The sequence below is a fragment of the Muscardinus avellanarius genome (genome assembly GCF_963383645.1).
Source record: "Muscardinus avellanarius genome assembly, chromosome: 19".
NCBI classification, from domain to species: domain Eukaryota; kingdom Metazoa; phylum Chordata; class Mammalia; order Rodentia; family Gliridae; genus Muscardinus; species Muscardinus avellanarius.
The window spans coordinates 46,694,546-46,765,496 of record NC_137805.1 but is presented as its reverse complement, the minus strand read 5'-3'; the positions used below and the strand labels follow the sequence as shown (position 1 = coordinate 46,765,496).

Below are 70,951 nucleotides of genomic sequence, written 5' to 3'. Positions count from 1 at the left end.
GGTAAACCCTCCTGCCCACACACTTCAGGCCCTCTATTACAGGACAAAATTGCCCTGCCTGAGGCTCAGGCCGAAGCAGTCGTTAACCTAATACATAATTCCCTGCATGTTGGGCCTACCATGCTTAAACATTTCCTAAACCCCTTGTTTTATTCTCCTCTCCTGCAACAGCTGATTAGTAAAGTCACCATCTTTTATTTCTAAGATTACTCAACAGGTGACACAAGCCCTTGGCATTTCCTGGAAGCTCCACATTCCATATTGACCACAGTCATCAGGAAAGGTAGAAGAGATGAATGGGATTCTTAAAAACCATCTAACAAAACTCTCCCTGGAGCTGCGGGAACCAGGGCCTGAACCACTGGCTCTGGCCTGTGTGAGGGCCACCACTCGAAGCCCCACCTTCATGAGCCCCTTTGAATTAAATTGCTGTATAGTTACCCTCTTTTGCTTAATCACACTCTTCCTTCGGACCCCCCTCCTTTGGCCTCCTATCTCCCTTACTTGTCTTTTCTCAGGCATCTTCTTAGGGAACATGCTGACTGATATTTTCCCCAACCTGGGACTGCAGAAGCAGCTCCACACCTGGCAATCAAAGCCCTTAAGCCAGGGGATCAAGTCCTCCTCAAGTCGCTCCAACAGAAACATCTCCAACCACGGTGGACGGGGCCCTTTACAGTGATCCTCACCACACCTACTACAGCCAAACTGCTGCGGGACCCCAGCTGGCATCACCTTACTCAGCTAAAAAGGGCTCCATTACAACAGCCTCATGACAAATTCTCTTGTACAGTGCTGGGGCCCACTAAGCTCCGTTTTTCTCAGCATAGTTCTCTTTAATGCTTTTATTTCAGCAGGTCCACTTGTTTACATAGTACAGTGCTCTCCCTCTCTGGATACCAGACAGCCATAAGTATTAAACTCTCTAAAATCCATTACTGATGCTCCTGACCCAACAGCATGTTTTCCATTTGACCAGACTGACCCATACCCACTCACTGCTGAAGAGTGGCATGTGTGTTTCTCAGGGAAAATGCTGCTATTACATTAATGATTCTGGTGTAATGAAGAAAACTGCTAAAAAGGGTAGTGTATGTATCTTTCTCAGAAAAAAATGCTGCTATTATTAAATCTTGTGACAATCTACCTCATATCTGGAAGGGCTCTAAGGGCCAGCAGCTGCTGGACTACTTCCGTTCCGGACAAGGGCCAGCCAGCTGATGGGCTCCTGCCTTTCCCAGGACCCACTCTCACAATTTGCCTTTTCTTTTAATAGCTCCTCATCTGTTAAAGTTTATTCGAACATGCATTACCAAGCTGTGCAGGGTAATGCACTCTGCTGCAGCCATACTCCCACCTGCCCACTTCCAAAGAACTCAACCTCTTCCGGCCAAGGGGCCCCTACAATGTCCCCTGACAGCAGGAAGTAGTTATGGACTCAGTCTCCACCCATTATCACCAAAAGGCCGGGATGATAGGTTGGGTCCCTCCCTTCCCTGAAGCAGGGACAAGAGGCGGAACCCCAGAAGCCAGAAGCAGAGATATGTGAAAATCCAGGTGCCTCAAGACTCACTCCAAACATCACGAGACATACTCTAAAGGTCGCGAGACTACAGATGTCACAAGAGAATCAGCATGCCTATAAAACATCGGTACTTCCAATCTGCCATGTGACTCAGCCGGCTGATTTGGACTACGTGCAACTCTCCGGATGCACGGCTTGTTGGTCCCTTCCCCCACAGCCGGCTGACTCCCCAAAGGTGCCAGGTTCTTGATTAAAGCTGTTGTTAATAACCTGGTTGGTGCCTTCGTCCTTCTCAAACTCCCTAGCTCAATTTTCAACATTACAGTTTTGAGGCCAAGAAAAGGATGTAAGAAGAGCAGCCCACTGGTTTTCCCTTAAAATACTGATGATGAAGAGGGACATTTACTGGGAGGATAAAAAGTAGGTATCTTAGTTGGGTGGGTGGTGCACACCCGTAATCCCAGTACTTAGGACACTGAGACAGGAGGATTGCAGTTTGGAGACCAACCTCAGCAATGTAGCAAGACTCTTAGTGACCTAGCAAGACTCTGTTTCAAGATAAATAATTTAGAACCAGGCATGGTAGTATACATCCCTGTACTTGGGAGACTGAGACAAGAGGATCAAAGGTTGGATAGCCTCAGCAAGTAGTGAGACTCTCATTAACCTAGCGAGACCCTGTTTCCAAATAAGAAATAAAATCAGGCTGGGGGTATAGCTTGAAGGTAGAATACCTTTGGGTTCGATCCCCCGTAATATACACACACAAAAAGATAAATAATTTAAAAAGGAATGGCTAGGGGTATACCTTGGAAGAATGTCCCTGGATTCAATCTTCAGTACCACCAAAAATAAAAAGAAATCTTATCTCCAAAGGAAGATTCCTTTCCCCAAGGCTCCTTGGAGAACTTAGAGGGGTAAGGGGGGAGGGGGAGAAATACTGGGGAATTAAATCAACCAGATTATGTTAGATGCATGCATGAGCAGATCACAGTGAATCCCACTGTTATATGTTATTATAATTCACCAATAAAAACTCAATTTGTAGGAAATATATAAAACTAAATTCTATTTGAAGTACACTGATTTCATTTCAAATAAAAAAGATACTGGCCAGGATGTTTATTTTGCTAATTTAAGAGTTTTAATTTTTAGTGTCATATGACAAAAGTATATTTACAATATATTGCACAGGGTGACGTAAAGCATCGATGCCATTTGTTAGCAAATAATGCTGTAGCTCCACAGTATAGAAACTGGGAGAGGCCGCCCACTATGGGGAAAATGTAACTGCTGAAAATTTTCTATGGTTTCACATAGGAAAAGATTCACGGAAACATATTTAAAGAGGACACCCAAGGTTAAGAGACACTGTGGTGGGAAAACACTGAAACGCAGGTCACGTTTTGTGGAGCCACGGCGATCTCGGACTAAAGAGAAAAGGAGAGGCGAGAATTCACAACAGGTGTAGGGGATTTAACCCAAAGGAATCTCCTTACAAGGGAGCCCTTCCTCAGGGTGAGAGGCGTGGCTCGTGGCAGGGCTCACTCAGCATCCAGGAGGTTGTAAGCTCAAGGCCAGGAAAAGCCTGGAACCTACAGCGTTTGGCAGACAAAGGAAGAGCATCTTGGCCTCCTCTGAGTTGAAAGCCCAAGCCCTGGGGAAGGGCACAGACACCTGCACCTTCCTTTGAAAAGCATCCAATCAGCAAGATCGCCGGATCAGGAGGTGGGCAACACAGCAAGTGCAGGAGATGTCCAGGTAGGATCAGGGTGGTGGATACAGCATTCTGTGGAAAGCTGACTTCTCTGTTTGGAAGTTTCATATTAAAATACTCGGGAGAGGCAAGATGGTTAGGACTGCAATGCTAAGAAGAGAATTTGAGGGAGGCCAGGGAAAAGAATTGGCGAGACCTGAGGGTGGCCCGGGCAACAGGAGTGGAGGCAGGGATGGCTGGGACCCCACTTGTGGGTAGACTTGAGGACCAGATCAGGGCAAATCTGACCATTCAGAACAGAGGTGAGGAATGACCAGAAATCGGGCCTGCTCTGCAGGGACACTGCAGACCAGAGGTCTCGCGGGGCTGGGTCCCTCCTTGCACTCTCTCCCCTCTTGGATGGCCTGGTGATGGAGCATTAGCCCAGAAAGCGAACCCCATAGGCGTGACTGTGAAGGAGGTGCCCTGTGGTTCCCTGTGCCCCTCCTGGCCCCCAGCAAGTCGGGACAGGCAAAGAGCAGCGCAGTCCAGAAAGGACACGGGATCCAGACAGGTTCACAGAGCTTGGAGAACTCACTTCCCTTGGCTTGGGAGCAGAGCCTCTGCTGGGAACGCAGCAGCCCACACGGTAAGTAAGAACTCTCCACAGCCCATCGCACACTCTCAGTCCTTCCCGAGGTAGCGCAGAGAAAGGCTCGGTGGTGCTGGAATGTCTCCAACACCTTGCCAGCCCTTGCTCACCTCCCCTTTAAAAAGAGAGCATGAGCCGGGCGTGGTGGTGCACGCTTGTAATCCCCGTGCTTGGGAGGCGGAGACAGGAGGATCACACAGGTTCGAAGCCAGCCTCACTGGCTTAAGAGACCCTGTTTCCAAATAAAAAATATAAAAATAGGTCTGGGAGTGTAGCCTAGAGGTAGAAGGGTTCCATCCCAGTACCACCAAAAGGGGAGCGGGGGGAGGGGGGGCTGGAGGTGTAGCACAGAGGTAGAATGCCCCTGGGTTCGAGCCTCAGTACCAAAGGGGGGAAAAGGTAATAATTATCATCAGTACAGTCTTGTTGTCACTTTTTATTTACAGAAAGTGGGTTTTTTCACATTGGATAGTGAGACACAATTTCCTGCTAGAATTTTAAAAATTAAGTTTTCAAAACATGATTTCATTCACTTAAATGTGTGCTAAGTAAATAATCCCGGGAGTTGGTAGGTAGGGCAATATGTAGAGGCAGATGTGGCAGGCAAGCGGAGATGGAACAAAAACAGCCCCAAAGGCCCGGCTGGAAGACCAGCACGCAGGCTGTGGAATCGGACAGACCTCGGCTCAGTTCTGCCTTCTTGCCAAGGCAGCTGTGTGGCCTCCAGCAGTCACTCGGCCTCCATTTCTTATCTGTGCGAGGGGGCACAGTGAAGGCTCCAGGCCGGGAGGGCAGTGAGCATTCAGAAAGGACGGGGCTATCATCGGCCCCCAAAAACTGTGTTCAGGGCCAAATGCACAAAAATTGCACAAGGAGGGGTTGCATGGTGTGTGTGTGTGTGTGTGTGTGTGTGTGTGTGTGTGTGTGTGTGTGGCTGAAACCTGCACGGTGCCCTCAGTACCTCCAGCATCCCGTAGGTGGCTTTGCTTTCATCCTCACTGTCATAGGATAACCAAGACGGGGGCTCTGTGGCGTTTTCTTTCTTTCTTCCTTTGCCCTTTTTTTTTTTTTTTTTGGCACTGGGGATTGAACCCAAGGGCATTGTACTTCTGAACTGTATCTTCAGAATCCACACCCCTTTGCTATTATTATTTAAAACAGGGTTTGATAACTTGCTGAGGCTGGCCTCCATCCTCCTGTCTCAGCCTCCTGAGCACTGGGATCACAGTCCACCGTGTACAATGGTCTGTGGCTTTACGTAATTTACAGTCTCTAGCTCATCTCTCTCCCCAGGAGAACGTGAGCCCTGCAGGGCTACAGCTGGTCTGTTTGCCCCTGCTGTGCCCCAGGCACACACAACAGTGTCCATACACAGAGGCATGTGACACACATTTGTTGACTACCTTGCTGACCCACGTCCTACCGGTCCTCCATTTCTAAAGAAGCTATAGAGTTTGGGAAGAAATGCTGGGTCTGAATCCCTGAGACCACAGCCAAGTCTCCAGCTCCAGGGCTCATGTCTCTCTGGCTCTGCCCTGGGCTGCTGGTGGGAGGGTCCTTGCGCTCCTGACCGGAGACAATGGAGGCGGGGTGGAAGTCGGGGCTACCCTGAGTGCCTGTCTCCAATGGTGGCCATCTTAGGACGAATGAGGTTAAACCTCAGAGCACTCCCAAACTGAAGCCCCCAGATTGAGGGAGCTGCCCCCAGACGCTCCAGAGACTCCTCACTTCCCAGGCCCCACATGTACACAGCCACACCCTGCCTCTAAGGACAAGTAGCCACACCTAAAGTGGAATTCTCAAAACCCTGGGCTTTTTTGACCACTGAGTTTTTCTTGTCTCTAGTTACAGAAATATGATAACAATAATAACAAGTACAATAATGATAAAAGAAATGTTCAGATTAAGAGCCCATGCAGGTGGGGGGCAGAGCCCAGTGGGAGGCACTTGCCCTGCATGTGCAAGGCCCCAGGCTCAGCCAAGCCGCAGCCTCCCTCTTCCCCAACCAGGCCTCCCCTGTAGTCCCCACCCCCGCCAGGCTGTCGACCCAGAATCCCTCCCTCCTCACCCTCCAGAGCCACCTCTCGTATCAGTCGCCTCAGCCCAGGTCACAGGTCACCTCCCCCAGGAAGCCTTCAGTGAACTAGTCCCCTGCCAGAGGCCCCCCACTCAGGCCCTGATAACAGCCCCGTGCTGGCCTGTGCGCGTCTCTCTGTCCCCTCCCCGAGTACCCAGCCTATGACTTCCTCGGGCACATGCTGCCCTCCCGACACTCGCCACTCCTGCCTGTGACCCCGGGAAGCTCACCTGCATCCACTCGACCTGAGCTCGGGCAGGGACCTGCTCCTGGTCTCCCTCGCCAAGCCAGGCCGGACTCACTTGGCCGGGGTTTATTTACACTGAATGTAATCTATCCCTGTCCCACAAAAGAGGTCTTATTCCTGGGAGGTTCCAGAACCGAGTTCTTTCTTTCTGCCCCCTGGGTTCCGGGATGGCGTGACTGCGGCTTTGTGCTGCTATCAACAATGTCACAGCGTTTCCCTGGAATTGGAGCGGGTGGGGCTGCAGGCCAGGTTCTGGGAAAGAATGAGACTTCCTCCACCCCTTGTCCTGCCCAGCCTCTGTTTACTCCTTTTCAAACCGTTTAGTCCAATTGTTTGCTGATCAAAAAATGTATTCATTCTTTTCTGTGTTGGGAGGGGGACTGGGAATTAAACACAGGGGCATTCTATCTCTGAGCTTAACCCTGAGCCCTATATTTTATTATTATTATTATTATCATCATCATCATCATCATCATCATCATTATTTTGGTGGTACTGGGGTTCCTGGAAACCCTTCTACCTCCAGGCTACACTCCCAGACACCTATTTTTTACATTTTTATTTGGGAACAGAGTCTCTTAAGCCAGCAAGGCTGGCTTCAAACCTGCGCGATCCTCCTGTCTCCCACTCCCGAGCAAGGGGATTACAAGTATGCGCCACCATGCCCAGCCTGAGCCCTATATTTTAAATTTTGAATTTTTTTTTTTTTTTTTGCGATACTGAAGATTGAACCCAGGGGCATATTACCTCTGAGCTACATCCCTAGCCCAATTCTATTCTTTATTTTGAAACAGGGTCTCACTAAGCTGTGGAGGGCCTCACTAAGTAGCTGAGGCTGGTTGCAAACCTGGATCCTCCTTCTCAGCCTCCCATGTACTAGAATTATAAGCATGCACCACCATGCCCGGCTATATTTTAAATTTTGAAACAGGGTCTTGCTACATTGCTGAGCTTGACCTCAAACCTGCAATCCTCCTGTCTCAGCCACCCTAGTACTGGGATTACAGGCATGCATCACCTCACCTGGCTTAAAAAAAAAAGCACTCCATTCAGTATAAAAATATATTAAAATATTTAAATAAAATAAAATTAGAAATTATAAAATAATAAATTAAATAAAATATTTAATGCATTTGAATATATTTTTAAATATTTAGAATATTTCCTAATTCTGAAAATGTTGAGAAGATGGTAAAAACCACCTGGGATCACAACACCAAACAGCAGGCACTGATCCTTCTGGGCGCGTTTTCTACCAGAAGGTCCTACAGGGCTGGAAGGAGCACAGCAGCAGAGTACTTGCCTAGTGTGCAAAAGGCCCTGGGTTTGACCTCCAGCAAAAACAAATAAAAACAAAATTGTACCAGTATTGGGAAGAGGCATCAAATGTATTAATGTACCAGTATTGAAATAGATTTTCAATTTTCAAAATATATCTTTGGTAGTAAAAAAAAAAAAAAGAAAGGGGGAAAAAAAAAAGCCAGGAGCTTCAAGGAAAGGGCTGCAGATTTCCAGGTGCCAAGGGTAATTAGCGAGAGAACAGAAGAAGCCCAAGAGCCTGGGTCGTTTTACATCTCTAAGAGAAGCAAACTTCCTCCAGGATGTGGGGGAATCCCAGACTCCAGATAAGCAAATTAACACATTTGGGGGTGCAACAAAAGGCGTGGGGTCTATCAAAAGACCTGACCCCCTGCCCCGAGAAAGGGCGGATCTAGTCGGGTCAGAAGACTGGTTATAAAAATACTCTGTGTCCAGGAATCTCATCCCACCCTGTCACTCTGTGGCGTGGTGCTTACTCTCAGCTCGAGCTCTCCCTCTTCCTAATGGTGCCACAACAGTTACAACCGGCATTTCTGTCTTTGTGATAATAAACTCATCTAAGTCTTCAGCAAGAGTCTGGACTAGTGTATATCCATCCTAAGTCTGCACAAGGACCCACGGTTACGGGACAGTTTCCAGGAGTATAACAGAGGTCTCCAGGAATAGTCCCCTAAAACATAAGTTACAAAACCGTAACAAAAATGTTTTCTAGGTAGAAAAAAAAGTTTTAAACAGAAAATGGTTTCTCTTCTCACATGCTTCAATTTGTCTCTTTAATGTTGGGTGACAAGGGCTGATAGCCCAGATCTTTTTTTTTTTTTTTTTTTTTTTTTAGGTCTGGGGATGGAACCCAGGGGCATTTGACCTCCGAGCTACACCCCCTGCCCTATTTTCTATCCTTTATTTTGAAACCGGGTCTCACTGAGTTGCAGAGGGCCTCACTAAGCAGCTGAGGCTGTCCGCAAACCGCGATCCTCCAGGTCTCAGCCTCCCGAATGCTGAGATTGCAAGCGTGCGCCACCATGCCCGGCTCCAGATCTATTTAATAAAGTCCTTGTTGCTAGGCATTAAAAGCAGGTCCAACTTTGAGCTATTGTAGGTAGTACTGCAGGGCATGTCCTTACAGTACTTTGCCCAAACCATCGGGCAGTTCCCTCAGGAGAACCTACATGTGCCCAGCGCAGAGGTCTGTACCTTCCCGAAAATGCCTTAGTTCTGGGAACAGCTAGTCCTCCCCTCACGCTGATGAGGTGCTGAGCAAAGAGTGGAGCCTGCCAGAGCCAGCCTGGCCTGCAGCAGTCCCGAGCCCAGCATCCTTGTCCCACAGCTGGGAAGAAGAGGCTGGAGATAAGAGCCAACTTACCCAAAGTCAACTTGAAGGCAAGCTCTGGTCATCTGGAGATTTCTCCCCAGCCCACTATCTAAGATTTTACAAGCCAGGCATGGTGATATGTGCCTGTGATCTCAGTACTTGGGAGGCTGAGACAGGAGGATTGCAGGTTTAAGGCCAGCCTCAGCAACCACTAGGCCCTCTACAACTTAGTGAGACCCTATTTCCAAATTAAAAATATAAAATAAAATAGGGCTGTGGATGTAGGTTGGAGGTAGAATACCCCTGGGTTCAATCTCCATCACACACACACACACACACACACACACACACACACACACACACACACACTTTACAGGAGAACCCATCATATTTAAGAGATGAGGGTGGGGTGCAGTAAGGAAGCAGTTCTTATAGTGCTCACGGTAGACATTGCTAATCAATCATCGCAGTTCTTATAGTGCTCACGGTAGACATTGCTAATCAATCATCACACTCTTCTGTGAACCCAGACCCTTGAGGACTTCAACAGCCATTAGCAGGTGACTTAAACTGGCAGAGTGAAATCCTTCCGCCATGCTGGCGCGGCATCATCGGTGCCCCAAAGAGCCTTTATCCATGAGGTCTTGAGTCCACTTCGACATGACTTGAATCCTCACCTTTCTTCTTTCTTTTGCATCACTAACAGTTGGCAAGTCCTCCTGATTTCCATCTATCCCACCCTGCCACGGCCTCAGAAGCCTTTTCTGGCTTTTAGCATGACCATGGTCACCCCAGGAGAGGATGCCTCTCCTCCAGCCGAGACGGAAGGACAGAGCACGGTTCTAAAGGCCGCAGAACTGGGTCCAAGTGCTGGTCCTGCTTTATGGTTGTGGGAGCCTGGGCAAGTCCCTGGAGCCATCTCCAGGGCCCTGGCGGCACTCCTGTTCTCTCCTCTGCCGGCCTCGCTGCTGTGTCTGAGCCTCCCGCTGCGACTACGGGACTCTCCCCGCCCCTACCCAGGCTTCCATGGGTGGGCCGTGGGAGAGCTTCAGCCGACCAGGAAGTGGCAAGGTCTGAGTAACATTCTAGGAGCTAATTAGAATTGAATTATGATAAGAGGGATTAAAACTAGAGATGGGGTGAGATATGCAGGGAGATACTAGGATAAGAATGAATGAATGAATGAATGATAGAGACACGGAGGAAAAACAGGCATCCCTCTAGGCAGGGGGGAGTCCAAGTCCCAAGAGAGTAAAGAGTTGGGGGTTCAAGGGAGGGTCCGGAGACATTAGGGCCAGGCCGCCTCATGCGCCTGTCGAACTGGGCCTTGAAGGTGGTAGTAGAATTTCCATTTTCTGAATTCTCTGATGTTGGAGCATTTCATGTTTTCTTATGTGACCCTAAAATGATAGTTTCACCTCACAGTGGAGGACCTCAAGCCTCAGAGGGAGGAAGTGGTTCTGCAGCAGCCACGACAGCCGCCCATGCAGAAGCAGGAATCGGAGCCATGTCCTCGGACCCCAGAGGCTTCTTCCTCCCCACTGGGATCACCATGGAAGATGACACAGAATCTATTTAATAAACAGATTATTCCTAAATCATCTGTGTTGTGTGGTCAAGGGTGAAAAGCACCCTGAGTGGGTGCCTGCCAATCCAGCAAGCAGGCCAGGGTGGGAGGCCGGAAGTGGGAGCCGCCATGGGCCCAGGCCTGGCACAGGGCTCCAGCACCCCACAGAGGGGCATTGTCCATGCGCAGCAGGCATGGCCAGCTGGAGAGCAGAAGCGGGCATGTGCCTCTCTGGAACAGTGCCCAGGGCGTTGGTGGGTTCTTCCGGGGAGTCCTGGCTCCTTGAGCATCTCGCCTCGGGCTCCGGCCTTTGCACGCCGCAGGCATGGCAGGATGGCCAGCTCTCTTCACCGTTCCTCTTGGCAACGCCAGGAAAAGAAGAGCAGCCAGGGATGGCCACACACTGTGACCTCAGGACGCCTCCGGCCCCCGCCCCGCATGGAGATGGGATTCAACGTCCCCGCATGGAGATGGGATTCGGCGTGGCCATCACACCCTTAAACCACAGTCTCATGCATCTAGACAAGTGGGAAGCCGGGACAATGCCCTGGAGTGTGCCGAAGTCCGTGTCTGTGTCCCGCTCTCCCCAGCACCAACCTGGAGTCTCCGGGGAGGGGCAGTGTGGTGGTTAAGAGTGACGGCCTGGGTGGGATGCCATGGCACACGCCTGTAATCCCAGTACTTGGGAGGCTAGGACAAGAGGTTTGAGGTCGGCACGGTAACTTAGTAAGACCTTGTTTATAAATAAAATATTAAAAGGGCTGGGGCAGAGCTCAGAGGTAAAGCATACCTGGGTTCAATCCCCAGTACCAAAAAAAGAGCAGGTTGCCAATTCCCCTGCTGGGTGAACACATGGTGAGCCCAGGCAGGAGTGACAGGGCTCCCGGGGCCGGAGGATAATTCCTTATCCTTTCACCTCACAAATACAGCACACCTGAAGGTGCCGCCCAGGCAGGGTGGTGATCACTCCTGGAGAATGAATGAGCAGTGCCAGGCGCCTACACCTCGGCTCGTGCAGAGCCTGGGCGGAGGTGCTACCACTGCCACTGCCCCCATTCTGCGGATGACGTCCCTGCAGCCCAGAGAGCTGAGCACCCTGTCCAGGGACGCAAAGCGAGGAGCTGGCAGAAATGGGATCCAAACCTATACTGTTAAAGGAATTAAATAACGGAGATGGTCATCCTTGAGCTGTGGCGTGTGGCCCAGTGTGTCAACTGCCTCGCCCGGGTGGGCAAGGCTAATCCTGCCTTTCCTCAGTTTCGTTATCTGGACTAGACTCAGTGTGGCCTCTGCGCAGGCTCGTCCTGTTGTGAGCTGTCAGTGATGAGCAGCCAGCACTCACCACTACCGAGCACCCCTCTGCACAGGACCGTGCGCGGGGCCGAGCACACTTGTCTCTCTCAGCACTCCAGCAGAGGTGCTAGCGGCGTGTGTATTTCACAGATGTTAACGCTAAGGTTCAGAGAGGCTATGGAATGAGCCCGGGTCACACAGCATGGAAATTGTGGGCCAAGACTTGAACCTGGTCCTCCTCATGACCCCCTGTGTCCGCCAGGCTATGGAGACGGGCTTTGGAAGTCAGAGTTCTGCTTCAAATCCCAGTTCCGCCATTTGCTGGCCGTGGAGGTGGCTTCCTCCTTGGTTCAACAGGGTAACCAGCTGAGCCTGGGTGGGGGTGAGGGTCCACCGAGGTCACAAACAGAAAGCCTGGGGTCACACCTGCTGCGCAGAGGCACTCATCCATCGTCACTGCTGCTGTCCCATGGGGGTGACTGTCCAGGAGGCTGGGAGCCTGTTGTGAGGTCCACACTGTGCCAGGCCAGGGGCCCCACCCCTGCCGCCCCGACCCTCTTTTCTCCAAACCTCAGGAAGCTGGAGGCCAGGCTGCCTCCAGGAAGGGCTCTGGTTCACCAAGAGCCACAAATATTTACCCTGGAGCCTAGGCCCAGCCCACAGCCTCAGCCCACAGGCCCAGGGTGGCCGCCACCACTGGGTATGCAGAATATAAGGCTGGACCTGCAGCCCTGCGGCCCAGGCGAGGAGAGGAGAAGCCAAGCACGTGTCCAGGTAAAAGAGCAGGGAAGGCTCCATGCTCGGGCACCTGATGGGGTCCGCTCAGGACAGAGGAGGGGATTGGCTCTGGTGGCATCCCTCAGTTGGCTGGGACTCTCAGTGGGCAGAGAGGGGCCAGCTCCCTCACCCCAAAGACCCAAGAGTGCTGCTACCAGGATGGGACAGTCTGAGTCTTTTTCAGACCTTACAACAAGGACATGAACCCGCCCTGCACATACTGTGCTCTGTGCCCGCCTGTGGAGGGTGTGCCAGTGGGGACAGAGAGAACCCTGTGGGGAACTCCTCAGTGCCTGAGGGAGGCCAAGGCATGGCAGGGGATAGGAGAGGGCTTCCTGGAAGAGGTGTCATGGGAGTTACAAAGGTGGCTGGGCTAGGCGGAGCACAGAGCTCCCCAGAGCAGACACGGGAGGTGCACGTTGTGCCCCTACAGGCCTCAGACCTGGGGGAGAACCGCCTGCTCACAAAGCTGTGCCCCTGGGCTCTGGGTGCCCAGATCAGAGGCCTGGCTGTGGGCACGGATAATGGGAAGTGGACAGGGCCGAGGTGTTTGGCGGAAAAAGATAAGGAGCAAGGGTGGGGCCGTGGGGCCAAGGAGCAGCAGGTGGCACCTCTGTCCTCTGGCTGCAAGGTGGCTCTCCTAGCTCCAGTGTTAGTAATCAGAGCTGCCAGCATCCTAATCATACCTACAGCTATGAACACCTGTCGGTCCATTCTCTCCAACAACCTGTGATGTGATATAACTGTCCCCCTTTCACAGATGGGCACAGTGGGGATCGAAGGGGCGTCACCTGCGCACAGCACAGGGCCTCCCACTTCAGTTGGCTGACTAGAAGCCCAGGCTGCCACCCCTCCCCCTCAGGCTCCTGGCACTTGGCAGAGGTCCCCAGCCCACAGACTCCCACCTCTCCCAGGGCTTCCAGAGGCCGCTTGCTCATTCCCAGCCATGTATGAGGCAGGTGCTGGCTGGGTGCCAGGGATACAGCAGGGAGCAGGCACCCGCCTCCCTCCTGGGCTCACGGCCACCTGTCTCAGGAGGGCTCCCGCCACTTGCCCACGGCAGACACATCGCCCAGATGTCACCTCTGTCTTTGGCAACAAGACACACATGAGCTGAGACAGACAAGGGCTTGGGGCTTGGGCCCAGCAGCTCCCCTCTACCCAAGGAGGACGGACCGCAGAGGGCAGCAGCTCCATGGGGGCTGGAAGGCAGAGCAGGGTGAGCTGGGGAGTCAGGACTCCCCACAGAGCAGCCAAGGCCAGAATGCCCGAAGCACCTCTCTCTCTCTCTCTCTCTCTCTCTCTCTCTCTCCCTCTCCCTCTCCCTCTCCCTCTCCCTCTCCCTCTCCCTCTCCCTCTCCCTCTCCCTCTCCCTCTCTCTGTACCTCCCTCCCCTCCCCTTTCCCCTCCCTCTATCCCTCCCCTCCCTCCTCTCCTCCTCTGCCTCCTTCTACTCCTTCTTTTCCCTCCCTCCCTCCTCCTGGTTCCAAGAAGAAGCCACCCTGCCCAGCTCCCTTGCTATTTCTGTTTAAGCAAAGAAACTTAATCCACAACTTGAGAAATTAAAAATCTGGGCAGGGTTTTAAAGGATGAGTAGGAGCTCAGTGGCAGATTTGGAAAAAGAAAAACCCTCTGGGATGCAGGAAGAGCTGGGACCTCCAGGCAGCTCCAAACAGCTAGAACTCAGCAGAGCAAGGGGTGGGGTGCTGAGGCTGGAGCAGAGGGTTTGGGTGCCAGACCGGCAGGGCAGGGGTGGTCAGGACATTTTGTGCTGGCCATTGTTGGTGGGTTTTCGGTAAGAAAATAAAGGAATATTCCCTGAGTGCTGGCCCTGTGGAAGGCGCTGTGCTAAATGCTTTCTAGATGTTAATTCATTGGATCCAACTCAGTGAAGGTGAGTTAGTTACTAGGCCCACTTATCAGAGAACAAAATCGAGGCACACAGGGGTTGGTTGCCCAGGGCCACACAGCTAGGCCCCAGCAGTTGACCACTGCGCTGCATGGCCTCTCCTGGCTGCCAGGCATAGTGGGCCTCCCTTGGCCTCTCTGCCCAGCCAGCAGGGCTCTCTGCTCTCCCAGGCTCCCCCAGCCGCCACACTGACACCTGGGAGGATGGCCGGCCCACGGACCTTCGCCCTCCTCTGTGGACTGCTGGCAGCCTCCTTGGTCCGAGCCACCCTCAGCCCTGCTGCAGTCCTCAGCCTTGGCCCAGAAGTCATCAAAGAAAGTAAGTCTCGGCCCCAGGCTTGCCCCACATAAGACAAAGGGACAGGCGGACAGCACTCCAGGGAGTGGGCATCACGGGGGAGTCCCAGGCTGAGGGCAGGCACGGGTGGGTGAGTGGCAAAGGTTTGGAGGGCCTGTGACCTCCAGTCCCATGGTGCCACCATCTCCTTCAACTCCACAGTAATCCCAGGACTCGAGAGACCGAGACAGGAGAATGGCAGGTTTGAAGCCAGCCTCAGCAAAACCTTCAATAACTTAGCAAGACCCTGTTTTGCAATTTTAAAAGGGCTGGAGGTGTTAGAGCACCCCTAGGTTCAATCCCAGAAACACACACACACACACACACACACACACACACACACACACACACGATTCCACACGAGCACAACTCTGCTCCGTGGCCTGCAGAAGTGTGTGACCACTGAGTGCCCCTCCCCGCCCTGGCCTAAATCCCCCTCGCGAGCGCCCCCTTGGAGAGAGGCCCTCTGTGCTCCAGCCCCCAGGCCAAAAGCCCTGCCGGAGCAGTGGCCTAGTCGCACACCTGGCTTTGGCGCGCTCCAGCTCCATGATTCGGAGCGCGTCCTTGAACCTCGATTTCCTCTCTGGAGGAAAACACCCGGGAGTGGACAGAGCTTCGTGAAGTCTGGGCCCGGCTTCTCACCACAGCTCTTCCTATCCTCTCCCTGGAAGCTTGCTGTGCCCTAGGTGGGGGCGTCTAGCAGCACCTGCTCCCAGTAGTAATAACTGGAAATGTCCCAGACACTGCCCGATGTCTCCTAGGGGACAAAACCATCCCGGTTGAGAACCGCTGCTCTGCAGTGGGGTCCCTCCTGGAGAGGGGGTGACCTGTTGAGCCACCCAGAGCACACCGGGGACCAGACCTCTGTGCTCAGGAACTGGGCCAGAGCCAGGAACGAGGCAGGGCCTGAGGATGGCTCTCCACGCGGGCAGAGGGCAGGGCCCTGCAGGAGAGGGAGGACGGGCCACAAAGGGGCCTGTCCAAGCCAGCGGCCAATGAGGGCACTGGAGCCCCACCCTGCCAGGCACTGTGTCAGTTAGGGCCAAGAGTAAGGCTGAAGCCGCACCTAACAGGTAAGTTTACCATAGAGACTATTATCAGGGGACTCGGGGAATAGGGACTTGCCAAGGAGTGGGGGAGAGAGAAGTCTAGAGAATAGCCCAGAGATGAAAGGCTGTGCAGGAGGAGAGTGAGCTCAGAGCCAGAGGATCCCCAGACCCCACTGAAGAGGGTAGCTGTCTAGGCCAGCGTCAGCAAACTGAGCTCCTCGAGCAGAGAACCACTTGCACTAGAGCTGGGAACGTTCCTGGGATGCCGTGCCTACAAGATGGAGGTTTCTCTAGGCCAAGGGGGAGGCCGACCAAGCCCCACAGAGCTGCTGGCTCCTGGCCTGGAGCTGCTGTGCAGCAACACCACAGGAGCCTGGCAAGAGGAGCACCCTGGGGCCTCCCTCCTCTGTGTCCCTCCAGAGCTTCAACCAACAGGACTAACTGTGCCCACTGGAAAAGGAGAGATATTTACAGGGCCCAGCTCCATTATCACAGAGCAGGCAAATGGCTGTGGGGCAGTAGGCTGGGGCACAGGCTGAGTCCCCTGCCCGAGGGTGGAGACTCAGGTATACACACCGACTGAATGTCCTCTGGCTGCCAGCAAAAAGACTGGCAGGGACCAGAACCCGGGGCCCCTGGTTCTCCATTCTTCTGCTTAAGAGGCTGTGGACCATGGGCCCCGGGAGTACAGATACCAACAGATTGTAAGCAAGTGTGCTGAGATGCAAACCTGTCCTGGCAAGGCCTGTGGGCTCCCTACCTCTGGGTTTGAAAGTGCTGGGTGCTGGTGAGTGGGAGGGTGCAGGACCCCAGGCTGGCTACACCTGCAGAAGCCAGCAGTGCCCCTAGCCTCACTCTTTGTGTGAAAAATGACCTACCCGGGCCCCATCCTCAAGGGCACATCAGCACAGTGGAGATGGCAGGGTGGAGAGGGCTGTGCCCTCGCCTGACAGCAGGATCCCGGAGTCCTGAGTGGGGATCACTAAGTGGGCATCCCAGCCGGGCCCCTGCCACGCCATCCTTGCCCTCCTGCTGGCCCCTGATCCCTGGGTCTGCCTGCAGAGCTGACCCAGGAGCTGCAGCACCACAACGCCACTGCCATCCTCCAGCAGCTGCCGCTGCTCAACGCCATGAAGGAGGGGTCGTCCAGGGGCATTCCCCTGCTGGGCAGCCTGGTGAACAGCATCCTGAAATACATCCTCTGGTAAGCAGGAGGGCCAGCTCCTCCCTCGCCTCCACCCTGGCACACTGACGCTCAGATGCCGGTCAACAGCAGTCCGCGTCCACTCTGCGTCTGCGAAGTGCCTCCCTCAGAAAGCTCCCCGGGTAGTTAAGGACGACCACAGGACAGTGACACAGGGACCCTGCGGGCGGGCAGGCGACCTGGGGGGAGGTTGCCTGGGGTGGGAAGGAGGAGATCCGCGATGCTTCTCAGTGGAGGTGAAGAAAACCGTGTCCAGGGAGAGGGAGCAGGCTGGGCAGAGGTGCAGGGAGAGGTCGAGTCACAGAGGGTCTTGAGAGTTAGTCCAGGGAGCCGAGATTCACCTCCTAAAAGCCAAGAACCAGTGTTTCAAGCAGAGGTGGAGGGCGGGGGCAGGAACATGCTGGAGACAACTCGGTGGACAGAGCCTGGGATCCAGCTGTTAGCAGGCACCTGGGAAGTGAGGATGGGAGCAGGCGTGGGGATGACGCTGCTCAGGTGAACACAGGCATGACTCTTGTCTCTTGTCACTTGCACCTAGGCTGAGGGTCACCTCTGCTAACATCCTCCAGCTGCAAGTCCAGCTCTCAACCTACGACCATGAACTGGAAGTCAGGATCCCGCTGGACATGGTGGCCGGACTCAACACGTGAGTGTCCCCTCAGTCGGGCATGGTGGGCCTGACCCTTTATCCACTCATTGTCCTCCCCCGTGCAGGCATCTGGGAAGGAGAATCCTGAGCACAGAGACCATGCAAAGGTCTTGAGGCAGGGGTATGCGTGCCTTGCCCAAAGAATTGCAGAGAGCCAGGTATGGTGGTGCACACTTGTAATCCCAGCATTGGGAGGCTGAGACAGGAGGACAGAGGTTTGCAGCCAGCCTTAGCTACTTACTTAGTGAGGCCCTCCACAACTCAGTGAGATCCTGTTTCAATATAAAGAATTAAAAAATTAGGACTGGGGGTATAGCCCAGAGGTAGAATGCCCCTGGGTTCCATCCCCAGCACTGAAAAAAAGAAAAAAAAAGAAAAAAAAAAACCAGAATGGCAAAGGAGGACTGGAGAGGAGAGCAGCAGGACCGAGGCCAGTTGCTCAGGCTTGGGGCCCCAGGCTCTTGCTGAGCGAGATGACCGAGATGACCGGGAGCCAGGAAGGGTGTGAGCAGAAGAGGGCAGTGGAAATGCTTAGCATTTATTTATTTATTTATTTATTTATTTATTTATTTATTTTTTGTGAGTCTGGGGATGAAACCCAGGGGCAATCAACCTCCAAGCTACACCCTCTGCCCTATTTTTTATTCTTTATTTTGAAACAGGGTCTCACTGAGTTGTAGAGGACCTCACTAAGTAGCTGAGGCTGGCCGCAAACCACAATCCTCTGGCCTCAGCCTCCCAGACTTAGCATTTTTAAAAGATCCCTCTATCTACTCTGGGGATGTAGGGGCAGGAATAGAGTCAGGGAGGCCATCCAGAAGGTACCGCAACAACTCGGAAAGAGGCAGTGGGGCCTTAGGGCAGGGTTTGGGGCAGGGAGGTGGAGAAAAGGGACTGGATTCTGGACATGTCCTGAAGCAAGGCAGAGACAGCAGGGTCTCCAGGTGGGGTGAAGAGGAGGACAGAGCAGAGGGGCCGAGGGCGGCCCCAAGGGCTGTTCCTGTGCTGGTCCAGAACCCAGGGGCCAGCAGACAAGATGGGGAGGCTGGAATCTGGGCACAGTGGTGCACGCCTGAAATCCCAATGCGTGGGAGGCTGAGACGGGAGGATCGCTGGTTCAAGGCCAGCCTCAGCAAATTAGCAAGGTCCTTAGCAACTTAGTGACTCTGTGAAAGAAAAAAAAGAAAGAGAAAGAGAGAAAGAGAAGGGAAGAAAGAGAAAAAGAAAGGAGGGAAGGAAGGAAGGGTGGGTGTTGGGGTCTCATGTTGGAGCAGAACACCAAGCTAGTGGTTAAGTCCCCAGTACTACACAGAAAACAACGGTGGGACAGCGGTGAGCGGGGAAGGCCGGGAGGCCTAGAGCTCAGTGGTGCACATGTTAAACTTGAAAAGCTCACCCTGGGGCGTCTATTTGGAAGCCATAGGGGTATGGAAGCAGTTAGGCCAGGAGAGGAACTCCAAAGCTGGGGTGAAGAATTTGAGGAAGAACCAGCCAGAGAAGTCACAAGGGGAGGCCAAGGGGCCACTGGAGGGAGGTGCAGGCAGGTGGCGCCACCTGGGCGGGCGGGCGGGCGCTTAGGCCTTGGTACTGCCGCCCAGGCCCCTGGTCAAGAGCATCGTGCAGATGCACATGGAGACAGAGGTCCAGGCCCTGATCCGAGTGCAGACCGTCAAGGACACCAGCCGCCTGGTTCTCAGCGACTGCTTCAACAGCCAGGGCAGCCTGCGCATCAGCCTGCTCGACAGGTGGGTGCCGCTGCCTGGCTCCGCCGCGCCCGGAGGGACACGGTGGCGGGCTGTCTCCAACTCGCAGACTGAGAACTCTGGGACTTGTCCCTCCTGATTACCGATCCGGGGCTCCTTGCAGGGAACCTGGGATACCACAGAAAGTTGGAGTCATCAAGGGTGGACGTAATAATAGTGGAATCAGGCTTGAGGCCAGGAGGCGGGCAAACGTCTGAGACAGAGAGAAGCCCCTCCCTGGGCCCCTCAGCCACCCAGGCAGGCTGCAGGGGCGTGGGTGGGAGTCAGGCAGACAGGCTCCTTCGTTTCCTACCTGGGCGATGTTGGGCAAGTCATCCCCCTGCATCACCCTCTGCCTCTGGTGACCACACCAGGACAAAAGCCTGCAGCGCCAGGAAGGAAGAGCACACGGCGGGGCTCCAACCCCCGGCCTGCCTTCGCTCTGCAGCCGGCAGGTGGAGAAATGCCAGCTCCTGTCCTCCCAACGTCAGCACAGATTCCTAAAGACAACACCAGCCAGCCCCCGCCATGAGCCACTGTCTGCACCTGCTCAGGGGCTGCCTGGTCTACCCAGCAGCTCCGGTCCCTTCCTCCTGGACTCGGTCCCCGCCGTGAAGCAGGGAGGGGTCCGCCCGCTTTCTAACCGCCCTTCACTCTCCTCTCCCAAAGGCTCTCCTTCTTTGTCAACCCATTAGCTGACAGGGTGATGAGCCTCTTGGTGCCAGCGCTGCCCCAGATGGTGAAAGACCAGGTGAGTGGAGTCAGCCTGCGGAGCTAGGGCGGTCCACAAGGTGGTGCTAAGGGACCCAGTAACTCAATCAGCAAAACTAGGAGAGCAGTAAATTGGGCCGTTAACCCACATAGATCACGGAATCCAGGTGCCAGGCCTACCAGGAGCCTGGCCAGAAATGTGCTGACGCATTTCTGAAAAGCTTCCTTGGAGGGGCTGAGGGGAGAGGGGTCCGATTTGCAGCCTTTGCTGATTTCTCTGGTGTAAACCCTCCCTTTAAGGCTTTTTTTTTTTTTTTTTTTTAATACTGGGGATTGAACCCAGGGGCATTCTACCACTGAGCTAAATGACCAGCCCTGTTTTATTTCTTATTTTGAAACGGGAGTCTCACTAAGCTGCTGGAGCTGGCTTCAACCCTGCAATCCTCCTGTTTCAGTCTCCAAAGTACTGAGATTATAGGTGAGCACCACTGCTGCCCAGCTTCTTGTTAGAATTTGATATCCCTCTTAGCAAAGGTACATATCCAGGAAGTTTGTTTTGTTTTGATTTGGTTTGGTTTTTAGGGAATCTGAAAGTATTTTTTTGTAAAATGGACTCTTCTTATTTTAAAAAAGCATTTCATTTTTTCTATTTAAAGGCAGGAATTTCTTAAGGTAGGGCCCAGCTATAATTTTTCCCCAGGCTCCAAAAAAATCCTATTTTTATCTGACAGCTAAAAAGATTTTTTCCCACCAGAAAAGACGGCAAGAACTTGGCATTATCAAATGCTCTTTGCCTAGGACCTGCTCTGAGGGCGAAGAGCCAGGTGTAGAGAGGGGTATAAGGGCTGGCACTCCGTCCAGCACCAGGGATTCCCGCCAGGATTGGCTGGGTTGCCTACAGTTGTCGTGTGGATATTTTATTTATTTGGCATGAAGGGAAAGGCGTAGCACCATTGGGGAGTGAGCACCGCGCAGGAGCCAGTCGTGAAAACGGGGAAGCCCTTTTCCACGGAAAGCCACCACTCTCAACCCCGCCTGCACCTTTAGAGCCGCTGGAAGGCTTTAAAAGATGCTTGTGCCTGGCCCTACCCAGGATTTGGATGCAACTGACCTGGTGGAATCCTGGCATCCCAGAGGACTCTAATATGTAGCCAGGGTTGAAATGTAGTACTGGTGGAAATGAAAGGTGGGAAATTGTGGGAGAAAATGCACCTGTCTCTCGAAGGACCACTGGCTGCTCGCAGGTGCGAGTCCCTGGTGGCGAGTTCTGGGGCTCTCAGTCCATTCCATGCACTCGCTGGGCTCTGGACTAGCAGAGCAGTTGGGAGCAGGGGACAGCTGTGCACAGAACAGGTCAGCATTTCTCAAAACACAGTCATTTCTGGAGACTGTTAAGTGATCGTCAGCAGGGACAACTGCATCTGAGAGAAATGACTTCGGCCATCTTGGAACACTGCCCCAGGAAACGGAATGCCCTGGCGCAGGGGACAGGCCTTTGCGTCCTACAGACAAGCACATTTAACCCTCTCTTTAAGCAGAATGGGCGAGATCAGGGTTTCCCAACCTGGGCACTACCAACTCTTTGGACTGGTTGGTAAGTTTTGGTAGGGTTCATACTGTGCATTGTGGGTGCTTAGTAGTACCCTTGGCCTCTGTCTATGGGTACCAGGAGATGTCACTCCAAATTGTGACAACTAAAAATGTCTCCAGAAAATGTCCAAAGGACTCCTGAGAGACACAATGGCCACCTGTCTAGAGCCACCAGCAATGTTAGGAAGAGAAACTTTCAGTGGACAAAGGGAGGTATTGGGGCTAGAATCCCACAAAGGACACAAAGAGATTGTCTGGAGGCTAGCAGGATCTGGTGGCTGGTCTCTGGCCTAGAGCTAATCTGTGGAAGAAGTCGGCAATGATCTATCAAATGAATACGTGAATTCGCTACTCCTTTAAGGAAAGCCTGGACTCCTGTAGGCAAGACAAGAAATGAGATGGGGAGGGGACCCGGCCAGCCAGGATGCCCCAGCCACAGGCCGAGGGACAAGCACTGCAAAAGGTCCCAGTGGCCTCGGCCTGCTGTGGACTCTGGGTGGCAGGGCGTCCTCACCCCCAGCCTGAACATGTTGGTGGTTCCAGGCACAGAGTGGGACTCGGGCCGGGCACAGGCCACCGCGGGCTGGGCTCGGGCTTTGCTGACGGCCCCCGCTCTGTGTTTGCAGCTGTGTCCTGTGGTCCAGGCAGCCTTCAACGATGTGTACGCAGGCCTCCTGCAGCTGGTGAAAGGTAAGTGCAGCGCGCTCTCCCTCCTTTTCCTGGACTGTGGAGGGAGCCTCCAGCCCCGCCCCCACCGGGGACACTCCCCAGCCAGGCCTGAGCCCAGGTTGACCCCCACCCAGGACAAGCAGGCAGGAATTGCCACCACTGCCCTCATGGGCGTCTTGCGTGTGCGAGGTCTGTGGGCACCCTGCTTACACCATGACTGCGGCAGGGCCGCCCGCTCCTCATGCTCAACTCCCTTCTGTCAACTGGAGCTTACACATCCCTCCCTGGGGTGGTAGGTGAGGACTGAGAGTTTACAGGAGGTTCCAGGCACGGTGCTTGCGTGTGCTGAGTGGACGGGTGGGCGGGTACACGGTGACCACTGTGTGCCCATGGAGAAAGAGGCACTGCGGGAGGCGAGGCGTGCACCCAGGAGTCATTTCTCCCTCCTGGAGGAGAGCAGAGATGGAAGGCAGCAGCTTCTGCCCCCACCTAAGGAATCTACCAGGCTCGGCCCCTCAGGGTGGGCATTAGCAGAGGAGAAGACAATTCTGCGATCTACTGGCTTAAGGTCAGAAGAGGCCCGTAGAAAGGGCCACCCGAGGGCCCCGGGAGAGGCAAGCTGTATGCCCAGCTGGGCAGCGAGGGCTGGGCAGGGCCACATCTCACTGAACAATCCACAGACGTGAGGAAGCGGGGACAGAGCAATAAGGCCATTTGTCCCGTCCTGGCTCCCAGAGGGAACTGGCGACAGAGGGAGGCAGTTATGTATTATATATGTATGCGTGTATGCATGCATGTATGTGCATACGTACTGGGGGTTGATACCGGGCATTCTACCCCTGAGCCACATCTCCAGCCCGTTTTTTTTGTATTTCAATGTCACTAAGTTGCTGCGGCTGGCCTGAACCTGTGATCCTCCTGTTTCAGCTTGGCATTACAGGTGTGTGCCACCTTGCCCAGCAAAAGGCAATTTTAATATGCTTTTATTGGCGCATTATAGTTTTACATAAATTGTACCCAATTTCCCAGTTCCAAGTGAGAGTAATTCAGATTTGGCTGTCACTAGCAGCCAGCCCAGCCATTTTATGAGAAGGAAGCTAAGTCCTCGGGGTGTAGCTCAGTGGTAGAGCATTTGCCTAATGTGAGGACGAAGGAAGAGAAAGAAAGAAAGGAAGGGAGGGAGGGAGGGGTAGTAACACATGCTTGCAATCCCAGTACTTGGGAGGCTGTGACAGAAAGACCACAGGTTTGAGGCCAGCCTCAACAACGTAATGAGGCCTTCTATTACTTAGTGTGAGACCCTATTTTAAAATTTAAAAAGACTGGGAGCATAGCTCAGAGGTAGAAGCCCCTGGGTTTTTATGGCCCCAGCACCACAGAAAGCAAGAAAAGGAGGGAGGGATTCGGCAGCGGGAGAACTAGGCAGTGCCGCTGGGGCTGGAACCGGGTCTGTCTGGCTCCTCTGCCCACCAGAGCCAGGGTCAGGGTCCTTTCCTCAGGGAAGCAGATGTCAGGGGCCACACCCTGCCCACACAGCCATATTCTGCCCCACACCCCAGGCAAGAAGGACGCCACCAGCCCTGGAGGCCACCTGGGGAACCCAAGGCTAAGCCAGGTGTCTGGACGCACCTGCAAGGTGTGGGCTGCAGTCTGGTGAGGAGATATAAGACCAACTAGGCTCGGATCTCCTGACCCTGCGAAAGACAGTTCCCTTTTCTGTGCCTGGGTTTCTCCATTTGTAAAATGAAAGTAAAAACAGGCCCTACCTGCTAAGTTGATCATTAGAATGAATGCACAGACAGGTTGGGCACAGGACCCGGCACCCACACCACCTGCTGATACCACCCCAGCCTCACAGAACTCTCTTCTTGCCCCTGAGCAGCACCTGTCCCCCTCAGCCCCGGATGCCTGGAGTTTGACCTTCTGTCTCCCGCCATTGAGGGCAATACTGTCCAGCTCAACCTGGGGGTGAGTGTCCCAGAACCTCAGAGAAGAGTGAGGACATCGCCGTTCTTCTCTGACTACAAGAGCCAGACAACCAGGGTGGGAAGAAAACCCTGATCACAGTCGGGCCGCATGGGCAGATGTAGAAAAGTCACCGCAGGCTGAACATGGCACACGTGGCCTTCTGGGGAGAAAGCCAGCGGGTGATGCCTGTGGGCCGGACAGGTATGGTTCCAGGGGTCTGCCCTCCCACCCTGGCATGGATGGAGCCCTGAGCTGTCTCAGGCACGCTCCTGCCAATCCCCAAGCTTCTGGCAACACTGAAACAAACACTCAGGATGGAGACACGGACTCCAGTGTCCCTCCGGCTCCGCAGGACTCCCTGCTGTGTAACTTTGGGCAAGTTTCTTCACCTCTCTGAGCCTATTCCCTTGCCTCTAACTATAAATAATAATGGTCACTTAGGAGAGAAAGGAATGAAACCACATAGGCACTGGTGAACAGGACGTGCCCAGTAACCTCAGCTCTCTGTAAAATGGGGAGCTGCACACCCGAAAGGGCTGGGCTCCGAGAGGACAGGCTCACCCGGGGCGCACAGATCCCAGACCAGGTCTAGAAATCCTCTGGAAAACTGCAGCAGCATTCCTATCCATAGTGTTGCCATCATGAACTTTCCTGGTTTGAGGTATCTGAGATATTAAAACATAAGTGAAAACACAATATCTAAGTTGAAAGCCAGGCGTGGCAGTGCACCCTGCCATCCCAGCAGGAAGATCAGGGTCAGCCTGGGCAACACAAGAGAGACCCCCATTTCTATAAATAGACAATCCACAAATGATTGATAGATAGACGTATGATATATTCTATATACTATGAGATCCTAAACATATCACAGTATATCCATATCTGAGCTATCCTGGTGGTATAGCTATTGCCAGGTACCTGACATAATCCATTGCCTACAGTAAGGCACTGATTTCCAAGCTAGGCTTCCCTGCAACAAATGCAAAAGGGAAGACAGGCTGAATGCTGCTGAGCTCATTTTGCGTTGCTATAATGAAGTGCCTGAGACTGAGTCACTTATAAACACTAGAAGCTTGTTCAGCTCATGGCTCTGGAAGCTGTAGGTCCAAGAGCGATGGCAGCAGCGTCTGGCGAGGGCCCGCATGTTGCCATACAGTGGTGGTGGAGGGCAGAGAGCCAGAGGGCCAGAGCGACAACACAGGGCCATTCACTTCTATAGCAGCCCATTCTTGAAATAACAACACAGTCCATGCATCATGACCTAATTATACCTTTGAAAGCCCCATCTTTCTCACCATGTGCACTCCAGGGTTGGATGTAGTGGGCAGTGCACTTGGCTCCCAGCCCATCCCTGCTCTATCTCCTCAGGCCAAGCTGTTGGACTCGAAGGGAAAGGTGACCCAGCAGCTGGGCAACTCCGAGGAGCCCCTGACCGTGCCTGCCCTGGGCAGCGCCCCTTTCAAACTTGTCATGAGGCAGGACGTGGTGAACGCCTTGGTGGACGCCTTGCTCCCGTCAGAAGAACTCACGGTCCTGCTGGACTTTGTGGTGAGCCTGTGAGGGAGCGGGGGCTGCTGTGGCATCTGCTGAGTCAGAGGGGACACAAGGCTCCCTAGACCCCCAGGCAAGAGTTTCTCACCCTCAAAAATACAATCTTTAGCCGGATGTGGTGGTACATGCTTGTAATCCCAGTACTTGGGAGGCTGAGGCAGGAGGATCGAAGGTTCACAGCCAGCCTCAGCATAGTGAGGCCCCCTGCAACTTAGTGAGACCCTGTTTCAAAAATAGAGAATAAAAAATAGGGCTGGGGGTGTAGCTTAGAGGTAGAATGCCCCTGGGTTCAATCCTCAGCACTACAAAAAAAAAAAAATACAATCTTTAGCTGTTGCGTGCCTATAATCCCAGCAACTTGAGAGGCTGAGGCAGGAGGATTGCAAGTTTGAGGCCAACCTGGGCAACTTAGGAAGACGCTGTCTCAAAATAAAATAGAAAGGCTGAATATGTGTTTCAGTGGCAAAGTGACCCTGAGTTCAAGCTCAAATATATAAATAAGTAAAATTGTGGGTTTTATTTCCCTTTTAACATCTTAATTAATTGCATAAATCTTGATCTGAGATGCCTGCAATTTTATAAATTTCTATGAAATTTCTAGCAAGTACAGAAGGGAAGGAAGGTCCTAAAGCACCAGCATTCTGGAGATAATATATGTTCATTTGTATCCCGTTATTTCTTCTTATTATTTCTTTCAATTAAAAATTAGATCATTAAAAGAAACTTTTTAAGTTGGGTATGGTGGCACAGGCGTGGAATCCCAGCTACTGACAAAACCAAGGCAGGAGAATCACAAGCTCAAGACCAGCCTGAGCAACTTAGTGAGGCTCTGTCTTGAAATAAGAAATAAAAAGGGCTGGGGACATGGCCCAACAGTAGAATACCCCTGAGAGAGAAAGAGGGAGGTGGGGTAGGAGTCGAGTCATAAACTCAGAGTAACATGACTGTATTCATTTTATATAGACTGAGTCATTATCCATTTGCATGAAAATCTTAAATATCACAAGCAAAATTTTAATACCAATTTAGGACCTCCATGATATCATTTAACATGAATATTACATTTGAATTCCTCACATGCTTTCCCAATCAGGATTTGTGTGTGTGTGTGTGTGTGGTACTGGGGTTCCTTTAAGCCCTTCTACCTCCGGGCTACACTCCCAGACCTATTTTATATTTTTTTATTTGGAAACAGGGTCTCGTAAGCCAGCAGAGGCTGGCTTCAAACCTGTGCGATCCTCCTGTCTCTGCCTCCCAAGAGCGGGGATTACAAGCGTGCGCCACCACTCCCGGCTCCAATCAAGATTTTTAAATGGCTTTGTATTCCAGCAAGTTAGATATATCAAATTTCTAATTATATTACTCGCTCAGCAGAGTGGCTTTCAAGCTTACAGTACTTAATTCCCATGTCTGGTTTATGTCCTTGCAGATCCCATTAACACAAAATATTCGAGGCTGAGTTTAAATCCCTCCAGTGACGATTTCCCTCCCCTAAGAAGCCCTGCTCCGGCATGCAACCCTAAGCTGAACACCTCCTGAGACCTGTGCCCCCTCCCGCCTTCAAATAGTGCGAGGGAGCCAAAGGGCACTCCGATGCCGAGTAGTCCGCGATGGCGAGGTGACCCAAGGCTGACACTGCTAATCCATCGGGCCTCCTTCCCGCTGGGCCCCATGCCAGCGTAGCCTCGGAGTCACTACCCATGCAGCAGGCCAACTGAGTGGCCAGCGGCCACTTCCCCAGGGTGCCTGCCTGGGAACCAAGGTCCAGAGGAAAGGTTGGCCTGAGTTACAGGAGGGACGAAGGACTCCCGCTGACAGAGGCCAGATGCCAAGTCCTTGGGGTCGCAAACTCAGGATTCCAGGCTGGGATGGCAGAAAATGGAAAGCAATCAGCAGTGATCATATTCACCCCTGTAGCAGGAACTGGGGTGTGGGAGTGGCCCACAGACCCCTGACCGCCACTGACCTGCAGCAGAAGTGCCCTGGGCCCCGCGCCTCGCAGAGCCTGGCCTAGGTCTGTTTATCCACCAGTGATAGGCATGTGCCTGGACCCGGGGCCCGCCCAGCCTCCTGGGACGCTGGGGCCCTCCTGTCCCAGCGGTGGGGAGCAGGCACAGTACCTCCCCTGCCCCCCCCCCAGGTCACCAGTGCTGGCTTCCTCTCATCCGCAGCTTCCTGAGCTGGCCCGTGAGCTGAAGTCCAGCATCGAGGCGATCAGTGAGAAGGTGGGTCCATGCACAGGGTCTGGCCTCATGGAGGTGTTGGTCCAGGAGAGTGGTCAGTTCAGCAGGGCAGTTTGAATCAAACAATCACACAAGCGATGTCTCCTTACAGAGCATCAGCTGGGGCCTGGGGCGAGGGGAGTGTTGCCAGGAGACCAGAGAGGCTTCTCTGCAGGGGAGGTGATGCCTGAGCCAGGGAGGCTGCTGGAAAGAGCAGTGCTCTCTGAGAAGAGGATGGTGTGGCTGGAGCACAGAGTGGAGGTGGAGGGAGGCAGCAGGGCCAGGAGGGGCCTCAGGGAGCCCGCGGGCCACCACGAGGCATCGCCAACCCCTGGCAGTCAACGCCATCTGATGTTCTTCCAGGCTGCAGGTTCGCTGTCTCCCACCCAGCTCGTGAAGATCCTAACCATAAATACCCCCCAGCTCCTTCTGAGCGAGGGGAGCGCTCAGGCGGCCCAAATGATCATGCTGGAAGTGTTCCCCACCAATGAAGCCCAGCGGCCCCTCTTCACCCTGGGCATCGTGAGTTCAACTGTCTGCGCCATGGGCCAGCAGCCTGGGGGCCTCCTATTCACCAGGGGACAGGGCTGTGAAGCGAGAGTCAGGAGTTTTGGGGGCCCAACTCTGATGGTCAGGGATCTTTAGGCAGAAACTCAGCCCATGTGCACCAAAGGAATTGTGTTCATTCATGTAACTAAACCACCCAGAAGGCAGGGCTTCAGAAGAGCTGATCCAAGCACTCAGACGTCATGGCATCCTCCCCTGCCCCTCTGTGCTGCCTTCCCCGCTCAGGGACCTGCCCGAACTGCATCAGGTTCTATCCATCAGCTTCGCAATCCCTGCAGCAGGAGAGCTCCGGCAAAAAACTCAGGGCTTGCTCTCCTTGGCTGAACGCAGATCACGTGCCCATTCCTGAATCAATCCCTGCAGCCAAGAAAATGAAACATGTAAAGTTTCTGAGCAGGGGTTGGAGTTGGCAGCATCCAAACCACTCAGACAGAGAGGGCGGGGTGGTGAGTTCTCATCTAAGTCTGAGCAGAACTAAACCAGCTCCAAGAAAGTTCTCAGCTGATGTTCTCAGCAACCCCAGCAGTTCAGACCTCAGGGCTTCAGGTGGGGGACGCTGCCAGTGAAGGGACCATCAAAGGGCAAAGCTGGCAGGAGGGCGGCTGGGGGAGGGCCCCGGAAGCAGAGCCTGGGCTGGGGGTCCTCGTCAGTGGTTTACTGGGGTGGGGTTCTCAGGAGAAGCGCTGTGAAGGAGGCAGGACAGCAGAGGGGAGGGTCTGAGCACAGATGTGTTCTCTGCTGGGGGCTCGCCTGGCTTGCACCCTGCAAGGAGCCCAAACGCACAGGCCACACCACGTTGTGTCCGTGTTAGGCCAGGGACCAGCCTTCTGTGCCCCTCATCAGTGATCATGGCCACCATCAGCCCCCAGGGACCAAGGAACATACTGCCCATCAACTGCAGAAAAGGGGCAGCCAGGACTGCAGGTGGCCACACTTGGCGGCTGAAGCCAGCCTGCAAGGGGATGGCAAAGGGGGCTCAAGAGGAGGCGGGACTCATGGTTGGCACCAGTTAAGACCTTCTGTGCTTAACCAAGGAGTCTGATCAGCACCTGGCTTTAGTAGGAAGGTTGTGTTGATACCGTCCTCACAGCAGGGTCCCAGATACAGCTATGCATGTGGCTCTCCATACCATTTCCGGGGTGCCTATCACAAAGTCTACGGGATGAGTGGCACCCCCAGGTGTCCAGCTTGAGGCTCTAGCCTTTCAGGATGAAGTGGATTCTTTTTTGTTTTTTTGTTTTGTTTTGTTTTTTGTAGTGCTGGGGATTGAACCCATAGCTGTTTTACCTCTGAGCTACACCACCAACTCCCCTCTCTCTTTTTTTGTTTAATTTGGAAGTAGGGTCTCACTAAGTTGTTGAGGCTGGCTTTGAACTGTGATCCTCCCGTAGCCCAATACTGGGATTACAGGCGTGTTCCACCACGCCCAGCTCATGAAGCAGTTCTGATCCCCACCCAGCAGTGGGAGCGCCCCCATGAGGTGACCCCTCCATGGGCAGTGGGAGGTGCACAGTCACTGAGCCCAGGCTTGCGGGACAAGCTCACTCTCTGGGTGCAGCTGCCCTGGAGCTGGAGCCTGGCACAGCGCCTTCAGGGCCACCGTAGCCCAGCGGACGCGTGTGTCAGGCCCTGCATTTGGGGCCTGGCCTGGCTGCTGCGCTTTGCAAGAGGACTATGGAAGGCTGGCATTTACCAGGGGCTCCTGATCTTTTTGTCCTCCAATTCCCTCCCTATCCGGGGTTCACAGGCCCCACCTCACAGGCTGAGAGATCAAAGGGGACTGCCACGTTCCTCAAGCACACACAGGGAGGCTCCACACATCCACTGTGATGCCATCCTCAGCCTCCTCCAGAAGCCCACATTGTCATTGGTTAAATGGGGGTGGGTACAAGTACTAACCCGTTTTATAGATGAGAGAAGTGAGGCCCAGAGAGGTCAGACACCCCCGAGGTCACAAAGCCAGTAGCTAGGATTCAGAGCAGGTCAGCGGGACCCCAGCACCTCCCTGAGACAGGAGGATGGGAGGGTCACATCGCTTCTCGTTGCAGGAGGGCAAGTCAGAGGCTCAGTTTTATACCAAAGATGGCGGGCTTATGATCAACTTCAATGACATCAGGTAAACATCAATCATGGAGATCCTGCTGATTTCTGCAGTGAGTGGTTCCCTGTGACCATGGGCTTCCTTAAACATCAAAGGGTGGGTATCAGGTGAGGGCTGCTCCAGGACAGGCAGGAAGGCTGCTTTGCCTGGACACTCCTGCCACAGAGAACTGAATGCAAGAGACAGGGAAGGAAAGGGAAGGGCTACTTATGGCAGCCACAGGGTAGACCGACCCCGGCCTTGGGGACGGCCCGCCAGCACCGTCCCTGTGGCCTCGGGCAGCCCATTCCAGACATCTCCAGACAAAGGCTACCTCAGTCACCCCAGACACCAAGCCCCTTGGAGTCCAGCACAGAAGTGCCCTCTGGGTCCCTGTGGATTCTGCCCATGGCCCATCTCCTTCCTCTGGCCCAGAGCAGGTTCGGCGTTGCAAACTGGAGCCTCCTGAGAGCAAGGCAGACTCAGAGGTGGTTGTTTGTTCTGTTTTAGTAAAACTGGGGACTGAACCCAAAGGCATTCTACCTCGGAGCCCTTTTTAGTCTTTTGTTTTGAAACAGGGTCTCGTTCAGTTGCTGGGAGTCTCACTAAGTTGCTGAGGCTGGTCTCAGACCTTCCTGTGTCCGCTTCCCAAGTGCTAGGATCACAGGGGCATGCTGTGCCCAGCTCAGGGGTGTTTTTTGACCAGCCTCACAGGGGTGGATTTTTTTGGGGGGTGGGGCAGATCTGGGGATGGAACCCAGGGGCATTTGACCTCCAAGCTACACCCCCTGCCCTATTTCGTATTCTTTATTTTGAAACAGGGTATCACTAGAAGTTGCGGAGGGCCACACTAAGTAGCTGAGGCTGTCCGCAAACCACAATCCTCCGGTCTTAGCCGAATGGATTTTTTTTTTTTTTTTTTTTGGGTGGTGGTACTGGGGTTCCTGGAAACCCTTTTACCTCCGGGCTACACTCCCGGACACGTATTTTTTATATTTTATTTGGAAACAGGGTCTCTTAAGCCAGCAAGGCTGGCTTTGAACCTGCGCAATCCTCCAGTCTCTGCCTCCCAAGCGCGGGGATTTCAAGTGTGTGCCACCACGCCCGGCCCAATGGATCTTTTTAATATGTTAGTCACATACAAAAATTAGGCTTTCTGGCTGCCTTTGCCTGGCATTCCCATGTCGCTGCCAACATTTGTTCTGGGAACAGACGTCTCCTTTGGAAGGGGCTTGGGCTCCCTAGTCCACCCTGGGGTTTCCTGTGGGGAAATCATGTGATATCTTGGGGGTGATACTTATATTCTTTGGACCACTGTTCATTTTCTACCCCCTCCACACTAGAACATAAGCACCGGTGGGCAAGGACTTACTTGGTTCATCGATGTATCACCAAAGCCTGCACTATACCTGGTACACAGTAGGTGCTCAGTAAATGGCCATGGGATGGATGACTGGGACTCCAAGGGGCCATTCTCACTGACTTCTTTTGTTACAGTATTGATCGGATCAAACTGATGAACTCCGGTATAGGAGTATTCAACGTAAGTATTAAGGGACTGTCCCTGAGGCACAGGGGGCAGGCTGGAAGTCCCTTCTGTAAAGAGACATTGCCCAGGTTTTGCTTCAAATGAGCTAGATCTCCACAGACCTCTTTGGGGAGCTGGCCTCCATACTGTCTATCAAAACCCTCCTCTTGGCTCAGGAGTTGCCGAGCACCCCGTGTGTCATGCACCTGAGCAGACGCAGTTGTGGGCACATACCCATGCTCACTTTCTTGCAGCAAAGCTGTGATCCTATATTAGTAAAGTCTCCTGGATTTACACCTCACTTTGCTCACAAAAATCCCACCTCAATGACCCTGGGTGGCCTCTTCCCTCTGGTCCTCAGTTTCCCCCTCCAAGTCAGACTGAATCAGAGATCTCAACCTGGCTTGTCTCAGCCAAAAGTTCACTGCTGAGATCCAAACAACTGACCACACAACTTAGAGAAAAGGATATTTATTTGCTCACAGCTCTGGAGACTTCAGGATTCGGTCCATGTGAAGCTGGGGTCCGCAGAGCTCAGGGCATGTTGGTGAGAAGCCGAGAGAGGGAGAGAGCAAGAGATCTGCCTTCAGCCCACAGAGGCCAGACGCAAGCCGAGGTTCAAAGACACAAGCACAGCTGGCAAAACCCCTAGGGATCCACCTCCTCCAGGAGTACCCCACCTGCCTAGGTGCCACCCAGTAAACCCACTGCAATGGATTTATCCACTAATGAGATTCACGCATCGTGATGAGATTATATCAACCCTGAGCATTAATACAGAAGCTCTTCAGGGGAAATTTTATATTTAACCAGGAATGGTTAAATCTTGTCTGAGCCATGTTTTCTTTGGTCTTTATGTTTTATATTTTATCTATTTTTTTAACCATTGCTTTAAAGCAAGGAAGTTTCAATTAGCCAATCAGGGCTGCGGCTTCCCTCACGAAGTCAACAGCATGGAAGATACAGGATAACATTCCCTCAGAGAGCAGCAGAGCCCTGGGAAGGGACATCTTCCAATGCGCCCCAACCCACACCTGCCGGACCCCCAGGCCACAGAGTCCATCCTCACCTGGGACTCTGTACAGCTCTGCCCTGCAGGGAACCTGGGGTTCCAGGATCTCTACCAGTTGCCCTTTCCCTGGGGACAAGCCCTGCCCACCAGAACAGCGGGAGGACCTAGGGTGCTCAGCCAGGGTGACGATCCCCTGTCTCTCTCACAGACTGAGCTTCTGAAAGACATCCTCATCAAGATCCTCGACTCGGTTCTGCTGCCAAACGAGAACGGTGCGTCCCTCTGCTGCCCCCCGCCCCCGGCTCTGCTTTACCTCTTCCGCCTGCATCTTCAGCTAGGGCCCTCCTGTTCCTTTCCCATCCATCCCTCAGAGCCTGGTTCAAGTCCCACCGACTCCAGGGAGCCTTCCGGGCCTCCTAAGTGAGCTCTCGCCTCCAGCCTGCCAGCCCAATCCCTAACAGGGCCAGAGGCAGGGCGTGCACAGAGGAGCAGGGAGAGACAGGGAGGAGACAGGTGAAACAGAGAACTAGAGCCTTGGCACACATAGGTGCAAGTCCTGGTCCCCTCTGGCTGGCTGGCTGGCCTTGGATGAGCTGTCCAATTCTCCTGAGACTTTGTTTCTCCGTCTGTGACATGGAGGAATAAGAGTGCCTTCCTCCAAACCACAAAAGATATAAGGGGGGGGGGCACTGGCAGGACCAGTGCTCAGCCTTTCTTAACCCTTGCTATGCCTGGCATGTTATTTGTGTCACCACTGGAGGAAGCCAAGAGAATTATTCTACATAAGCCTCAGGTTGAAGGAGTGCAGAGTCAGACACCTAGACCTGCATCACCTTTTTAATTTCATTTTATTAGAGTGGGAAGTCTTGGAGTATAGAAAGCCATGCTGTGGATGCTGAGAGCACGCAGTGGGCTCGTGAGCAGGAGGATGTGAGCGTGTGCTCTGGGGGCAGCCAAAGCTGGTGCTGGGCTGGGATGAGGCTGGGTGTGTGCTGGGACAAAGAGCAGGCGGACAGGGGCGGGGGCCGTGCAAACTTGCTGTGCCAGGTCCCAGGGGCCTGCCCACTGCTGCCCGGGCCACCTGGGCCCCACCAGTCCCTGACCACACTTACTATTTCAGGCAAACTCCGAAATGGGATCCCGGTGGTGATAGCGAAGGCCTTGGGATATGAGGCAGCCACGTGGTCTCTGACCAAGGTAAGTGGTGTGGGGGCTGGGAGCTACGCCTGCCCTCCCATCCTGCCCTGCTGGTCACCATGGGAACGTGGACACGTCCCTTCCCCTCTCGGGGCCTCCCCGTCTGTGACTGAGGGGTCAACACATTTTTCTTCCTCATTTGTCATAATTCACTCATCCACTAGTTCATTTGCTGGTCCATTCAGTAAATCTTCTTTTGCTATAAGTTTAAGCAATTTTATTCTTACAAAGACAGAAGAAGGAAGATATTTAAAAATCTCTTTTGAAGGCCTACTATATGCAGGCATGCTTCTGAGTTCTTGAGGCTGCAAAAATTAACAGAAAACAAACAGCCCCTCTCGCCCACCCCCCCCTACACACACACACAAGAGCCAACATTCTAGCAGGAGAAGCAGATACATAAACCCACAAATAAGCCAGACACGGTGGTGCACGCTTGTAATCCCAGTACCTGGGATGCTGAGACAGGAGATTAACAGTTCACAGCCACCTCAGCTACTTAGTGAGGCCCTCTGCAACTTAGTGAGACCTTGCTTCAAAATAAAAAAATAATAAAATGGGGCTAGGGGGACAGCTGAGAAGTAGAATACCCCTGGGTTAAATCCCTAGTACCACAAAAAAAAAATAATAAACCATAAATATGTAACATAGGGCCAAGTAGATAATGACTGAGAAGAAAAATAAAGCAGGCTCAGAAGAGAAAGAGCAAGGGCCAGGGAGGGATGCTGTTTCACGGGAGGCCGCTCTGAAGAGGTGACATTTGAGTCAATACCTAAAGAGGTGGGGGAGCAAGCCCGTGAGGTAGCTGGGAGAAATGTCCTCTCAGAAGGGACGGCAAGTGCCAAGTTCCTGAGCCAACCCAGGCATGGTGGCGTGCACCTGGAACCCCAGTAACCGGGAGCTGAGGCAGGAAGATCGCAGGTTCAAGGCTAGCAACTCAGTGAGATCCTGTCTCAAAATAAAGTACAAAGGGCTGGGGGTATAGCTCAGTGGTGGAACACTTGCCTAGCATGTGCAAAGCCCTGGGACCCATTCCCTGTAGCAAAAATAAAAAATAAAAATAGTCCCTGAGACAGGGGTATTTACCCCTCCCAAGAAAGATGAGGGAGAAGACTGAATCTGAGAGGACTCCAGGTTGCCCACACACCCTGTGGCTGAGTGGTCCCCGCTCAGCAAGGATCAGGATCATGTCTGTCTTGTCCAGCCTCTGCCCCCAGTCCTGTCAGCAAGGCCCGGCACATAGTAGGTGTTCAGTAACTGGCATCTGTGGGGGAGAAGGGCACAGCAGTAAAAGGGCACAGCAGTACTACGTCACCCCTAACAGTAACAGCTGTAACCACTGTGGGTCCTGAGGTAACTCCATCTTATAGATGGGGAACAGTCCCCAGGACAGCGCGAACCTCTCCACAACCACACACCAGGAGGTGGCAGCGTTGAGGTTTGTGCTCAGAACCTGGTAACTTGCCTTGGGCTCCAACCTCTTCATGAGCCAAGGCCAGCAAGCCTGGTGGTCAGCCAGCAGCTTGCAAAGCACCTACTGTGTGCAGGCACTGACCATGACAGTGGACAAAACAGACAGAAACTTCTGCCTTCCTGCAGTTTTGATTCTACTCTAGAGGGGAAGAGCTGTTGAAAACAGAATTATTAGAGCTTATTAAATTCTACAGGCAACTTGTCCTTCCATGACAAGGTATCCAACCAAGGCTACAGGGTACTTTTTCTTTTTTATTGTTTTTTGTTTTTATGGTACTGGGAATGGAATCCAGGGGCATTCTACTCCAAGCTATAACCCCAGCCCAATTTTATTTATTTTGTTTTGAAACAGGGTCTCCCTAAGTTGCCAAGGACTTTGCTAAGTTACTGAGGCTGGCCCCAAACCTAGAATCCCCCTGTCTCAGCTTCCCAAGTCCTGGCATTACAGCCACTGACAGGGCACTTTGTTTTGTCTTTGTTTGTTTTCACTGTGCTGGGGCTTGATCCCAAGGCCTTGCACATGCTAAGCAAGTGCTCTCCACTGAGTTACATCCCCAGCCCAGACAGGAGCTTTGGGACAATCTTTGACTCATATGAATCCTGTCTTGCCCAAAGCTAATGCTTAGAACCATTGGGTTCCTGAGTCCTTTAGATCTGGAGAAATCCACATCTAAATTCATTCTTTGCCTCTATTTCCAAATTTCCTGTTTTGCTCTATTCGTTTTTAGCTAGCAGCACATTGATTTTCTTCCTATAGCTTTAGAATATCATGTGTTTTAAAAACCATGCCAGGCATGGTGGCACACACTTGTAATCCTAGCATTCGGGAAGCTGAGACAGGAGGATCACAGTTTGCGGACAGCCTCAGCTACTTAGTGAGGCCCTCTGCAACTCAGTGAGACCCAGTTTCAAAATAAAGAATAAAAATAGGGCTGGGGATATAGCTTGGAGGTAGAGTGCTCCTGGGTTCCATTCCCAGTATCAAAACAAAAAAAAAAAAATGTGGTCTGAGGAGTGAATAAAAGGACAGCCGTGCTAGTCTGGAGAGGAGAAGAGTTGACGGCAGAATCCAAGTGATGAGCTGGGCGTGGTGGCGCACACTTGTAATCCCAGCATTAGGGAGACTGAGACAGGAGGATTGCAGTTTGAGGACAACCTCAGCTACTTGGTGAGGCCCTTTGCAACTCAGTGAGACCCTGTTTCAAAAGAAAGAATAAAAACTAGGGTGGGATGGAGGTGTAGCTTGGAGGTAGAATGCCCCTGGGTTCCATCCCCAGTACCACCAAAAAAAAATCTAAGTGTTCACTGCAAGTGTCTCCCATTTTGCTGGATGTTAGAAAATGGTCATAATAAAATTTTGGGGGTGGTCTAATAGGCCAAAATTCTCATATCATATTCAGTTTCAAAACAAAAAAATGACAGACCCTTGCTGCTAGCAGGCGTGGTGGTGTACAATTGTAGTCTCTGTACTTGGGAGGCTGAGACAAGGGTCACAGTTTCTGACTAGCCTCAGAAACTTAGGGAGACCCTTTGCAATTTAGTGAGACACTGTTTCAAAATAAAATAGGGCTAAGGGTATAGCTCAGAGGTAGAATCCCCCTGGGTTCAATCCTGAGTGGCACCAAAAAAAAAAAAAGAGCATCTGTATTATATAAAATTTCTTGGAAGGCTGGGCGTGGTGGCGCATGCTTGTAATCCCTGCACTTGGGAGGCAGAGACAGGAGGATCACATAGGTTCGAAGCCAGCCACGCTAGCTTAAGAGACCCTGTTTCTAAATTTTAAAAAAAGTACAAAAATAGTTCTGGGAGTGTAGCCTGGAAGTAGAAGGGTTTCCAGGAACCCCAGTACCACCAAAATGAATAAAAATCTTGGAGAGTTTGATGGTGGCAGAGCTTGGGGACAGCAGCCTCCAGAGTCCCTTCGCTGCACACCCCAGGCCTCTGCAGGCCATGGGTGTTCCTGCACAAACTCTATCTAACCCTCTTATCCTTTTAAGAACTGCACATAAGTGAGTTCAGGGTCATGACCCCCCAGTGCCAAAGGTCATCTTGTGGGGACAAAACCAGCAGGAGCCACAAGCAGGCAGTAGAGAGGGGAACCTGGCTCACTCTTCTCCAATTGCAGGATGCCCTCATGCTCACCACAGCCTCCACCTAGGATTCCCGCTCTGCTCTCTCCAGTGAAGACCAGGATGGTGGCAGCCTGGTGCAGGCTGGGCTCTCTAGACCGTCCCTCTCTGCAATCAATAAACACTAGCTGTAACTTCTCCCGTCTGGAACGTGGCTTTGTCTCAGCGCGGGAGTCATTTTGCCACCGGCATGCTTGGAATTGGGATGTCTGAGCACACCTGGAGAATCTGATGTATCTGAGTCCATCTGTGCACATCAGAACCCATGAGGACCCCATGTGTCCCAGTCGTGGCCACGCTGGGGCTTCAGGGACAGGACAGCCAGTGCTTCCTGCCTGCCTCCCACCCTTGGCATAGGGGACACACATTTTTTTGACCCTGGTGAGTGGAGTGTCTCCAGAGGCAGACGAACTAGGCTTTGAGCTATGGCCTGGCCCCGCAAAGCCCCTGTGGTCCTAGGGTGTGGCTTCCCCTCTGTGGGCGTGGGGAAACTCACAGCTCCCACTCTGGAGGGAGAAATTTGTGTGTTGGGGGGCACCGGGGGTGGTATCCAGGGCCATTCTACCTTTGAGCTATACCCCCAGCTCTATTTTATGTTTTATTTTGAAACAGGGTCTTGCTAAGTTACTGGAGCTGACTTCAAACCTGCGATCCTCACATCTCAGCCTCCCAAGTACTGGGATTACAGGCATGCATCCCACAACCAGCTGGAGGGAGAAGATTTTTTTGGGGGGGGGTGGTACTGGGGTTCCTGGAAGCCCTTTTACCCCTGGGCTACACTCCCAGACCTATTTTATTTTTGGAAACAGGGTCTCTTAAGCCAGCACGGCTGGCTTCGAACCTGCACGATCCTCCTGTTTCCACCTCCCAAGCGCGGGGATTACAAGCATGCGCCACCATGCCCAGCTTGAGGGAGAAGATTTAATGTGAGAAAATAGTCTCGGGCACACGACAGGTGCTCAGACAGCGTCATCTGTCACCTCCTTGGTGTGCGGCCTTGCCGCCTAGGGCCCTTCCAACTCAGAAAGTGTGTGACTGCTATTGTCCCCGGGCCCCTCATGCCAGGAGGTTCCAAACAGACAGCAAGGCCCCTGTTCTCTAGCACCCACTTCCACCCCAGCAGCTGGAGCCTTTCAGTTACAGAGGGGCCCCCGCAGGCCAGGCAGGTGTGAGGATGGCTCCCGGCCAGGAAGGCGGCCCAGAGGAGGGTCTCCAGCCAACAGGGAAATGAGCCAGCCCAAGAAGGACATGGATTGCCAGGACCAGCTGCTACACCAGGTTCTGGGACCAGCGTCGGTGACCGCCTTGCTGATCAGTGCCCAGGTGCTGTAGTGCTGGGGCTCTGCTGAAGCCTCCACACAGTCCAACTCCCAGCCAGGCCCGGGGTCTGAGGACCGTGAGGAATCTGCTCCCCCCACATCACCTTGTATTGTTTTCCTAACCCTACCAGATCTGGCTTTGAACCCCAGCTGAAACGGGGAGGAAGCCAGTCTCATCCTGTCCGGGGAGGGTCTGTCCTGGCTCCGGGTCTCACAAGGACCTGTTCTCGGAGGAGGATGCAGCACCTGGCTCACAGGAAGGGATCTCTAGTTCAGCCACATGGTCTTGTTCGAAGTGAGCAGCTCCATCGCCCACCAACCCAGGACATGGGGTCCTTCTCCAACCGCTGTGGCTGTGGACCCCTGGGTCCCCAACATCCCCTGGGGCTCCCTGGGGGGGGGAACTCTACTTCCCTCTACTCCCCTCTGGGAGTAGAGTAGTGCTACCAGTGACATCTTGCAGTAATTAAGACTGCCTTTGTCTTGAGGGTGAGTCCTCAAGTAAGAAAGGTGGGGCCCAGGGGAAACCCAGGCCTCGGCCCTCACCCGATTTTGTTATTCAAAGAAAACAAACATACAAACAAAAAACAGTAACAACTAACAAGACCATTCCGTTCCCAGCACAGAGCTAAACACTTTCAGGAGGATTAACATTCCCATTTTACAATTCAATTCATTTTACAAATCAATAAAGAAGACTCAGAGACACTCAGACCGCCCCCCCCAGGAAATGGCCCGTCTCTGCAAAAAATAGTCAGTGAGGTAAACAGAAGATCTTCAGAGCTCCAGCCAAATCCTCCCCTCCTCTTGTTTCGAGAAGCCAGATTTTGGAAGAGAAGGAAGTCCGTTCCTCATCTCAGGCACTCAGGATCGGTAGGGTTCTTGCCTTCCATGACAGAAAAGAATTTCAGCATATGTCTGTCAGAGACAAAAACAGAGGCTTACTTAAGAAAGTGGGGTACATGTCCAAAGGAGAATGTGAACCATCTCAAGAGAAAATCCTGAGGTCTTTACAGTACTTTTTGTAGGGGCCCTTGAGAGGGGGTGGCAATGACACAGGGTGTCAGGGATGCAATGACACAGGGTGGCCAGTCTGTTTTCTTGGAAACCTAAGGAAAAGGGCAGGCCATTATGAGTAACACATGTAGACCGGGCCAATTGGGGACCTAAGAAAAGGCCAGACCAGACAGGTCACCATGATTAAGAGTGTGGCCTATTAAAAGCTTTTGCCTAATAAAAAGTGGATCCTGTGAGGTGAAGTTAAGGATATATTTTGCCTTTCCTTCCCAGTTCGTCTCCTATCCTATCTCAATCCTGCATCCTTTGCATCTGTATCTGGAGCAGGTCACCAGAGAGCCTCTCTCTACCCCAGGCAGCACCTGATAGTAACATTGAGACCCAGTTGAGAATGGAAACAAGTGACTCTTAAAAGCATCTTCCAGCCCCAAAGCCCATGATTTTACGACTCTGAGATTCTAGGATAAGATCTCATCCAACCCACATGATGGACTCATACTACCCTCAGCCCCTCACTTTTGCCATTAGCCAAAACAAGCACTTCAGGACTAACGCTCAGCTTGCTATCTGCTTGAAACCCCATTTAAACAGAAAGCACAAATAGGGAAACGTTTTACTGGGAGAAGCGAAGTCCCCATGAGAAAGGCTGTGAGAGGGAGGGCCACGCTCCAGGGACAGTGTCTCCGACGGGCACCCGGGAGTGGGCGCTGGGGTTCCACTGTAGAGGCGGGCCTGGAGCAGTCCACTGGGAGAGAAAACGCATAGAATGTTCCATGTGCAGGCTTTCGCGGTCCCTCTGGACACCTCCCTTATATGTATTGTATTTGGGGTGGCTGACTGCCCTCTGCGTGATGTACTCCAGTGACCCTGCATTGTTTCTCTGCCCCTTCACATGTGGGAGGGGTCAAGATGGAGGCTCTGCAGGTGACTCCAGTCTGCCCCAGCTGACCCATCTGCTAATGTCTAGCTAGCTACTTAACATGAGCAGAGTTGAACACCTGCCCTGAGGTGTGAAAGAGAAGGGAACTGTGGTACTGTGTCCCATTATAAAAATTTCTCTTTTGTCTTTTCTTGGCCAGAAGCCCCTTGCCACCCAGGGCCAAGAGCATCTGGCCTCCCCCAGTGCAGGCCTCGGCCAGGGGGCTGGACTTCTCCCCATGCACCGCCCCCGGGGTCCAGGCCAGCTTATAGCTGCCCCTCTGGGGAGCTAGAGACACACCAGAGAGATTCCAGGCCACCCATTTGGGGAGAGGTAAGGATGAGGAGGCTAAGGTGGGCATTTCTCAAATATTTCTTGAGCACCTATACTAATGTGGTGAAATGGTGCTTAGATCCTTAACCCAGGGGAAGCTGGGATTAAATCCCACTGTGTCACCACAAACAAGCCGTTTATTTCCCCCCCCCCTTTCTTTGTAGTACTGGGGATTGAACCCAGAGGCATTCTACCTTCAAACTACACCTTCAGTCTGGTTTTATTTCTTATCTGGTTATAGGGTCTTGCTAGGTTGATGAAGTCTCACTACTTGCTAAGGCTGTCCTTGAACCTGCGGTCTTCCTGTCTCAGCTTCCCAAGTACTAGGATTACAAATGTGCGCCACCACACCCGGTTGACTCCTTTCTGAGCCTTGGTTTTATCATCTTTAAAATGGGCTTGGACCTCAGTGATCCACTCTAGCGAGGCTTTAATGATCTGAATGCTTCGAAAGCTCTTGGCCCAGCACCCGGCTTTCAGTAAGGACTAGGGAAGTCAGAAATGGAAATGGGGAAGGAGCGGAGAGAACAGGAAGGGAGGGAGGAGAGGGACACTGAGCAGGGCAGGAAGCAACTGTTCCAAGCCTCCAGGCCCAGGGGTCTCCTCAGCCCTGTCCGGTACCCCCTTTCTAGCCTGCCCCCCCTTCTGAGTTGTCAGACCCGGCCAGCTGTCCCCTCCCCTAGGAAAGACTCTCTCCTGGTGAATGAACTTCTGAGGCTGGTGGCGGGCACCCTGGACGGGTCGCTGTCCTTCCTCCTACAGAAGGCAGTGAGTGGCCCACCCGTGACCCTGGGGGGTGGCCAGATGGCCAGATTAGTGAAGGGGCTGGGGAAAACCGGGGGCCTTGGAGGGGACACTCCACCCTGTGGCCTCTGCAGGAAGCAGCTGATGTGCGGAGCCCAGCATCGAGGCTTCACAGGACCAACGCTGAGTCGACCCGAGGGAGAGTTCTAACCAGAGCTGCCAGTGACGGCACATGGCCAGAGCAAGCCTCCGGTCACCAGGGGAATTCAAGCAGGCCTTGATTAGGTCAGCTCCTACACCTGATCCCACCCCCTCCTCTCCTTTCCCCAGTGCCGCACTGGCCTGTGATGCGCTATAGAATCTGCCTTGCTGCGGCGTCGTTAATGTCTGCTAGCATGTGAATTCCACGAGGGCAGAACCTCGTGATGCTCCCGACACATCCCAGGGGCCCAAGGCAGGGCCAGCCATGCCGTAGGTACTCACTTAATGTTTGTTAAGTGTGAAGGAGCACCTAGGGTCTCCCCGCCCCACCCAGGCGGGCAGGGGGCTTGGGCAAGGTGAACCAGGGACGGAGCGTGAACGGGGCGACTGGCTACAGAGTGGCTTGGGACCTTCTGTGCCCTGCTTGTAGGTCCTTGGAGAGCTCAGGAGGCCAGGCCCGGGGAGGGACTCACTTGCTTCTCGAGGACAGGGGTGTTTGCCCAGGGTGACCACAGCACCACAGAGAACAGAGATGGCTCTTTTAGGCCGCGGCAGCTGTGGGGAGCAGGCTCAATGTGCTCCAGGCGGGTTGCATCCCTGCTCTCCCTCCCACGAGCACTCTCACAGCAGGCATGGGACTGGTACCCCTCGGCCCCCTTTCTCCCTAGTTCTCCCTTCAGCCATCTTATTTTCCTAAACACCCCAAACCAAAAACCATTACCTATTGGGTGTGAACTGGAGTTTTAATTTCCAGTTTCTGGAGGAAAACACACCCTTCAAAAGGAGTTTCTGTGAGACTGGGACAGAAGTAAAATGTGCACTCCTGCTGGGGACCCCTGCACCCCACCCCATGACTGTGAGGCCCGCGCCGCCATCCCCCAGGGGCTGGCTCACACATGCTCAGAACAGGTATGTGGGCCCTGCCAGGCGGGGGCCAGGGCTGGACGGCAGAGGGACAGCCTTTTGTAATGAGCGTTGTGTGGCTACAGAATCACAGTGGCTGGAAGCCAGAGAACCCCGGTGTCTGAAGGGGTGCACACGGGACCTCAGATTTATAAAACTAAGACATTTATGGAAATAGGACTTTCATCATCAGCTGGAGCCCGCTCACTATGCCCACATTGAAACGGGGGTTTCTTGAGAGGAAACCCGTGAGCCAAGAATGACACCCGCAGACCTCAGGAAGGGGAGTAAAAGGTTTATTGGAAGCAGCAGGGAATGGGGGGAGGGTGGCTGAACACCCCCAAAAGGGCTGGAACTCTGGGTCCAGCAGCTGCCTTCAGGACAGTACTTGAGAGTAGCCCAAGCCGAATTGCCTTCAGGTGCAGGCTGCTTTCTTCCAGCGTCCATGTAATCTGCCAGAAGGGAATAGAGAAAAGTGGCCGAACACCCCAAAGGAGCGATCGGAACTCCGGGGTCCAGTAGCTGCCTTCGGGGTCACTACCCGAGTGTCACTCAAGCCAAGTGCCCATCAGTTGCAAACTACTTTCTCCCAGAGTCCACGCAATCTGCCAGAAAAGAAGTGCAGGTCATCCCTAGGGGCCTGGCCAGCCTTGATGCCCAGCAGAGGCCTTCAGGTCACTACTCGAGAGTCGCCCGAGCCACGTGCCCTCAGATGCACTCTGCCTTTTCTCAGGGCCAACACGACCTTCGAGAGAGAGAACAGCTCCCCAAAAGGGGAGGAGGTCCCGAGAGGGAAAAGCCCCGTCTGCAGATCGCTTAGGGCCATTGCTCGACTGTTTGCGAGTCCTCTTTTGGTTAGGGTGACTTTAGGAATTCTGGGAAGCAGCTCTCAGGATTTGCATAGGGTATTTGCAAGTCCTTTGAAGAATCTCCTTTCATTCAGTAGGAGTGTCCACTTGCCCTGTGCTGGCTCCTGGGTTTGTTGATTAGTAAACAGATGATTTTTGTGAAGCTCTGATCCTTCTTATCTCTGAGCTTTTGGAATTTCAGGTATTCATTGCCTCTCAGGAAATTAACTTTTTTCTACTGAGGCCTTTTTCCCTATCTGCCTATTTCCTTTCTATCTCCTCAACATGACTTGCTGCCCCCAGTAGGGGCCACACTGACAGCTGCCTTCTGCCTCATTCCCAGGCAGGTGCAGGCTGCCCAGGCAAGGCAAAAGGAGACAGGCAGGGCCAGGAAGCCTGGGAATGGACGGGCAGGGAGGGGCAGGGAAGGGACTGTGCTGCCCCTGTTCTGTTCTGGGCAGCGGAGCAGCTGGGGTCAGTAGGCCCCACCCCTGCCCACTGGGCACTGAGCTCCCCTCCCACCACCCCTATACTGAGCGGCTCGGAGAAGATGGCCTTCCCCTGCCCAACATCAAGGGCATCTCCTTCGACCAGGCCTGAATGGAGCTCTCCGAGGTGGGTGCCAGGAGGTGGGGCTGGAAGCACCCACAGGCCCTAGAGGCAGAAGTGAGACCTGGAGGAAGAAGCTCCCCAGGCCGGGTACCGGACCTCCATGCCTGTCTCCTTCCTGCACTGCCCTGGATGTGGTACCCGCTGACAGGTGGGGAGACTGAGGCTCCCGGGGTTGCGCGGATCCTCGGGGAGCCGAGCACGGGGTCCAGAGTGCAGAAGCTTAGGCTTTACTGCGATCGTCCAGTTAGTGCCATAAGCCAGTGTTGTTGTTCTCTCCGTCCTTACAACTGAGGGCACTAAAGCTCAGAGAGGCAGAGAAACTTGACCAGGGTAGCAGAGCTGAAGTCCAAGGAAGAGTCATCTGATTCCAGAAGCCAGGCTACCCCTCCCTAGACTTCAGTGGCCTTCTCCTCAGAACAGGGCTGTTGCTTCTGATGTCTGTTCTCTGCAGATGGCTCCAGGCCAGCTAGATGCCAGCGGGTAAGAGACAGCAGACACAGAAGACAAAGAAGCCGGGGAAGGAACCGTGGAGGTGGCAGCGGGAGTGAGCAGGCCCCCAGCTGCCCTGGGGCCTGGCTCTCCTCCCTTCTCTCCCCACCTGGGGCAACCGAGGAGGGGGCTTAGAGACCCTTCTTTGTTTTTCTTTCTTTTGTGGTACTGGGCAGATGGAACCCAGGGGCATTCTACCTCCAAGCTACACCCCCAGCCAATCAAGGTCTCACTGATTTGCAAAGGGCCTCGCTAAGTGGCCGAGGCTGTCCTCGAACTGCCTGTGATCCTCCCATCTCAGCCTCCCAAATGCTGGAATTACAAGCATGCGCCACCACGCCCGGCCTCTCCTCTTTGTTTTTCACCTGTGTTGGGAGGAGGGTACTAGGTATTAAACCTAGAGGCACCTCTCTGAGCTATACCCTCAGCCCTAATTTTTTTTTTTTTTTGAAATAGGGTTTCACTAAGTTTCAGAGGGGCTTGGTACAATGCTGAGGCTGGCCCTGAGCCTGTGCTCCTCCTGTCTCTCAGAACCCCAAGTACTAGGATTACAAGTCTGTACCACCACACCCAGCTCCTATTTTATTTTCTGTTGTGCAGCAGAGTCTCACTAAGTTGCTCCAGGCCTTGTTAAGCTGCTAAGTCTGTCCTTGAACCTGAGATCCTCCTGCCGCTCAGCCTTCCAAGTACTAAGACCACAGGTCTGTGCCACTGTACCTGATTTGTCTCTCACCTTAGAGAGCAGAGCAGGAAGTCTCAAGGCAGAGAGAATCAGATAGGACCTCCTGGCTGTGTGACCTCAGACAAGCCCCTGCCACTCTCTGAGCCATTGGCCTGTCTACAAAATGGGCAGACTGAGGGCTCCATCCCCAGTACTACAAAGAAAGAAAGAAAGAAAGAAAAGAAAGAAAGAGAGAGAGAAAGAAAGGAAGGAAGGAAGGAAGGAAGGAAGGAAGGAAGGAAGGAAGGAAGAAGAAAGAAAGAGGTAGTCCCCCCGCCATTTGTGCTTCTTTACAAACATGAGACACTGTTAGAGTCACAGATACACTAGAAACCTTCCCAGAACTGGAGGTTACTGTGCAGAGGAGGCAGGAGGAGACAGTCTGTTCTACTCTCCAGCTCTCGCCCTGCCCACCCTCTCCTGAAAGATTGAGCCCTGGGCATCCCAGCAGGGAGGGAAGACCCACTCAGGAGGAACTGAATGAGCTGCTCAGGTTTTCTGGAGGTTGGGGATGCTTCAGAAATTGCAAGGTGAGCCGTGAACTCATGGGGCTGCCCAGGGCGGGCGGGGCTCCTCGACAGCTCAGAAGGACAAGAAGGAGTAGAGCCAGGGCACAGAGGAGCCTGAGCCAGCTGCAGACTGCCTCCCAGCCAGAACTGGGGGAGGCAAGGCTCACCCACCCATCCCCTGCCAGCCTGCCTTGTGTTGTGATATCACACAAGTCCAGGTGCACCGCTCAGACTGGAGTCTGCGTGCACAATGCCGCCCAGGTTGGGCCGTGCGCACACTCCCCACTCTCACTGTCACCGGCTCATTCAGTCGCTATATCTCAGAAACACCCAAAGCCTGGTCTGTTCCTGCCCCCGCTAAGCCATCCCAGGACTACCCCTTCCCTTCTGCTCTAGCCCGTGTTCGGTGGCCCCCAAATCTTCTCCCGTGGAGAGTTAGAGACACATGAGGTGCTCTAGGGCAGCTCGGGAGAGCAGGCTTTGTGGGCAGTGAGGATGGATGGGGCCTCTCTGCTTCTATGCACAGGGTCACCTGCGCTGACCGTTCCAGAGTAGCCAGTTCTGACTACGAGCTGGTGCCTGCCCACTCCTAGCACGCTCAGGAATGCCATGGTTACAATGGAATCCTCGGTTGCAATAAAGATGCTTCCTGCAAGCAGACAGGAGTCTGGTTCTGAGTTTGTGAAGGGGTCCTATGAGGAGGGGAGGTTGTATTGAAATCAACCCCTGGTTGAACCCAGGGGTATCTACACCTTCAGTCTTTGTTTTTATTTTTTTAATATTATTATTTTGAGATAGGATCTAAGTTTCTCTGGGTCTCACTATGTTGCTGAAGCTGGCCTCAAACCTGTAACCCTTCTGCCTACCTTCCCAAATACAATGACAAGCATGCGCCACCATGCCCAGCTTGTGTTAAAATATTTCAATGAGCCCCCCATAGTTCCAGGTTTCCCCTGGACTCTCAGAGAGGTATTTATTCTGAATTCTGTACTCAATGTCTCAAAAAAGGGAAGTTCCTTGGAAAATGGAGAAAAACTTTCTGAGTTTCAAACGTCCAGGTTCTGAGAGGATGGAGTGCACAGAAGACACAGTATCTGCACCCTCAGGAAAGCTTCTCTAAGCCGGGCGTGGTGGCGCACGCTTGTAATCCCAGCGCTTGGGAGGCTGAGACAGGAGGATCGCACAGGTTCGAAGCCAGCCTCAGCTACTTAGTGAGACTCCCAGCAACTTAGTGAGACCCTGTTTCCAAATAAAATATAAAAAATAGGTCTGGGAGTATAGCCCGGAGGTAGAAAGCCCCTGGGTTCCACCCCTAGTGCCACAAAAAAAAAAAAAAAAAAAAAAAAAGCTTCCCTACTCAAGAAGAAGGAGGCAGGGAAGAGGGGGGGCTTTGGAGGTGCCTTCGAAGGACCACAGGACCCCTAGAGACGTTTGTGAGGCTCTGAGTGCAGAGGAAAGGGACTGGGGGGCGGGCAGCAGGTCACAAGGGAGCCGGGCCACTAACGTAGACCAAACACAACTGTGTCTTTCCACAATGTCAGAAAATTTGAATAACAAATTTACAAGTAGCATCTTTTTCATCTGTTGCAATTCACCAAGAATTCATGGGTGACCTGACAGTCATTAGCCAGATAATCAGAGGTCAGACCCAGCCGACCTCTGAAAACTGGAGGTTGGGGGCGGGGGAGTCTCTCCACCATGTGACACAAACCATGGAAGGTCCTCATGGGCCTTCACGAGTCTCAGAGCTGCAATAGGAGCATGGGGCCCAGAAAAAAATCCTGCTGTGGGTTCATTACCTGACTCATTGACTCCTTTACCAATATGGACCACAAGCCCAATCTCCAAAGAAAAAGTCCCCAACTGGCAGCCTCTGGGGACATCTTGGGTTTGAGGGTGAGACTGTCCTGCATGTGATCTTGCAGCCTGGGCCCCCATGTATATATAAGACACACCTAGAAAAGTTCAGTCCTTACCCCAATCCCAGAAGTCCCCACATGTGTGTGAGCACAGCTCCGGGCCCATGGAGATCCTGAGTTTGAGATGGAGGAAAACGGAATAAACCCTCGGGCTTCACTTGCTTTTATCACCAATTTTAAAGGTTGCCTCACACAGCAATAAGCTCCCTTTAGCTCGGCTACAGAGAACACCCCTGACCTTGGGCCACATGGTAACGGTTGCCCAAGTCGGTTTTGGAGGAAGCTCAAACCTTGAAACTACCAAGCCTTCACTTGGGCCTGCATGTACTTGTGTACCAATAGGTGCCTTTTTGATACCAGAGGGTCCAAATACCACCCTCAGAGCACACTGACACGGCTGCCTGTTGGACGCGCTTCTGGGCAGAGCCATGAAGTTTGGTTCCCCATGTGTAGAGCACCCATTACTTCCTATTTCCTCACCTCCAGGCGCCCTTCCCCACACCTCAGACCACTCTGCCACGGGGCCAGTTGGAGACTTGAGTCACCTGTCTTGTTTGGCTGCATCCTGAATAACCTTTTTCTCTTTTGCAAAACCCAACATTTCAGTGATTGGTGTGCTGTGTGGCGGGAAAAATGGCCTGGTTCCCTACCACACACAGTGGTACAGTGGAGACTCCTCAGGACTGTGCAGGAAGCTGGGCAGGCAGAACCTCCTCCTTGGCTCAGGCAATCTGTCCAGACACACACAAGCCTCTCCCACTGGTCCACGGAGTCCCCCTGCTCCCCTCTCGTGACTTTTGCAAGTGCGTCTCCCAGGTTGCAGACACCCACCGACCTCCAGAGCACACTGGGTATGCTGACAGGGAGGGTGATGATCCGCACCCGCCGGGCAGGCAGGCCTGCTCCATAGCTAAGGCACACTGTCACTTTGTTCCCACGACCCCCAACACCTCTCTCACTCAGCCACTCCAGTAAAATCTTCCTGTGGACATCACCTTGAAGTTCTTCCTAAGGAAAGACACCTTTCAGGAAGTGATTTTGAAATTTTTCAAGGTCAATGACCCATTTATTCAAATCAAACCTTACAAAGAAACTAATAAGTCAGGTGTGGTGGTGCACACCTGTAAACCCAGTACTTAGAAGCTGAGACAGGAGGATTACAGCTTCACAGCCAGCCTCAGCAACTTAGCAAGGCACTTTGAAACTTAGTGAGAACCTGTTTCAAAAAAAGAATAAAAAAATAGGGCTAGGGGTATAGCTTGGAGGTAGAATGCCCCTGGGTTCTATCCCCAGTACCACAAAAAAGAGGGGTCTCTAAACCCCCCTTCTCAGTTGCCCCAGGTGGGGAGAGAAGGGAAAAGGACTGGGACCCAGGGGGCAGCTGGCGGCTGTGGTGGGTGGGTGGAGGCACTGGCCTGGCGGCAGGCAGCACCACAACTGCAGGCTGAGCGGGACCTCACAGGCAAGCAGCTGGCGGGTGGGCTCCACCCAACAAGCCTGGCGTGGGTAGGAGAGTCGGGGCTCAAGAAGGAGTACAGCGGAGCCGGGTGTGGTGATGGCGCACACTTGTAATCCCAGCATTCGGGAGGCTGAGACAGGAGGATCCAGGTTCACAGCCAGCCTCAGCTACTTAGTGAGGCCCTTTGCAACTCAGTGAGACTCTGTTTCAAAATAAAGAATAAAAAGTAGGGCTGGGGGTGTTGCTCGGAGGTAGAATGCCTCTTGGTTCCATCCCCAGTACCAAAAAAAAAAAAAAAAAAAAAGTACAGCAACAAAAAAAGAGTGGGAAAAAAAAGGAAAAATACAAAATTCCTCCCAGATTTTGGCACCAAATGTAATGTTGAAATTGAGCTGGGGAGTCGTGAAGGAGGTAAACACCAGACAAGTTATCAAAAAAAAGCTGCTTTAGAGCCAGGCATGGTGGCACACACTTGTAATCCCAGTATTCAGGAGGCTGAGACTGGAGGATCATGGTTTGCGGACAGCCTCAGCTACTTAGTGAGGCCTCTGCAACTCAGTGAGACCCTGTTTCAAAATAAAGAATAAAAAATAGGGCAGGGAGTGTAGCTCAGAGGTAGAATGCCCCTGGGTTCCATCCCCAAACCTGCCAAAAAAAAAAAAAAAAAAGCCATTGTATTCAAACCTGGTCCCTTCTGACAATATCTACGGATCATGGGGAAAGGAACCGATGAGCCACACAGTCTGCAGAGTCACGCAGCAGAGCGAAAGTACCAATGTTTAAAGCAGGGGGTGGGGTTCGGGGTGGGACTAGCAGTGCAAGGATACCGGTTCTCTCCCAACATCTAAAGTCTCAAGATGCCTGGAGTCTCTCTCGCGATGTTTGGAGTCTCAAGACACCTGGGGTCTCTTGACATCTTCACTCTGGCTTCCGGGGTTCCACCTTCTGTCCCCGCTGCAGGGCCCTGTGGGGGAAGGGAGGGACCTGACCTATCAGTAAGAAAGAGACAACACTGGCATAGAAGAATTTTCAACTCTCAGTATTATTTGAAATACATGTGATAAATGTTCACTTCTGGAAATTTCTTTTTGTTTTGGATATTTTATTTTGTTTGTTTTCTACTACAGGTTGAGCCCAGGGACGTTCTACCTTGGAGCTGTACCCTCAACCAGATATATATATATATATATATATATATATATATATATATATATATATATATATATATATATATTTGTGTGTGGTACTGGGGTTCCTGGAAGCCCTTCTACGTCCGAGCTATATTGCTATACTCCCAGACCTATTTTTTTACTTTTTATTTGGAAACAGGGTCTCTTAAGCCAGCGCGGTTGGCTTCAAACCTGTGCTATCTTCCTGACTCCACCTTCCAAGTATGGGGATTACAAGTGTGCGCCACCACACCCGGCTAGCCAGCCATATTTTTATTTTCCTTCTTTGTCTTTCTTCTTTTTATTTTTTATTTTTTAAATAAATTTTTATTGGTGCATTGTAGTCATACATCTCAATGGGATAAAAAAAAAAACTTGTGGAGATATATATGACACATCTCCCAATCAGCCCCTACCCAATCTCTAACCCCTTCCGTCCCCCTCCCTCCTACCCATGCTTGGCTTCCTGATTGACTTTGATGTGTCTAAGTATATCATGTGCTTTAAAGAGTTTCCCTTACCCTCCCTCTTATCCCCTCAGATATGTCACCTTAATTGCTCCTCTAGGGTCCCTTCTTCATCTAGAGTTCCTCCTGTTACCCATTTCTCCCTAATATTTTGCACATTAAGAAGCATCTGGGACTTCCAGGAAGATGGCGACCGAGAAAAGCGGGGCTTAAGAGCCCCGCTAACAACCAATCTCCATTACCACAAAATCAGCGCCTTTCATAGCCAGAAAACACCATCACCAGAGAAACAAAAAAATCACCAGGCTCCAGAGAGAAAGCGGACTGAGAACAGAGCTCAGAGCCACAGAAGAGATACACCGGCCTCACACCCGAGGACGCGGCAGCAGCGCCATACTGCCTGCTGGCGGCAGCGGCAAATTCACCTGACGGCTACAGCAAGCCGAGGTGAGCTGCTGCGGAACAGCCAGGCGGGATTTCTCGCCGCAGGTAAAATCTAAAGCTCCCAGTGGCTGAGCTCAGCACACGCTGCAGGGATTCAGAGTGGAAATCAAAACCAAGAAGAAATACGCCAGCCTCAAGGCCGAGGGCGTAGCAGCGGCGCCATATTGCCACTGGCGGCAGCAGCACCGAATTCAGCGAGGCCAGTACAGCTACATCTGCATACTCAAGAACAGTGAGTCAAATTGCGGGCCACAGAGGAGAAATCCCAGTACTGTACTCCCTGGGACTTGACCCAGTGGGGGAGGGGCGGTGGCAGAGATAACACACCATAGGAGAGCGTGCAACCTGGCACCCCCCACAGTCTAAAGCAGCCTCTATCGACTCTCTGGGTCGGAGACTCTGTGATACAACCCAGTAAAGGAGTAGTGGGGTCTGAGATACTACTGACTCGAGATCCAGAACACCTTAAGTGAAGTCATAGTGACCCAAGGCAAGAACCCAGAGAAGGCACAACCTTCCGAAATCATGGGAAAGAGGAATAATACTGGAGCAATGAATGCCCACAACCCCACAACATCAGAACCTGATAAAACAGAAAATCAGAGATTTCTAGAAGAGCAAATCAGGAAAATAGCTGTAGAAATAATAGAGGTGCTTCGAAAAGAACTCAGAGAGAGCCAAAAAGAGATAAAGGATGCAATTAATGAAGTAAAGGCCTCAATTCAAAGCACAAACAATCAATTAGACCACATGGAGAACAGAATCTCGCTCTTAGAAGATGATCATTCCAAAAATTAACGCATAGTTTCTAATCTAGGAAAAAATATCCAACAGCAGGAATCTGATATTGAAGAAATATGGGCCCATTTTAAGAGAGCTAACCTAAGAATAATTGGAATAGAGGAGGGAAAAGAAGGTGAAACCAAAGGGATCAACAATCTCTTCAAGGAAGTAATAGCAGAAAATTTTCCAAACATAGAGCAAGAGGTTGATACACAGGTCCAGGAAACTTATAGAACTCCCTTTAGACAGGATCAGAGAAGAGGATCCCCACGCCACATAATTGTCAAAATGACCAATGTGGAAGCCAAGCAGAGAATCTTAAAGGCAACAAAAACAAAGGGCCAAGTGACATTCAGAGGCAAACCGATTAGAATCACTCCAGACTTCCCAAACCAAGTTATGAGAGCCAGAAGGGCTTGGAGTAACATATTCCAAACTCTGAAAGAAAACAACTTCCAGCCAAAAATTTCCTACCCAGCAAAACTTTCTATCAAATTAGATGGAGAAATAAGAAGCTTCCATGACAAACAGAAACTGAAGGAATTTATGTCTTAAAAACCAGCACTAGAGAAAATACTCAAAGAGATTAACTACAAAGAAGAAATAGGTAACACACACCAGAACCAGAGAAACAAGAGTTTCCATCAAATAGTCAACTAAGATTGGTTATCTGTGGAGATTCATTACTTATGTTAGTCTTTTACCTATCTCTAAATGGTATTGTTTGCCTTTATTATTTTTAATTTTTAGGATTTCTAGTTGGAATATTAATATACCTTCAGATATAGCATTTGGAAATATTTTATCCCATTCTATTAGTAACTGTTAACTCTGTTTACATTGTCTTTGGATATACAATATTTTTTTTATTTTTTAGGGAGTTTGTATACTTTTCTGTTGCCTGTGCCATTGAAATCATATCCAAGAAATCACTGCCAATTTCAATGTTGTGAGGTTTTATGACCCAGATTTTCTCCTAAAAGTTTATAGTCTTAAGATTTATATCTAGGTCTTTTATCTATTTTGAGTTAATATTTGTATATGGGATTAGGTAAGGGTCCAACTTTATTCTTTTCCATGTAATTATTATGTTTCAACAATATTTAGTTAAAAGATTATTATTTCCACCACCAAATGTTTGTGGAAACCTTGTCAAAAATAACGTGACAATATAGGGAAGAATTTAGCTCTAGGCTTTTATTTAACTCCAATGGTTTATATATCTGCCTTTAGAATAGTACTACACTGTTTCAATTATTGTAGCTTTATATGGTTTGAAATCAGAAAATATATATCTTCTAGCTTTGTTCTTTTTTATGATCGTTTTGGGTATCTAGAGTCCATATTCCATATTAGGATAGATTTTTTTCCTGAAAAATAAATATATAAATATATGATAGTTTCACCTAAAAAAAATAGAAAAAAATATTCTCTGGTAAGAAAGAATGTAAAAAGAAATATTGAAATGTTATCTTTAAGTCATCAAAAGCTTGGTATCAGACAAATGAAACTGTTATGTGAGATTATCATTTTTAATTTTGGATAAATTGCTATAATACTAGATGTCAACCACTAACCCAAGCATGGGAGGGAGCGATGGGGAGAGAATGGGGTGGGGATCGGGTGGGGGCTGACTGGGCGATGTGTGCATGTATGTCTACAAAAGTTTGTATCCCAATATGATGTATAAATACAGTGCACCAATAAAAAATAAATAAATAAATAAATTTTTAAAAATCACTTTTCTTGCAGTAGCAGGTGCCGTGCTGCCGTCTTGCCTCTAATGCCACCATTTTCCACTCTCTCGCCTATATTTCGGATAAGAAGTCATGACTGGAAATGTTTCTGTGTGTTGTCCCAATCAGTTATTAAATCAAAATCTGTTGTCCAGGTTTCTCAGAGGGGTGCATGTCCTATTCAGCCGCTGCCAACCTACACTGCTCTGGCCGTGGTCGCCTCTGCAGCCGCAGCAGCCGCCATCTTTCTCTCTCTTCAATATTTTTTAATAAAAGAAAACAGTACGTGTCTTTGGAAGGAGTCGGGGGCCCAAGTACTTAGTAGCAATGTGTTTTATCTCCCCGCCAAGAGCGGAGGCCCACAGCTACACCATGCAGAGCAGGTTCTGCTGCTCCAAGCACACCCAGCCCCAGCGCTGTGCAGAGTTGCATGGCGCCCAAGAGCGCTCTTGGCTCCCAGGATGCGTAGCATCAGCCAACCCAAGTACGCAGGGCTCCATCTGACACACCCTGAACATTTTTCTTACATAGTATGTTGCCCAGAGTTCCTGAGCATATGGGGCAGGTGCAGTCTACTTCCGGGGAGATTTTCTCAAAAGTTCAGGGTGGATTAGGATGAATCTACCTGCCTCTTTCTGATCCTGGCCACCGCTGCCACCACCATCTTGGCCCTCCCGAGCATTTTTCTTACATAGTATGTTGTCCAGAATTCCTGAGCATGTGGGGCAGGGGCAATCTTTTTTTAAGGCAGGTTGGATTGGATTTATTTACCTCTCCCAAATACTGGCCACTGCCGTCTCCGCCATCTAGGTCTGTCTCTTCTCTCTTATATTTTAGGTAGGAAGTCGTTGCTATAAATGTCTCTATATGTTGTTCGAATCAGATATTAAACCAAAATCTGATGTCCGGGGATTTTTAGAGGAATACATGTCCTATTTGGTTGCTGCCAGCTATCGTCTCTGCAGCCGCCATCTTGGCCCTGTTTTTCTTCTTTTTTTTTTTTTTTTTTTTTTTTTTGTGGTACTGGGGTTCCTGGAAACCCTTCTACCTCTGGACTATACTCCCAGGCCTAGTTTTATATTTTTATTTGGAAACAGAGTCTCTTAAGTCAGGGAGGCTGGCTTCGAACCAACATGATCCTCCTGTCTTCGCCTCCCAAGCACAGGGATTACAAGCATGCGCCACCACACCTGGCTTTTTCTTCTTTTTAAGCAAGGCCTTGCTTAGTTGCTAAGAGTCTTGCTAAGTTACTAATCCTGTCCTTGAACCTGCAATCCTCCTGCCTCAGCCTCACAAGTGTTACAGTTTAAATGGTGTTGAGGGTTCTTTTTCTTATTCAACTAAAGTTTGTCAAATAGAAAAATTAAAACTAATAGGCAGCGCAGTGCAGCTTTAACAAATCTTTATTACAAAATCAGTAGGAAATAGAGAAGAGAAGGAAAAAAGCAGCATGCTGGCACGTACGCTGGAGAGCCCGAAAGTGGAACTCTGGCCCCTTTGGGACCCTAGCCTTTAAATAGATTTTTGTATTGGTACTTTTCTTATCAGCCATTACCAAGGCAATGCACTAGTAACTTATTTCTTAGCCAGGTGGTGCCACTTTGTCTCCAGACAATGAACTTACTAAGTGCAGGGTCAAGAATTCACCTGGCCTTTGCCTCTGTTGTACTGGGCAGTATTGCTCATCAACTAGGGTGCTTCAAAACAGCACACGGAGTTTACCTTCCTATACCCAGATCACAGAGGAGAGGAGGCAAACAGAGTATTGTGAGCATGCAAACTATATGTCAAAATGTTGTGAGTATATGAAATATATGTCAGGATATAGGTATAGTGTAGGGACAGATGGACAGGCCAGATATGTGCAAAGAAGATGGGGCAGAAGAAGGATGTAACTGACATGCCCAAGACAAATTTATGGACACATACCCCCGGCACACATCTGTAGGATGAGACAACTGGAAGACAAGATAGGGTGAAGTAACGGACACACATCCCAGACATATGTCCATAGGATGAAACAGCTGAGAAAACAAGATGACGGTGGAAGCAATGAGCCTACGTAATCAGTGACGTCAAATTAGGGTATATAAGACCTAGCAAATAGCTAGATCAGCGGCTCTGGCCCAACTGCCTAAGAGGCTGAAAGTTAGCCTGGCCAGAAGGAAACATTCCTCTGGTAGCTGCTGGACAATTCCTCTAAATGACAGTCGGGCTCATCCCCGTCTGACTCCCCGGACATCGAGTATCTGTACCTCGACCATCGACGACGGCTGTGACAGCGATCCTGAGCCTAGGTTACCCGCGGAGACCCGTTTTGCCTCAGGCAACCAAATGCTATCTGGCCAGTGGCTTAGTTAGAGAAGGATGGGAGTGTTATGAGCATTGTGAAATAAAGCGAGTATTTGTGAAAGACATTACGTGTGAACCGTAATGTTGCCACTGTGTCAATAAGACTCATAACACAGAGGCACTGGTTGCCTCTATACATTTTTAGGGCTAAAGGCTTCAATTGACTCTGAGGCTTTTACTATAGGTCAATCATTAGAATGAAGGGCAAAGAGAGAGGGGGACTCTGCATTGTAGCAGCTGCCGCCCTCCCTGCCCGAGTGCCTGCGCAGCACCCAGGCCCTGACTACTTTTTACATTTTTTAAATTATTATGAAATCCATTTTCCAATACTGGCACACCAAGTACTGAGATTACAGGCATATACCACCACACTCTGCTCTAGAAATTTCTTAGAGAAAAAAAACAAACATGCAGACAAATGGGTGAAGGGCAAGACTGGTAGCCACACACTGAAAATCTGGAAACAACCTAAATGGCCAACTACAGAAGACTTATTGTTTATAGTAAGTTCCCAGTTTAAAAAAAAAAGTTATATAAGCCATTCGCACTTTTAGAAAGCATTTGGTGTCATAAAAAAAAAAAATGCTTACGGGCTGGGCATGGTGGCGCACGCTTGTAATCCCCGCACTTGGGAGGCAGAGACAGGAGGATCGTGCAGGTTTGAAGCCAGCTTCGCGCGCTGGCTTAGGAGACCCTGTTTCCAAATAAAAATGTAAAAATAGGTCTGGGAGTGTAGCCCGGAGGTAGAGGGCTTCCAGGAACCCCAGTACCACCACCAAAAAAAAAAGAAAAGAAAGAATGCTTACAAGATCAGGATACAAACGGATTCAGAACAGTATCCCAGAAGAATTTGAGTATAAATAAAACACATCAACTGGAAATGTTGGCTGCAATTGTCAGACAGCTTGAGTGCTAGGATTGCAGATGACTTTTGTTTTCTTCTTAAAATCTTTTTCATACTTTTTATCACGAGCATGGCTGACTTGCACTGAGAGGGGAAAATCCTGTTACTCATTCAGTCACTATATATCGAGCACAGGCTCTGCACTATCTGAGCAAACCTGGCAAGAAGGGCTCTGCCCCATGGAGCCTGTCAGAAGAGGGCATTACACAGCTTGGAGAGAGGGAGGGAGACAGAGAGGAGGAGGAGGAGGAGGAGGAGGAGGAGGAGGAGGAGGAGGAGGAGGAGGAGGAGGAGGAGGAAGAGGAGGAGGAGGAGGAGGAGGAGGAGGAGGAAGAGGAGGAGGAGGAGGAGGAGGAGGAGGAGGAGGAGGAGGAGGAGGAGAAGAAGAAGAAGAAGAAGAAGAAGAAGAAGAAGAAGAAGAAGAAGAAGAAGAAGAAGAAGAAGAAGAAGAAGAAGAAGAAGAAGAAGAAAAACAAGGACGAGGAGGAGGAGAAGGGGGAGAGGAGGGGGAGGACGAGGAGAAGGAGGAGGAGGAGGAGGAAGAGGAGGAGGGGGAGAAGAAGGAGGAGGAGGAAGGGAGGGAGGGAGGAAGGAAAGAAAAGAAAAGGCTGGGTGTAGCAGCACAAACCTGTGATCCCAGTACTTGACTTGGGAGGCTGAGTCTAGAGGAGAATCTCAAGTTTGAAGTCGGCCTGCACAACTTAGAAAGACCCTGTCTTGGGTAGTCGGGCATGGTGGCACAAGATTGTAATCCCAGTACTTGGGAGGCTGAGACAGGAGGATCTCAGGTTCGTGGCCAGCCTCAGCAATTTAGCAAGGCCTTCTGCAACTTAGACCCTGTTTTAAAGAAAGAAAGAAAATAGGACTGAGGGGTAGCTCAGAGGTAGAATGCCCCTGGGTTCTAGCCCCAGTATAATAAATAAACAAGTAAATAAATAGATAAATAAATAAATGCTGCTCACTGGTAGAGCTCTCATGGCTTCAATCCCTAGTACTGAAGAAAAAAAAAAAAAAAAGCTGAGGAAATTCCGCACACAGTTGTTGCAATGGCCACTGAGGATGAGGGTGAGGATGTTGGTGATGGTCACGATGGCAGGAAGCCACAGAACACTCACATATTTGAGCCTGGTGCTAATTACTCAATATATTTCATCTTGTTTAATCCCCCTGGAAACCCCACACTAGAACATATCATCCCAAGTTTATGGATGAGGAAACCGAGGCTGGGAAACTTTGGAAAAGTTCCCAAGGCCACGTAGCCAATGGGCAGCCAAATCAAAATTCACTCCCAGGTCTGCCTGGCCCCAAAGGCTTTGGACAGAAGTTCTTTCTCCTGTTAAGCCACTTATTCTTCACCTGTTATAGGTTATAAGGTCCATCAAGAATCTCAATCAAGGCCGGGTGTGGTGGCGCACACTTGTAATCCCAGCATTCGGGAGGCAGAGACCGGAGGATCATGGTTCGCAGACAGCCTCAGCTACTTAGCGAGGCCCTTCACAACTCAGTGAGACCCTGTTTCAAAAAATTTTTATTTTAAAAAGACTAAGAAAATAGAGCTGGGGGTGTATCATGGAGGTAGAATGCCCCCTGGGTTCTACCCCCAGTACCGCAAAAAAAAAAAAAAATCTCAATCAAGGTCTCTGGAAGTGAATGTTAACACCAAATTTTACATGCAGCTTCAAAGGGGTCAGGGACACAGTCCCTGTGAGAGGCCCCTGTGAACTCTCACTGCCAAAGATCTGAGACTAATTACCCAGAGGAGGATGGAGACAGAAATGCTGGACTTGACCCTGAGCGCCCAGGAACTAGACATACACAGCATATAGAAAGATAAAAGTATAGCCGGGCGTGGTGGCACACGCTTGTAATCCCCGCGCTTGGGAGGCGGAGACAGGAGGATCGCGCAGGTTCGAAGCCAGCCGCGCTGGCGTAAGAGACCCTGTTTCAAAAATATAAAATAGGTCTGGGAGTGTAGCCCGGAGGAAAGAAGGGCTTCCAAGGAACCCCAGTACCACCAAAAAAAAAAAAAAGAAAAAAAGTATAAATGTGCCGGGCATGGTGGTGCTTGCCTGTAATCTCTTGGGAGACTCGCAGGCTTGAGGGCAGTCTCAACAACTTAGCAAGACCCTGTTTCAAAAAAAAAATAATAAAATAGGGCTGCAGATGTAGCTCAGAGGTAGAATGTCCCTGGGTTTAATCCCCAGTACCATTTTAAAAAAAGATAAAAGTATAAATATGTCCACAGGTGCAGGTACCGTGTGTGTTGGAAGGGTGTCTAAAGATACACCTATGAAAGGTCAAACTCCGGATGTCACTGTTAAGGGACACTTGGACTCAGCCTAGCCTATTGTGATGTTTTCACACTGAGGCCATTAAGAATTGGCACCTACCTTATCACCGGCCAGCCGTTGTGATCCAGCCCAACCTTGGCCAGCCTTGAAAGGTCCTTCCCTTCAAAGAGTCAACAGGTCAAATCACTTAGTGCCTACAACAAGCAAGCCTTTGTCCCCCGCTTAGCACCTGGCACACCTTCCTTGTGGGTCCTGCATTAGCCGAATTCAGTGGCTGCCCCACCTCTCAGGGTTGAGGAGAGAAACACAAAGGGCTAGGGAGCCCCGGGGACATCAGAGGCGCTGCTGGATGTGCCCCTTCCCCATCTCTGGAGTTAGAGTCATCCTTTGGCTCCAGAGAACCCTCTGAGGCACAAGATCAAGAGGCACACCGGCCATGAGTGGCACAAATTTTATCTCAAAGATGACTCAATTTCCCTCAAATGTCCAAGAAAAATAAGATCCAAGACATTCGAGTTTTGTTCTCTACTTATCACCTTGTGTAAAACTCTATGTTACGTCCTCCGAGAAAAGGCTAACTGCTCTTTGTTCTCTGCATCTGACATTTCAGCATCGTCCAACATGGGGCCTTTGGCAAACAACGTAGCTGAGGTTCCTGGCGTGAACACCACAGCAGGGCCAGAGTGGGCTGCAGCCACCACGCTGAGCCTGCCCGAAGACGCAGCCCTGCCCCGGCCCAGCATGCAGGAAGCTGCTGCAGGCACCCAGCACCCCCCAGTTAAAATCAGCCCCCTTTTGCAAAGATTGCCCCCAGCATGTCCAGGGAAAAACAAGAACTCATCGAGTGGTAGGGACCTCATAGCTTTCTCTGGAAAGAGAAGGAAGTCTGAGACCCAGACAACAGGATCTAGAAATTTGGAGCCATTAAAAACAGAGGGGAGGCAGCCTGGCCTAGAGACTGGAATTTCGTGAACACAAACAAGAATAATAGTGGGCTACTGACCATTCAAGTCTTATCCCAGGACTGGCAAAAGAAATGAGGCTGATCCAGTTACTTAACTGCCCTGCCCCAGACCCTGTAGGCCTCCCCTCTTGCTCTGCCACTCCGGGTTGTGCATACATCCTATTACCCCCGCATCACTGCTCGCGTTCGGGTCTTTGCATGGCTGGGTCCTTCCTGTCACTCATACCTGAGATACTTAACAGAAGGCCATCCCTGAACATGCCCTGCAAAGAGACCCCATGTGTCCGTCACAGACTCCCACTCCGGCCTGCCCACTGAATGCTGAGCGCCACCATGCCCAGGCACCATGTGGCATCATTTTCTGCTCTGCCACTCACTCAGCACCCTCAGGGCTCCAAGACAGCAGACCTACGAAGGTGCAAAATAAGAAGCCTCAAGCCAGGTGTGGTGGTGCACACCTGCAATCCCAGTACTTGGGAGGCTGAGACAGGAGGATCACAAGTTCAACAACAGCTCAGCAACTTCAAAGACCCTGTTTCAAAATAAAAAATAAAATGGGCTTGGGTTGAAGCTTAGAGGTAGAATGACCCTGGATTTAATCCCTAGTAGCAAAAGGAGGAAAAAGAAGAGGAAGAAGAGGAAGAAAAAGAAGAGGAGGAAGAGGAGGAGGAGAAGGAGGAAGAGGAAGAGGAGAGGAGGAACCCAAAAACCCTGAGAATCTTCCAGGAAGACAGAGCCAACTGCTGTAACAATGAGCAGGTGCTGATCTTGGAAGGCAGCCTGGGTCACGCCATCCTTATCAGTCCTCTTGAATTGTGTCCCTTCTTCTCCGATGACTTTTTCAAGAAACATTGGTCTATAAAAACGTGATGCAGTCTTGCCATCAACAGTTCGGAGGCGAGAGAAGGAGGAGCGACAGCTTCCGAAAACTCAACCCTTCGACCCCTGGTGAGGTAAGAACTCTGCCCTGGGTGCAAAGAGCAGAAGGCCGACACTCGGAGGTGGGCGCAATTGCAGGGTGGCTCATCGTAGGACCGGCAACTAGGGTTTTAGCTTGTACAGTCTAGCTCTGCTCCTCTGCGGCTGAGATGTAGGGCGCTCTGTCTGGCACAGGGTAGGTAGTTAATGATCACCCCTTATGCAGCTGCTTTAAGAGAACGGGAAATGTATTTTTGCGATTCTGAAATAGTCCCACTCAAGTCAAAGTCTAACAATATTGACACCAACTCAGTCAAAGGCAGAGGATTTTTTTTTCTTAAATAATTCTTAGATGTTCTGAGAAATACAGATTATTTTATTTTATTTTATTTTGGGAATGGAATCCAGGGGCATTCTACCTCCTAGCTACACTCCCAGCCCTATATTTTATTCTTTTTTTTGTGTGTGTGTGTGTTACTGGGGGTGAAACCCAGAGGCTTTCTACCTCTGGGCTATACTCCCAGCCCTATTTTATATTTTATTTGGAAACAGGGTCTCACTAAGTTTCTGAGAAACTCACTAAGTAGCTGAGGCTGGCTGCAAACCGCGACCCTCCTGTCTCAGCCTCCTGAGGCTCAGCATGTTTGTTGTATTTGTGGAGTCACCTTATTAAGAATCAGAGATTCTTTAGAGATTAATCTAAGGAGAAACAGCATAATGGGACTATCCATGCATAGCTATGACTCAGTAAACTGTAAGTGTATTTAAAGAGACTGGAGCAAGGAGAAATTTCCCAAGGTAAAATGAGGATAAGATATTTTGAAACAATAATCTTTAATAACAAGGGTGGTGTTAATCCAAGGTTGAACAGACAGTTGCTAGCCAAGCAAGGTCCTAACAGAAGTATCTTTGTGTAAGACTGCAAAACATAGCCCTTTTAAATTAAAAATTCTCTGAGCTGGGCATGGTGGCCCACCCTTGTAATCCCAGCACTTGGGAGGCTGAGACAGGAGGATCACAGGTTCACGGCCAACCTCAGCTACTTAGTTAGGCCCTCTACAACTTAGTGAGACCCTGTTTCAAAATAAAGAATAGAAGCCAGGCATGATGGTGCACGTTTGTAACCCCAGTACCTGGGAGGCTGAAACAGGAGCGTCACAGGTTCTCACCCAGCCTCAGCTATTTAGTGAGGCCTCTGCAACTTAATGAGACCTTGCTTCAAAATAAGGATTAAAAAATAGGGCTCAGGGTGTAGCTCAGAAATAGATGCTCCTAGTTTCAATTCACAGTACTGCAAAACATTAAATTAATTAACTAATTAATTAAAAGTTCCAAATTGTTTTAGTTCCTAAACTTCTCCATGCTGAGAATGTTTCAAAATAAAGAATAAAATAGGGCTGAGGTGTAGCTAAGAGATAGAATGCCCCCTGGGTTTAATCCCCAGTACTACAAAAAAAAAAAAAAAGTGCCAAGGATTTGACTGAGGAAGGTGGCAGAAGGTTGTATAAGCCCAGAGGTCAGGCCACCGGGCAGAGGGCTTGGCCGCTGCTCAACACTGCAAGCAGTTGTTAGAGTACATTTATGCAAAGTCGACATAAAAGTAGAAAGGGCCCCTTCCTTGAGACACTGACTATTATATATGGACATGTATTCCCACGAATACGGCGTGCAGACTAGGGCTTCTGCCTCGCGAGCAGCGCCCTCCTGTCAATGCGCGTGGCAGCCCTATAGCCCACTGTTGTCTGACGAAGTCCCCCTCTGCAGGTTCCAGCTACCAAGATGTGGGCTCTCCGGGCTTTGGCCGTCATGTTAACTATCCAAGCAGGAGCACTGGACCTGCCGTCTCCACCCCCAGATTTAGGAAGCCTCCCTGTCGCGGTACCCAATGTGCCCAATCTGAACACTCTCCCTGTTGCTGTGCCACACCGTCATGGCTTCCGGAGCGCCTCGCAGAACAGCTCTCCTCCCAGAAAAAATCCAGCAGGTGCCCACCCAGGAGGCAAGTGCCCACCGGCAGCCAAGTACTTCATGTCTAGCAGCCAACTCAGTGACTGTAAGTAAGAACTGCTCAACCTGCACCTCTTCCTTCCTGCCCACCCCCTCATGCAGGAAACTCATTTCTAACCCAAGAGGGCTCTTCCCCCTTCTGAACAAGCAATGCTCCAACAAAAGGAGGGCCTGGCATCATCTTGGGCACTTGGGTTGCCCGCTTCCCCCTGGACATTCTGGTGCTGCACTACTGCAGGGTGCCTGAGAGCTGGCTATCTAATCAGCCCAGCATGATGCTAAGGCTGCTGGGGTAGGGCAGGGCCAAGCTCCCCTGGACAGGGAACTCTCAGATCCCACAAGCTCTCTGGTTAGCTGCCTTCTACATGGTTCTTGTCACCTGAAGACTGTGCCAGACCTCACAGCTTCTCAACCAGACTCCCACAGGTGCTTAAAAACCTCAACCCGAGCCAGGCAATGGTAGCTATGCCCATGATCCCAGTACTTGGGAGGCTGAGAAAGTAGGATCGCAGGTTTCAAGTCAGCCTCAGCAACTTAGCAGGACCTTCAGCAACCTAGTGAGACCCTGTTTAAAAGAGAAAAGAAAGAAAAGAAAAGAAAAGAAAAGAAAAGAAAAGAAAGGAAAAGAAAAGAGAAGAGAAAAAGAAAAAGGGCTAAGGGTATAGTTCAGTGGTAGAATGTCTTGGGTTCAATCTAGTACCAAAACAAAACAACTTCAACCTGGTTTTATCAGGAGTTGGGATATGGCAAATCCAGGTTCTAGCCCCAAACCTCTTGTCCAGAACTGCTCTCTCTAAGCTCCCACTGCACACCCTTCCTGAGTCTCACTTCTCCTGTGAGATGAGGGACTCTGCCTCTCCAGGGTCCTGGTAGCAGCTGAGAGCATGGGAGTTCAGGAATTTAAGGTTTGACAAAGAAGAAAATTCCTTTTGAGAAACTGGAAGAGGGTAGAGCTCATTGGCAAATGAAGACAAAGCAGAAATGCCTCCTAGCTCAGAAGCCGCAGCCAGGGCCTAGGACAGCCTTGCTGGAGGGCAGCGCAGAGTGACCACGGGGCCACAGCGGCCGGACCAACGGCCCTGCTGCACACAGCTCTGCCCCAAGCACACAGACGAGCTCTCCTCAGCATCCTTCCTTGTCAGAAATACTTCAATGTAAGAAAAGTTCAGACCGTGATAAAAAGAACAGCTGTGTGCCTATCAAAGCAGAAATGTGGTGCTGGTAGCTGTTCATTTCCTTTTCAGTTTTAAACAAACAGGTTAAAGGATAAGTAGAGGAAATACCCACATAGCAACACCTGGATTAAGGAATAAAGCAAGTCACAGGGCTGGGGCCACAGCAGCCTCCCCAGTGCCCCCACCCCACCCAAGCGAAGCTACGGGCCTGATTATTTTTCTAGCACCTTCTGTACCTCATGTCTACATGCTATCTGGTCTCCAGAAGAGGTGACCCTCTTGCTTTGTCCCCAGACATGTGGGGGGGGCAATTTATCCTTGACCCTGTTATACTGAGAAAGTCTTGTCCATTGTGTTTGTTGCTGTTTGTGCAGTTTGTTGTTGATGTCTGTCTGTCTTGTGGTACTAGAGAGAGGACTCGGGACGCTCTGCCACCCAGCTACATCTCCAGCCCCTTTTATTTTTTGAGATAAATTTTCACTAAATGGCCCAGGCTGGCCTCAAACTTGTGATCCTCCTGCCTCAGCCTCCCAAGTAGCTGGAATTACAGGCCTGCGCACTGCGCCCAGCTCGCCCATTCAATTTCTGTTTGTCTTTTTTCCCTCAGTTTTCTGCTACTCTGAATGCAACACACAATTCTAATGAAGGGCTCTTGGTGCACCTGTGCTGGACTCTGGAGGGCACCAGCTTGGGCTAGCCATGCCCGCCGATCCGCGTGGCAGGGAAGGGAGGCGGCGCAAGGCTCCAAGGGCCAGGGTCCCCACCCCACAGGCCGCTATTAGGAACTTCACCAAAAAAGCCAAAAGTGTGCCTTGATCTAACCCTCAGTCTCCAAGGTTGACCCTCATCTAGATTGAGTAGCTCTTCTTCCAGCTCCTACTAAGACCACCAAGAGCAGCCCAATGGAGCAGGGCCTTGGTGACTGGCGGCTCTCAGAGCAGAGCCCAGGGCTGACCCTCTGCCTTCCCATAGAAGTCTGGGATTCTGCCTCTCCCTGCCCAGATATACCCCAGAGGGAGGAAACGCATGGGCACCTGCTCCAGCCCAAAGAGAACCTCACGGTGGGAGAAGAAGACTTCTCTATTCAAGACGGCTTGTCTAGGTGGCAACACCTCCCAGTGACCCACAGGGGGAAAACAGGGCCCAGAGAGGAGGGGCTTGGCAGAATCACACCGCTGGGGAAGGGGAGAGCCTTCACGTCGCCCCATGGCCCCTCCCAGCCCCGCCACCTCTCCCATTCACGCACCACCCACAACCCAGGCAGCAATTGCTGACATTCGTCCCTGGAGAAGTGCAGAGAGAGTGCACTTCTCCAGGGACAGAACAGCCCTGCCCCAGGCCACCCAGCCTCTAAGAGACAGCGCCGACGCTGTACCCCAGACAGCAGGTCTCAAAAACCAGACAAGGCTCCTCGACTCTATGCTCAAATCACTTCAGATTCAACATAGTCAATACCAGGCAGGCCTTGGTGTTGGTGTGAGCTCTTGACAGGGGACAGATGTATTTCTCTGACTCAAAGCTGCTGCTGGGGTGGGCAGTGGCCGGGACTGGTCCTTCTGGGAGGCATGATACACAGCTCCTATATTCCCCATGATGCAAAAGCTCTGGCTCCCCAGCTGGGCAGGACCCTCTGGCTGAACTGACTCAGCAGCCCACGCCAGGACCCTGCCTCTTGTTTTTCAGATCTGAATGCCACCCTGCCCCCGCAGATCCAGCAGCTACTGCAGTGTGAGGATGTTGGCCTGGCTGGCATGCTTGGGGAAGTGGTGTCCACAGTGAGCAACTCCGGCCTGCTCTCACTGGTAGACCTCTCTTCAATACTGGATCTTGGAGGCATTGGCCTCGGCGGTATCCTAGGAGACAACAGCAAGGAGATCCCATTGCTCTCAAAAGCAACCGATGCTACTGGTGAAACGCTGCCGCTGGAGGGTCTGGGTGGCCTGCTGTCTGGCAGTGAAGACAAGAATCTCGTAAAAGGACTCCTCGGTAGCTCTGGGCTCTCTAATCTCCAGGAACCCCTGAATGATGTGATGGGAAAAGTTAGCAACCTCAAAGAATCCACCGAGGATCTGGTGAAGGGTGCCATGCCACCCGATGTGAGCAAGGCACTGTCCGGCCTGCTAGAGAACCTCGACCTGGAGGAGCTCTTGCTGGGGTAAGTGTCTCTGGACCCCAGGCTTCCGGGTGCTCCAGTTCAGCCTCTGGCAATCCCAATAAAAGCAACAATCTCCTTTTTACAAAGCAATATAGTTGCACCCAGCTGAGCTCCAGTCGCTCAGGAGAATATATATGACCAAGGGTTTTCCAGCTTTGGCCAGGCGTGATGGTACATGCTTGTTATTCCTGCACTTGAGAAGATAAGACAGGAGGATTGCAGGTTCAAGAACAGCCTCAGAAATTTAGCCAGGCCCTCAGCAAATTAGCAAGACCTGTTTCAAAATAAAAAGAAGCTAGGCATAGTGGTATATGCTTACAACCCCAGTACTTGGGAGGCTGAGACAGGAGGATTGCAGGTTCATGGCCAGCCTCAGCTGCTTAAATAAAAACAGGGCTGGGGTGTAGCTCAGAGATAGAATGCCCTGAGTTTAATCTCCAGTACTTAAATAAATAAATAAATAAATAAATAAATAGGAGCCAGACATGGCGGCACATGCTTGTAATCTCAGTGCTTGGGAGGCTGAGACAGAAGGATTGCAGGCTTGCAGCCAGACTCAGCCACTTAGTGAGGCCCTCCACAATTTAGTGAGACCTGTTTAAAAAAAAATACAGGGCAGGGGGTGTAGCATAGCTCAGAGATAGAATGCTCTTGGGTTCAATCCCTAGTACTACAAAAATAAATAAATAAATAAATAAATAAATAAATAAATTTTTAAGAAAGGGCTAGGAATGTAGCTCAGAGATAGAATGCCTGGGTTGAAGCCCAATACCACAAACACACATACACACACACACACACACACACACACACACACACACACACAAAGAGTTTTCAAGCTTAACCACACGGGCAGGTACTGGGCCAAGGAACCGAGACTGGACAGGGTCTTGGCACACTGTGAACTGGTTGCTTTGAAGTTATTTTTCCTACAGTTCAGGCTGATTCCTTGATTCTGGGCTCTTGATGCTGTCATTTTGCAGATTACAGGTCCAACAGGTAACTGTGAAGAACGTAAGATCAACCATGGACGGCGATAGCATCCACACCCACGCCACAGCCACTGCCACCATAGGTGGAAACGGGTGAGCCTGCTTCTGCCGCAGCCCGCGGGTCACCGGGGACTGGTCGCCAGGGTCCAAGGGCTAGGTTCAGAGGACACTGAGACAGGGGAGGAGGGGGAGAGCAGGCCCCTCTTACAGCTGCCCCTCTCCCCCAGTCCAGAGGAGAATGGCCCTAGAGAGCTTCATCCTTCAATAGTGTAAGCAAAGAATTTTACGGGGAATCTCCCAGCATTAATTCCTGGGCAGTAAAGACAGAAACCACAGAGACCAAATCTCATTGTGTCATCTACATCGCTCTTCCCTGAAATGTCCTTCCCAAATACTCTGGTCCGTGGAGACTCTGCCCATTCTGTTCAAACAGTATTCAGTCAGTCGGGGAAAACAGATGACTTCAGTGCTGTCAGGGAGTTACAAACTTACACGTGCCTGCAGATATTCATCATTCATCTACTTAGTCTTTAGTTAAGAAACAGCCATTCATCCATTTAGATGTATGGTTAAGAAACATCACTCTCAGGAGGTCAAGACAAGATGATCACACAGCTTTGGCAACTTAGTGAGACCTTGTCTTGACATAAAATAAGGGTTGAGAATATAACTCAGTGGTAGAATGCCCCTGGGTTCAATTCCCAGTACCAGTACTGAAAAAAAGAAAGAACAAAGAAGAAGAAAAAAGAAGCCAGGCATGCTGGAACATTCCTATAATCCCAGTTTCAGGGAGGATCACAGGTTTGAGGACAGCTTCAGCAAACAGTGAGACTCTCATCAACTTAGATCCTGTTTCAAAATAAAAATGAAATAGGGCTGAGGATGTATCTTGGAGGTAGAATGCCCCTGAGTTCAAAACCCAGTACCACAAAAAAAGAAAGGAAGGAAGGGAGAGAGGGGAAAAAAACCATCTGGAATAGGTGCTGCCATGCTGGGCCCAAGAAAGGACTAAAGGCAGTCTCTGTCCTCAGTGAACACCAGCACATGAGACGGGAACATGCTGACAGTGTAGACTCCAGATGCAAAGGAAGACGTCAGAGGGATGGGCATCCCCTCAGGGTGGGGCGGCTCTGTGGACTAAGCACAGAGCACAGACAGCTCCCACTGCCCGGCACAGGCCCGGTGCCTCATGGTCTAGGCCCCCACAGAAGCCTCTCTACCACCTTAACAGAAAAGCAGCCCTGTTTCCCACCTGGATAGCAGTCCAGACCGGTAAGAGCCACTTCAATCCTTGCTCAGCATCACACAGCTACAATACAGCTGTGATGAGCTTAAAGAGCCAGGCGGTCAGCCTGCAGAATCAGCTGGACCACTGCTGGGAGCAGCGACGGAAGGGCCGTTTGCCTTGCCCAGAGCTTCCCACTTTAGAAGGCCAGCTCTGCTCAGCACTGGGCTTTCTTTATGCTATTATTCACACAAAAGAAGACCCAAGTTGTACATATAAAGTTGAGCCTGTAGCAGACGGCCATGCCACCAGCACCAGGGCACCTCCTAAAAGCTGGTTCAGATGGAGATCTTTCCAAATGTTGATTGACCGAGAACCGCAAGTCAGGGGACAGCCAGCCTTGGAAAGCACCCCGTCCCTTCTCCCCTGAGGCTCATTCCCCAAATGCCTATAGCTGGGCCCGAGCCAGGTCTGGTTTCACCTGCATTTTGCTCTCCACAGCCTAGCCGGACCTGTAATCAGCATAGTAGGATTCCAAATGCACATGGAAATGGCTTTGACAATTGGTCTTTCCACAAACAACACTCAATGCGTTGGCCTCGAGGTTCAGGAAACAGATATACAAGTCAAAAAAGTGACCATTCAGCTGGTAGAAACGTACGTAAGACCATCTTTCTCGTTCTTCTGAATCACCTGACCTATGTACTAGAATGTCCCCACTGGTATCAGCCCCAGAGATGGCTGGCCACTGCAGTGAGGTCCAGAGAGGGGCTTCTTCTTAAGAGAGAACTTCCCCCACTAAGTTTGAGAACAGCCTTCTCTCGTTCACCCTGCATTCTGTCTGTTATCTGTACTTCCAAAATTCATTTGATTTTTTTACATAAGCAATACATTCACCTGGGTCAAAACTGAAACAAATTACAAAAGGCCACAGAGTGAAAAGTTTTTCTCCCTGCCATGCCTGCCAGCCAGCTAATTATCCTCCCTGGAAGCAACCAATGGATCCAGGCTCCTCTGTTTGCTTTCACGGATGCCTGCTGCTTATGTAGTCTGTTTCCACATGTGGAAAGGGGAAGATGCCACACAAATCTTACTGAACTTTTCACATTATTAAAATAGCTGGAATATGTTTCATCAGGATAAAAATAGCTTCTTCATTCTTTAACTTCCTAATATTCCCTTGGGAAAATGCACTATAATTTCTTTAACCAGTCCCTGATGAGTTATTCAAAATTATACCCACAACAATGAACAAGATCACAGTAAAATCTGCCCGCCAGCATGCGTGTTAACTGCAGATGCACTCCGCCAGATGAACTGCTGG

At 51.3% G+C, this 70,951-nt stretch overlaps 1 protein-coding gene across 1 annotated transcript; it reads left to right on the top strand.

The window, feature by feature from the left end:
- Positions 1 to 14,578: 14,578 nt before the first annotated feature.
- BPIFB1 (BPI fold containing family B member 1) lies at positions 14,579 to 42,732 on the top strand (the record flags this gene model as incomplete). The annotated part of the gene is made up of 17 exons (XM_080716526.1): positions 14,579 to 14,693; positions 16,823 to 16,964; positions 17,503 to 17,610; positions 19,212 to 19,358; positions 20,025 to 20,106; positions 22,160 to 22,346; positions 24,208 to 24,293; positions 25,662 to 25,841; positions 28,016 to 28,069; positions 28,430 to 28,588; positions 30,682 to 30,749; positions 32,211 to 32,256; positions 33,462 to 33,525; positions 34,374 to 34,450; positions 40,192 to 40,244; positions 42,324 to 42,408; positions 42,715 to 42,732. The coding sequence occupies 17 exons, from the start codon at positions 14,579 to 14,581 to the stop codon at positions 42,730 to 42,732; spliced, it is 1,671 nt and encodes a 556-aa protein (XP_080572652.1).
- Positions 42,733 to 70,951: the final 28,219 nt, after the last annotated feature.